This window comes from Benincasa hispida, chromosome 1 (assembly GCF_027475165.1).
Source record: "Benincasa hispida cultivar pf3 chromosome 1, pf3_genome.v1.1, whole genome shotgun sequence".
In the NCBI taxonomy this organism is placed as follows: Eukaryota; Viridiplantae; Streptophyta; class Magnoliopsida; order Cucurbitales; family Cucurbitaceae; genus Benincasa; species Benincasa hispida.
In genome coordinates, this window is record NC_143478.1 from 22,334,008 (window position 1) to 22,406,096 (window position 72,089).

A 72,089-nucleotide genomic window follows, 5' to 3' on the forward strand; every position below is an offset into this window, starting at 1 on the left:
CCAATAAAGACTGATAACTGCACTCTTCGTACTATAGATATATTTTTGTGTCAATGGATACGACTAATCAATAGAGTAGTGACCCTTCACAAATGCTCATAACTAGCTAGGTCAAAATACCGTTTTACCTCTACAGTTATATCTAACTTCTTACATACCACTGATTCCTCTAATGAACAAACAGTTTATAGTCCAACTATAAACTATTACCTCTTGGGCCAGTAAGAGGTTGATGTCTCATTGTTCAAGACCCGGAACCAGCTATTAAGGGAGCAATTTATCTACTTTCCCAAGGAATGGGAAGAAGTGAATTACATCTTGTGTAGCTGTATTTCCAGCTCCCTAATCAGATAAATCCTCAAAATGGTAGACTTATTGAGTTGGCTATCATGGCCACTCTCACCCATACAAATTAAAGGACTACCGTCATAAACAGGAGTTTATCAGTCACTCAGGATTAAGGTCAAGTCTCCTATGGTCATCCTAATTAAATGTAAATGTCTTGTAGTAACAGTATTATATAGAGAGTCTATTCGTTTCGTGGTCTGGTCTTATACAAACTCTTTGTATTGAATATCCCCATTCACATGTCTCCACATGAACGATCAGGATCAGATCGTTTGTAGCACTTTACAACAATTGTAACATCTACAAAGTTAGTCGTATTCGTAATGTCACCAAGATAAGGTATCCAAACTTATCCATATACTACAGACCATTTAGGTTATCACTTAAACATGATCCACCTGTATGTCTCCACATACATGTTTAAGTTTCATCACATAACCTTGGATCTTAGTTTATTGGATTAAATTAATGCAGTTTAAACATCAATAAAATACCTCTTATTTTATTAGATATGTAATTTGTCTTTACAAACCACAAGATACACGAGATTTAAGACATAAACTCCAAAATTTAATCCCATATTTTTGGACTATCACACAATTACTTTAAAGTTTCAAATAAACGCCTACCCAAAGTATGACTTGAACCAACACCACTTCAAAATTCAATTGAGAACTCCATCTTAAACATAGACCACATGTAAGGATCTTAAACCCAAAATTACAGCAGCCATAATGAATATCTACGAATTTTGGGCCGCCAATACTCACCGAAAACTTATTGAAACACCCTTGAAATTGTTGGACAGCAGCTCTAAACGCTCTAAATTGCCAACCTAACCTCCAAAATATTATGGGCACCGATGAATTAAACCAACATTAAATGAGTATTCAAGATAAACCTCACATACTTACGGAATCTTATCGAAACTAATCCTGAACCTGCTGGACAACAACTTCGATGCCCTCCAAACTTCGAACCCAACCAAAACCTTACCCAAAAACCAACTCTGATGAAGACAATCGACGACGACGCGATTGCAGGCGGCGGCCAAATGTGCGCGCGGTGGCTGGTAGCATCGATGGTGGTAGCGAGCAGCTGGCGGAACAGCACGGTGCGGTGTGATTTAGAGAGAGAGAGAGAGAGAGAGAGAGAGCGGTGGTGCACCGTACTAACGATTAGTGGGCAGCGGATGGGTTTACTGAAGGGTGGCGGCGACAGCTAGGGCGAATGGCTGAAGTTGGCAGACGGTGATCGGATGCAATGGACGACGTCTATGAGAGATTGGCTACGAAAGAGTTGAAACACAGATGAGAGATAGAGAGCCGATTGCATGCGCGAAGGAAAAAAGAATGGTTTAATTCTTTTGCATGCTTCTCGAGGTTGATATATATTTATTTCCTTTTTTTAACCGCACGCACGAACACAAAACCTATGGGTCTAAAACCTAGGGGTTTAAAAGGTATTATACCCTAAAATTTATTTTGCACTCATGCTAATAAAGAATTAATATGTATTTTTTTGAAAAAAAAGTAAAAATAATTTGCCACAGATAGGTGCAACTTATAATCCGAGTTTACACTAATGCTCGTCCTAATCTTTGACATTAACATTCTAATTTATTAATTTAAAAATAATTATGAAGTAAGTTTTTTAGATTAATTTATTTTAATAGTGATGCAAAATTAGTGAAAACTGATTAATTATAATTCTTTTTAACTCTTTTATATTAAGTAATAAATATTAACAAGGTTAAACGTTTTAATCTTGAAACTTATGGATAGGACTAAATTTATTAGCTTATAAAAGCTTAGATGTTTAATTGATAAAATTATATGTGTTTATTCAATGTGAATATATTGAAGAATATAGATTTATTTATTTACGAAAAATGAGAATTTCTACTGATATAATTAATAGTTCAAAGTTTCAATTAATACACCTCAAAATTTAAATATATTTCTTACTTTTATTCTTTAATTTTAATTCATATTTTTTTCCTCTTTTTAAGACTCCAAATTATTGTATATAGTTCTATTTTCACCCAAAAAAAAAAAAAAGAATTATTATAAAGTTCTCATAAAAAATTTAAAATTACTAAACATTTTTAAATAAATAAAAAAAACAGAAAAGATAACACTTATATAATTATTGAAGAAATTGAATTCTTCAACGAAAGTGTATGAACTAAAAATTTACGAAAGCGATTATAGTTTAGGAAAGAAATGACTCTCATATGATGAGCGAGCTCTCCCACATCTACCACAAAATCACTTAAAATATAAAAATTTGAAACAAGAAAGGAAGCTCAAAACATCTAATTCCTACCAACTTTGTGCTTTGTTCTTTTGAAAAGACAAGTCAATGTCAAGATAACTTAGACATAAAACAGAATATATCCCAAATTTTGGCCATGGCTCAAGTGGCATGTAATTTAACAAGTATTAGTGTGTTTTAGTGTTTTTTTTTCTATCTTTTTTCTTATTATCTAAAAAGTTTCATTTTAATTTTTCATAGTGTTATTTCATTAGTGATTAATAAAATTGGTTTGATAAATGCTACTAGATATAATACTTTTAGTGAATTGAACAGAAAATCAAAGGAAGTTAGTCCAAGAAAATATTATTCATATCAAATTATCAATACACATACTATATAGTTCAAACATAGTAAATCATCCAAATCATTAAACTATATATCTATATAATTGATTTTTTTAACAAAAAAATAGAGGCAAATAATCTAACCATAGTTTTTCTAACACAACTTACCCAAAAAATAAAAAAATAAAAAAAAAATAAAAACCCTTATTGGTAACTCCACTTCACAACCTAGCAATAGTTCTAGAGTAATACTTACTTGCCCATAAGTCTATACCCTTATTTTTCATTGGATGCAATAGATGCTGCACATGTGCCCAAGTTTCTCCCTAGTTTTATATCAATCAATGCATGAATATAGTGGTTAAAAAGATTTCCTACAAAAAGTAATTTCAACAACTCTCTAAAATTCCCCCCTTATCCCTATAAGCATCTCTAACTACTTTATTCTCAACCAAAAAGGACTACTTATCCAAACTATACTGCATATGCAGATATTTTTCAATTATTTGTAAGCAAAACCATATTATAAAATAACTCAATAAAAGGACACTTCTCTTTTTTCTTTTTCTTTTTTTTTTTTTAAAAAAAAAAAACCTTCTGAAGATCTATAATAGTTACAACCTTTTCAATGTATCTAGATCAAACCAACAATATCCCACTCACAAATTCCAATAACAAATGTATTTTTAATAATTTAACCATATTAAGGTAACTTTTTCATGTATAAAAAGCTATTGAAACATATGTGGCAGAATTCTAATGGGGGCACCGAAAGTGCAAATATTCCACAAATAATTTGAAAGAATAATAATCTCTCAAAACGATTCTAAGTAGAACAAATTCCAATTTCCTAGCTTTTGCTACCAAAACAATTTGTCCTCTCTGTTTTGGAGATGAGTAATTTCCGAGTCATATTCCCAAAATTTTCCATATAAATTGAGAGCTACCTTCTTCAACTTCTACCCCCAAACCAAAACACTAACCTTAAGAACCACACAAGTTGTAAACACTGTGTCATGGCAACTCGTAAGGATCTAGCTCGTAATGATCTCACTAGGATCGGATTGGAGGGCTTTGCTCTTATAGAAGAACACTACGACCGACCGAGGAGGAGGCCGAGGCCAGTTGCTCCAAGTCAGCCCCAACCAGTGGCAATAGTTCAACCTCCACAAAGGATGGCCGAGCCGTCACCGGCTATTCGTTGTGATCAGTTGGCCAAAGCTTACGGTGGTGTTGTGATTAAAGAATGGGGTGGAAAGCGAGCCAACAAGGCTCTTTGACCTTGTTGAGTCTAAGACAGAAGAGAGATGAATTAACCATGAGGTTAAAAGTGATCAAGTGGGTAACTCTTTTGTTTGGCCAAAGTGTATATTATATAGTGTTTTTTTTCCTTTTGGCATGTGCTAGTTTCTATGTTTACGTGAAGCTAGCTAGTAAAGAGTCTTGTAAAACTTATAATGGCTCTGCTTGTAATGCAAAGTTATCAACTAAGAAACTTATAGTGGCTCTGCTCAGTTTCTTAATAGCCTCATTTTTCTATATTTAAAACCACCAATATATTTTTTAGAGAAAAAAAAAAAAGTACTTTTTTAGTCCTAAATTTTTGGTATAGGTTTTATTTGATCATTAGATTTCAAAATGTTATATTTTTAGGTTTTAGATTTTGAGTTTGATTCAATTTAGTCCATAAATTTCAAAATATTACACTTTCGATCCTTCAATTTTGAGTCTTGTTTCAATTTGGTTCATAAATTTCAAGATTTATACTTTGAGTTTTTTTTTTTTTTTTTTACTAAATATTCATTTTCAATTTCAGTGTTAATATCTATTAATTAATTTCAAATTATTATAAAGTGAAATTGTAAATTTAAGTTTAGTTGTGATGAAAAAAAATAGTGTCACTTAATTAATTATAATTTCTTTAATTCTTTTAAATTACTTAATAGACATTAACACTAAAAATTGAAATTGAGTATTTAATAAAATAAAATAAAAGTTAAAAGGTATAAATCTTGAAACCAATGACCAAATTCAAATAAAATTCAAGTTTCAAGAATAAAATTATAACATTGTGAAATTTAAAGACTAAATTGAAATCAAACTCAAAACTTAAGGAATAAAAGTGTAATATCTCGAAATCTTTAGACCAAATGGAAACTAAAAATCCACAACCTATAGATAGAAAGATATTTTCCCCTATATTTTGTTTTCTTTTCGAGTTCATAAGTGTTTTCTTGATTGAGAATATATATTTAACTAGGTTGGTTGATAGTTTCTAATATAACATGTTGATTTTGCAACATGACCATAGATTAAAAAAAAAAAGTGTTAGAAAATGAATTATTATGGAGACCAATTATATAAATTATCCAATGTGTACGTCTTTGTAGAATTTGAATTGTGTCTACTAGAATTCGAATATTTCAAAGTTAATTTTACTTGGTAGCCAATTACTTTTAAGATTCTTAGTTAGTTAGGAATGATATCTTACCTTCCATATTAAATGGATCCTTATAGGAGTGTTATAACTTACAAGACACTCATTTAAATGCTTAAATTTAAGAATCTCATTAAAAAAGGAATACTTTTTTTTTTTTTTTTTTTACATTTCTGACTAGTTAGTAGGAAAAGAAAGCAAAACTAGAGGGGCAAAAAAGACATTTTTCTCTTTTTTTTTTAATATTATATAAAAAATAGTTTTCAACTTCTTAATTGGTGAAGGTAGATTTCTACTTACTTGTCAATAATATGGATTTTTTAAATAATGTTATTTTAATAAATATTAACAAAAATAGGGTTAGGCTAAAACTATGGTAAAAAATAGAGTTGTGTAATCGTGGACCCGGTACACGATTACCCCTAAATCGTGTACCTGGTACATGACTTCTTACAGAGCACGTGAATCTGCTACACCTGACAATGACCTGGCATGCGTAGACTTCCACATGTCATGCAGCGTTGACCAGGTCCACGATTACCCTGCACATAGATCTACCATTTTATTTTCTTTTGGGCTGATTTAAGTGTATGATCCATATGGATCAACTATTTTATTTTCATTTGGCCTAATTTAAGTGTATACTTCATAGATCTCATATTTGGCTGATTACTTTTTTTTTTTTTTTTTGTAGTTGAATATCATAATTTGGACGGTTAGAACTTGGACTCTTAATTTTTTTAGATTTTCTTGGTTGATTTCTTGGTTGTATCATAAATTGAATTTTTTTAAAGTGACAATTGGAAAACATTTGGACTGATTTAGAAAAATATTTGGATTAATTCTTTTAGTTTTTTTGGGTTAACTTAGGAAAATATTTGGATTGTTTGGACTGGTCATGAAAAAATATTTAGACTGTTTGGAATATTAATTTATTTGGATTGCTTAAAAGAAGAAATAAACTTTTTGTCGTATTAATATATTTTTTGTCAACTATAACAGTAGTAAAAATTTGAGTAAATATGTCGATGCGTCCTGAAGATTTAGTCATTCTTGAACCTAGAAATGATGGAGACAGTGATATTGATGTAGAACTTGATGAATTATTTGGAAAGGATAGAAGTGGAGAACATGATCTTGAGTTGGTATCGTCAGAAATGTTCACACAAATAGATTGGGAAATTACTAATTCAACCACAGAACGAGGGTCAACATTAGAGAAAAGGAGTAGATGTGTAGATAATTCTAGTTTAATACAAAAATGAATGTTATTTGACAGTAAAGAAGATTTACAGCTGGCTGTAAAAATATACTACGCGAAAAAACACTATGAGATCGTCGTTGTATAATCAAATCAAGATATTTGATATGTGAGATGCAAACATTGGAAGGATGGTTGTGATTGGAGGTTACGGCCATATTGGCATAAAACTTATGGGATGTTTGAAATCACCAAACTTGAAGGGGAGCACTCATGATCATTCACAGCTTGATTCAAATTTTATGAGTATCGAAATCCAAAATATGGTTAGAGATGATCCTGGGGTATCTGTGGTCGTACTCCAAGAAGAAATTAAAAAATAATATGGGTATAATGTGTAAACCCCATACTCCATTTTTCCTACATAAGTGAGTAACGAGCGTGTTAAGTAAAATTATGAAAGGAGGTAAAGAAAGTAGGCAGATGGAGGAAGAAAATTCTAAGTGTTAGAAATACTTAGTCAAGGGTGAGTTTTAGATAATATAACAAGTGAAAATTGGCTAAGTATGGAAGCAAAGTGTAAGTTGGAGAAGTGTGGACGCATAGGGTTGCGTGTGTAGCAACCAAGGCTTGTAGAGGTTAAGTGTTGAAGGGTAAACTATTCATTGGTACTATGAACACATGGGTTGAAAGGCATGATGCGTTGATAAGGCTTGCGATAGCCTCAAGTGTGTGCGAGCAAAGGCACTGGACGATCATGTAACATATGAGCGGCACTATACGATTGGGTATTATAACATGTTTTGGATATATGATATTAAGTGCTCATAATGATGTGATACTACTTCTATTTATGAGTTAATTAGAGATGTTCATGTAGTCCACCGCAAGTTTCTCGATGTGATCCGAGGTTGAACACGGGGAAATGGTTCCGGTTATTGCGGTATGCTCATGGTATATGCGTCCAGGTTTTCAATATTTTAAAAGAAGTTTGTACATGTAAGTAAATAGCAGTAAAATAAAGGAAAGCAGTAAAGATACGATAAAGTATAAAAATACAATAAACCTAAGTTAGATGTTACAAGATACGGACTTCATGCACAAGATGCTGGGATTAAGGCTAGTTGTGAATGTTGTGTAAAGACGTGGAATGCGGCGACAAGTCTTATGAACAAAATAGAAAGAGAAAGACAAATAATACAAACAACGCAAGTTCTTAATTGGATCGAAGGTACAAACACTGTTCCGCTCTTCTCTTGCCGTACACTTTTCAGTGATCGGCCGTGTTCCCCACATGTCTGTGGTGAAACAGAGTCTAACGTCATGAACGCAAGGTTGCTTCCATGTCTGGAAGTACTACTCGCTTTAGCTAACACACTCTTTTGACCTTCTCGCGATAAATCTGAATGACATCTTCACTTCTGCTCTCACAGGTGAAGATGTCGTCTAGCATGCTTTAGCTAAACGTATTTGATAACTTTAATACAGATTAAGTTCTTGGTGATTCATATTGCTCATCAGGAGATTAAGAAAAAATCATGAAGAAAGTGACTAATGAGTGAACGGAAATATATAGAAAATGGTAAATGAAATCTATCGAAACTTTGATACATGATTTGTGAATGAAGAGATAAAGAAAATATGGAATACAATTCGATGGAAATCTGCTTGCTGGATAGGATGGTTTCGATGTCAGGAAAAACTTCCCTCTCAGGCTTGCTCCACCGGTAGTAGGGATCTTTACACAGGGCTTCGATCGAGTATATGACAGGTCGGATCTGAGATTCGCCTCTCGGCCTTATCTCGTTCTCTTCCCGGATTTCTTCTCTTCAGCACTCAGCTCAGCCTTTTCTCTCTAAAATTTTACAGCACTTAGCCCCGTATCTAATAACATATTTTTCTCTGAAATCAATGGGGTATTTATAGGAGCAAATCTTTGACTCTGGCTTTGTGGTCCCCCACTTGATTGTTATGGTACTTCTGAAGATGGAGGGATATTATTCCTTCTGTTATGCAATCAGACCATCAATTCTGCACAACCGTTAGTTGTACACGTGTCAATTCTCTGCTCTTGCATTGCTCAATTGCATCTTTCGATCATAGGTTCGCATCCGGTGTTTATTTTTATTACCGCATGCGGTTGAAGCATAGCACTGGACTGACTGTTGCATTGCGCCGTCACTGCGGTAATAGTCTCTTCATGGTTGATTGACGGGCGCAATGTGACAGAGATACGTTGATTAGCCTCTCATGAGCCTTGAGTGCAAGTGGTGACTTGATCTCCTACAAAACAGAGTAAAGTTCGACTTGTCTTCCATCTTTTTGGCGTTAGTGGGTGCAATTGCAAACATTTATAATTATTGTCATACTAGGCTAATTTTCGTACAATTGGCGCATAATTACTAACTTTTAGCCGCAATCTCTAGATAAGGTGGCATAAATAACTTGTATTTCTATAAGTTATCACACCCCCAAATTTAGATATATGCTTGTCCTCAAGCATATCTTCTACCAAGGCAATCATACTCCAATCCTATCGTATATTTCTATGATGATTGGTTGCTCCGAATGTTACACTTAGGCACATTACCTGACATCGCACTTTCCTTCTATCTTTGCTAATTCTTAGTAAGCCCTACTTTATTCTTCTATGTAACAAAATTCTGCTCAAAGACACTTTTCTAGTTTTCAAAATAGAATGTTTATCTCTTCTTTATCAAAACAACTTGATGTATCTAAATGCGGTGAACAAAACTTTGCGTCATTTATTCACTTAGAGACAGTTGGTCATGGTTACACTCTTCGTTTTTGTTTGTCCCCACAGATGTCAGCGAACATCCAACTACGGTTGTGTGCCAGTTTCAACTTTAACTCATGATAACAAGAGGAGTTGTCTCTGGCATCTTTTATTTTTCTCTTTTTGGTTTATACTATGTTGTTCTTGGAAACCCACCTTCATTTTGGTTTGCTTCTATGGGTGTCATACAAACATCCAACTACGAGCAGACTCCTTTCACAACTAAACTCTTATCAGGTTGAGAACAGTTTTGAAATTTTCCCTTGCGCTGACATTGGAGTTTTGCATAAATTATATATTTTTATTTTTATTTTTTATTTATTTTTATTTTTTTAAAATGGAAATGGACGCATTTTTTAAATACTGCATGCTTTTGATTTCATCTGCTCAAACCTTCCCCACCCCCAAATTTAAAGATGAGAAAGTTCTCATTGCATTGTTTGGGTAGACTAGACAAACACTTTATGCCAAGGACGGGAAATGTTAAACTAAGAGTTAACTAAGTGTTAGTCAGAAGTTACTAAGTATGGGAAATGTTTCTAAGTGTAACACAAAATACATCATAGCAACGCAATGAAGATCGTAAAAATACAAAAGTAAAAATATAGCAAAGATTAACAAAGGAAGATAAGGAAAGAGGCACAGGCAAAAAGTAGAGTGAATTATGTACTCTGATTGTATTGACTATTAACAAAGTATGCGAATATATTAAAAATGATCACATTACAAAAAATAATAATAATAATAATAATCATTGCCTGTACAGAAGTCAAAGAATTTTGATTAACTTACAAAATAATAAAAGAAGAGTGCATGATTTAAAATTCACACTATGCTTCCAATAAACACATATACATTTTTGCCAAGGACGAGCAACACGCATACATCCCGCAGTACACCCCTTACCTAAACACATTTCTGGAGGGTACCTCAACATGGTGCATTTAACTAAGGCCGGGCAAAGGACGTATACGTGTGTAACACACCCCTCACCGCAATGCATTTGGGTGTACTAGATGCATATCTTTTCTTATTTCCACTTACTACACCCATCCTCTCGTTTTAGTTTATTTTCCTCTCTTCATAATTTATCAAAAATGTAGGTCGCAAAGACCTTGCAGTAATTTATCTCAACCTTCAAAAAATTATACGCCCGTCGCTACTATATTTAAAGTATGGGAACCTATGCAAAATTAAATTGCCAAAACATTAAAGACGAATCCTACTACACAATAATTACGGAATTAAGAAAACTGTAAAAGGAAGCGGTAAAGAAAGCAAGTATAGATAGGAAGGTCGATTGAAAGAAGTTCTTAGAGTTACTGCAATCGCTTTCCCTGTAAGCGGTCTATTCTTGCTTGCCCAAGTCAATGGCATCCATGCGGCGATCGAAGTCGCCTCCATAGTAGGGCTTGATCCGCTGACCATTGACTTTGAATGCGCTGCTCCTGTCGAAAGTTGTTAATTCCACTGCTCTGTGAGGAAAGATTATCTTGATTCGAAATGGCACCGACCAGCGAGACTTCAACTTTCCTGGGAACAATCGCAAACGTGCATTAAATAACAACACTTGTTGGCCTTCGGTGAATGTTCGGTCATTGATGCGGTCGTCATGCTATATCTTCATTTTCTCCTTATATATCTTGGCATTTTTATAGGCATCCCTTTGCCATTTGATAAGTTGATTCAATTGCAGCTTTCGAACTTTCCCCGCACTGGCTAAATCAAACTTCAGCTTCTTGCAGGCCCACATCGCCTTGTGTTCCAACTCAAGCGCCAGATGACAAGCTTTCCCGAAGACCAGGCTGTACAGAGACATGCCGATTGGTGTTTTGTAGGCAGTCCTGTAAGCCCATAGTGCTTCATCAAGCTTGGGTGACCAATCCCTCCTGGCAGTATTAACTACCTTCTCCAAGATAGTTTTGATCTCTCTATTAGAAATCTCTGCCTGCTCATTAGTCTGTGGGTGATAAGCAGTTGCAACTCGATGGCTGACGTTGAATTTAGTCAATAGGTTAGCAATTATGCGGTTGATAAAGTGAGAGCTCTCATCGCTGATTAAAGCCCGTGTCGTCCCATATCGAGCGAAAATGTTTTTCTTCAGAAACATCACCACAGTGACTGCATCATTCTTGGCACATGTGATGGCCTCAACCCATTTTGATACATAATCAACCGCAACCAGAATATATTGATGACCTTTGAATGGTGGAAATGGGCCCATGAAGTCAATTCCCCAAACATCAAATAATTCAACTTCAAAGATTGACGTCAATGGCATTTAATTTCTTTTAGACATATTCCCTGTCCTTTGACATCTGTCACATTGCACAACATGGGCATGGGCATCTTTGAACAAAGTTAGCCACAAGTAGCCACACTGTAAGACTTTTCCTACAGTCCTCTGCCCCCCAAAATGTCCTCCATATGGAGACTCATGACAGAGCTCTAAAATGTGCTTGGCTTCATGCTCAGGAACGCATCGACGTATTATCTGATCAAGTCCTTATCGATATAGGAATGGATCATCCCAGAAATAAAATTTTGCGTCATGTCTTAGCTTCTTCTTCTTCTGGTATGTATAATCATCCGGTAGTTGGTCGCAAACTATGAAGTTTACTATGTCCGCATATCAGGGAACATTAACGTCTACTACCATTAGTAGCTCATCGGGGAATCTTTCTTCAATATCTTTTTCTGTCCCTTGAACCTCGCAATTTTCCAATCTTGACAAATAATCTGCGACTTGGTTCTCAAATCCCTTCCGGTCTTTGATTTCTAGATCAAACTCTTGCAGGAGCAACACCCACCGTATCAACCTCGGTTTTGCATCCTTCTTTGTCATTAAATATTTAATCGCAGAATGATCCGTGTACACCACCACTTTTGTTCTGATTAAGTATTGTCGGAACTTTTCTAGTGCAAATACTACTGCGAGCATTTCCTTTTCTATGGTTGTATAGTTCTCCTGAGTGTCGTTCAGTGTTTTGCTCGCATAATAAATAGGATGCAACATCTTTTCCCTACGCTGACTCAAAACTACGCCCACAGCATATCCACTAGCATCACACATTAATGCAAATGGTTGCGTCCAATTGGGCGTAATCAAAATTGGTGCGAAGATTAGTGCTTCTTTCAAGGTGTTAAATGCCTTGGTGTAGTCATCATCAAAATTATACTCACGGTCAGCTTCTAACAGCGCACTTAAGGGTCTTGCAATCTAGGAAAAGTTGCGAATAAATCTTCTATAAAATCCTGCTTGGCCCAGAAAGCTCCTAAGTGTCTTTACATTCACAGGTGGAGGTAATTGGAAGTTGCGTCAATTTTTTCCTGATCGACTTTCAATCCTGCCTTAGAGATTTTGTGACTTAGAACTATTTCTTCTTCCACCATAAAGTAGCATTTCTCCCAGAAATCCTCCAAATTGTCCCACATTCTGGATCATTTGCAGCATGATAGGTTTTATTTCAAAGCTTGCATTCCCCTCAACTACTGGCCTTGAAATCCCTGGTGAAAAATTGTAAAAATCTGGCGCTGCATACTCCCTCATAGGGATGTTCTAGTCAGCGACAAGAAAAACAGGATCTTGCATTGGCAAATCTCCTCTCAGGTTTCTAGCAGGTGCCATATTCTCTTCAGCCATACTTCTTCACCAATTAATTCAACCCTGATGAACTCTACGCAAAGAATATACTTGATCTCTGGGTCCACTTAGAGTTACCAGATCACCCTAGCACTCTAAAATCGTCAGACTGCTCTCCGCGTTAAATAGTCAGTACAAATAGATCTATCCTGCACATAAAATGAAAATATTCAACATTAACCGTTAACCAGAGTCCCTGACAACGGCGCCATAAACTTGTAATGCGTTTTGGGTATATGATATTAAGTGCTCATAATGATGTGATACTACTTCTATTTATGCGTTAATTAGGGATGTTCATGTAGTATGCTATGCATTTTCACAAGTTTCCTTACGATGGAACCAAGTGTAATTCCACTGCAAGTTTCTTAATGTGATCCGAGGTCGAACACGGGGAAATGGTTTCGGTTATCACGGTATGCTCATGGTATATGCGACCAAGTTTTCAATCTTTTAAAAGGAGTTTGTACAAGTAAGTAAATAGCAGTAAAATAAAGGAAAGCGGTAAAGATACGATAAAGCATAAAAATACAATAAACCTAAGCTAGATGTTACAAGATATGGATTTCATGCACAAGATGCTAGGATTAAGGCTGGCTGTGAATGTTGTGCAAAGACGTGGAATGCGGCGACAAGTCTTATGAACAAAATAGAAAGAGAAAGATAAATAATACAAACAACGCAAGTTTTAATTGGATTGAAGGTACAAACACTGTTCCGCTCTTCTCTTGGCGTACACCTCTCAGTGATCGGCTGTGTTCCCCACATGTCTGTGGTGAAACAGAGTCTAATGTCATGATCGTAAGGTTGCTTCCATGTCTAGAAGTACTACTCGCTTTAGTTAACGCACTCTTCTGACCTTCTCGCGATAGATCCGAATGACATCTTCACTTCTGCTCTCACAGGTGAAGATGCTGTCTAGCATGCTTTAGCTAAACATATTTGATAACTTTAATACAGATTAATTTCTTGGTGATTCATATTTCTCATCAGGAGATTAAGAAAACATCATGAAGAAAGTTACTAATGGGTGAACGGAAATATACAGAAATTGTAAATGGAATATATTGAAACATTTAATATTTCTACTAAGCGTTTGATACATGATTTGTGAATGAATAGATAAAGAAAATATGGAATACAATGAAAGAGAGATAGAATAGATACAAACAAGTGTCAATGTCTTGGCATAGATTTGATGGAGATCTGCTTACCGAATAGGATGGTTTCGATATTAGGAAGAGCTTCTCTCTCAGGCTTGCTCCACCGGTAGCAGGGATCTTTGCACAGAGCTTCGATCGGGTATATGGTAGGTCGGATCTGAGATTTGCCTCTTGGCTTTATCTCGTTCTCTTCCCGAATTTCTTCTCTTAATCACTCAACCCAACCTTTTCTCTCTAAGATCTTACAGCAATTAGCCCCGTATCCCATAGCATATTTTTCTCTGAAATCAATGGGGTATTTATAGAAGTAGGTCTTTGACTCTGGCCTTGTGGTCCCCTACTTGATTGTTATGGTAATTTCGAAGATGGAGGGATATTATTCCTTCTATTATGCAATCAGACCGTTAATTCTGCACAACCGTTAGTTGTACACATGTCTCAATCATCCGTTCTCGCGTTGCTCAGTTTCATCTTTCGATCATAGGTTCGCATGCGGTGTATGTTTTTATTACCGCATGCGGTTGAAGCATAGCTCTGGACCAACTGTCGCATTATGCCGTCATTGCGGTAATAGTCTCTTCATGGTTGATTGACGGGCGCAATGTGACCGAGATCCATTGATTAGCCTCTCATGAGCTTTGAGCGCAAGCGGTGACTTGATCTCCTGCAAAATAGAGTAAACTTCGGCTTTGTCTTCCATCTTTTTGGCGTTAATGGGTGTAATCGCAAACATTTATAATTATTGTCATACTAGGCTAATTTTCGTACAATTAGCACATAATTACTAACTTTTGGCCACAATATCTAGATAAGGTGGCATAAATAACTTGTATTTCTACATGTTATCAGGTATGCGATCGTCTAGTAAGTGAACGAAACTACACAATGAAGTAGGCGATCATGTAGGCAGGCGCTGGGCGATCGTGTAGTAATTGCGCGGAGGTAAACAATGCTCGCTGTAGTTAAGCGATTGGCTATGTGCGAGATCGTTGAGAGCGAGATCAGCAAGATCGCTGAGAACGAGATCAATGAGATCGCTGAGAACGAGATCAACGAGATCGTTTGCTAAACGATTGAGCTAGACGATAGGTGCTGGGCACTAGACGATACGAAGGATCTCACTAAACAATAGCGCTATACGTTGGTCGATAGCATTAAACGATAGGGTATTGGCACTGTACGATTGACATCAGCACTAAACAATGAGCTGCACGGCAAGTGCTAGACGTTAGACGTTGAATGCTAGACGATAGACGTTGAATGCTAGACAATAAATGTTGAGCACTAGACGATAGACGTTGAATGCTAGACAATAAATGTTGAGCACTAGACGACAGACGTTGGGCGTTAGACGATGGAGTATGCGATGCACGGTAAATTTATATTATGAGGCGAAGGCCTAACGTAGGTTATGAAGGAAGGAAAAATAAATAAATTAAAGAAGCTCACTAATGGGAATTGGCAGGAAGCACTACGTTCTGGATGAGGTTGCAGTTTAACCTTTAAACAGGGGAGGTGGAAGGAAGTATAAAAGGGAGAGGAATTTTAGAAGCTTAGTTTTGGAAAATGACTTGAGCAAATTAAGTGAAATCGGTGCCGTTCGAAGGTTGGGAAAATCTAGTTTTCGAGGTTGATTTTCCAGAGAAAGATCTCACACGGAGAATAGCAAAAAGTGAAGAATTTGTAGAAGGGGAAGATTCTCGGATTAATCAGGGCCTGAAGTGAAGATTGGAAACTCCAAGCCAAATTATAGGAAATTTAGGGCAGATATTTTAAGATACGAAATTCAACTCAATTCTAAACAAGTTTGTAGAAGAAAGTTTTTTAAAAAGAGTTATGGATTTGAGTTATGAATTTTTGAAGTTGGAACAGGGAGTCGGTGCGTAAGCAGGTAATTGCTTGCGAAGATTAAGCAGGCAAATCACCATAGTGAGCGAGAGCAAGTAAGAGATAAGAGAATGAGCGAGAGCAAATGAGAGATAAGAAAATAAGCGAAAGATAGAGGGAGTTAAGGAAGAGAAGGATCTCGCTAAGGATGAAGATCTCACTGGAAAGTTGCAAATCTCCCTATAAGTCACAAATCTCGCTGGAAAGTCACAAATCTCGTGGAAGTGGTAAGTCTCACTGATGAGGATGATCTCACTCATGATGATCATCTTACTAGTAATGCTCTTTTGTTGGTGAAAGTTTCATTAATAAGCGAGCAACCTGAAGCATTTTGCTGAGAATTTTAGGGAATCTAACTGGGAATTTTGTTCTTTCAGACCAAGAAGAGCTAGAAGAGGCATATAAACATTTAAGAGCCTCGACGAGCTGTGAGTGAGTAATGTTTCTAAATGATAAAGTATATGCTTTGAAAAGTTATTCTCATGGTAAGTTTTATGTGATTGCAAGAAACTTATTTCTATGATTGAAAGCATGACCAACGCATGATATTTACTAACGTATGAGTTTTTCAAGTATGTTTTCCATGTCTAACGCATGGTAATGGTTTTTACGAGCTAGCTCAACATGATTTAAGCCAACTTATTTTACAAAGTATGAAGCATGCGTTAGGATTATAGCTAAGGTTGAATGAAGCTTGAGGTATTATGTTTTGGATACCTAAGGTTGTCAAAGTATATGCGTTGGTATTCCTAAACACAATGAAAAAGGATACTGAAGGTAGGGAAGGTATCCTAAAGAGATTTCTATGCTATAGTTGAAAACTATTCTTTTTAATGCTCTTCGAGATCTTGATAGCTTAAATGAGCCGGATACTGAAGGTAAGGAAGGTATGTGAGTAAATGTACCTAAGGTGTTGACGGTACTTAGAAAACTCCACATGCAGTAGGTAGTTCTGAATGAGAGGCCGAAGTATGGGTCTCCTTGGCCATATACCAGCAAAGGGAGGCTGAAGTATAGGTCTCTTGGCCGATAACAAACGTTGGGAGCTAGAATGATGTATGCTCATTCTCAACTAGAGAATAATGGTGTTTAAGAGTAGTTATCAATGTTTATGTTTAGAGGAAGTTGCTTGAGATGCCCATCAGTATATTTAAAGAGATCAACGTAAAGGTCTCTCCTGGCCATAGTTTAGTATGAAGAGGTCGAAGTAGGGGTCTCTTCTGGCCATGGCTTGATGTTGGGAATTAGAGCGATGGATGTTCATTTTCAACTAAGATTCAGGTTTTAGATACAATGGTTTTAAAGGTTTTATGTACACGTTGCTTGGCATGTTTTAGTTCCAGTATTTTGTTTTTTAGCTTTCAGTTTAAGCATGAGATTTATGTTTTATTAAGTCACTCACTAGGATTCTAGCTCATGTTTTCAAATGTTTTCCTTTCAGGTAGTGGTCAATTTCCCAAAGAATTTTCTGCTGCTGCTTTGTCGCTCAAAGAAACAAGTTAAAGGAAGCATAATTGAAGACCTGTACTAGTTAGTACACACGTGTCTGTCTAGTGATTAGTATTCTAGATGGGGCTCACTAGGTTGTAATATTCATGTATGAACAATGCTGCGAAACCCTATAATGTAAATGTGTTAAGTTTTGAGTTAATATGTTTGTATATTGATGATATGCACATATTCAAGGTTTGAGCAAAGTTTAACAGGTTCGATAGGTAGTAAGTGCCAGCAAAAGGGTTGGTAACTGCTATAGTCACCATTCCATCCAGGTTAAGAGGGTAATCTGGAGCGGGGTGTGACAAGTTGGTATCAGAGCAAAAGATTTTGGGAAGAAAGGGGAAAAGTTTATATATATAAGTCTGAGTCCTGAGTCCTTAGCAGGTGTACTACCTAAGTAAAAGGAAGATGTCAAGTAAAAGTGGCAAGCAAAGCAGGCAGACAGACAACGGGAACCCTGACCCTACCTTTAGAAGTTCCGATATTCGAGGGAATCCAGATTTTAGTGAACGGAAAGGTAAAGACCCGGTAAATCAGGAAACGACTTCAGATGGGGAGTCGAGGATTCCGCAGACAAGAAGAGATCCTCAGTTAAAGGACAAAATATTTAACAGAAACGCCAAGAGGTTGGCGGAAAGTGTCGAGTCCATTCTGGTGGAGTCGGAAAGGAAGTACGGTATTGAGAAAGACCTAATAGGTATTGATAAATGATAGAGAGCTACAAGTCAGCATAGTGTAGAAAGGAAGAAGCCAAGACTTGTGGCCAATATGGGTGATAGATCAAGGTTTTGGCATTCTACCGAGCTAGTAGCTAGTATGGGTAAGAAACCCTTATGTACGAATTGTGGTAAACATCATCAAGGGACATGTTACAGAGGGAAAAACGAATGTTTCCAGTGCGGACAGGCAGACCATTTCAAGAAGGAATGCCCCAGCTAGGTCGAGGAGTTCAGACAAAACATAGAATGACTTTACAGATGATAGATCAACCTAGTGGCTCAGGAGCCCAAGGAAAGGATTCAAGAGAAGAAAAACGAGAAAGGGAGCAAGATGACCACAGAGGCAGGTTTTACGAAGTGACCTACCAGGAGGCAGAGGAGTCTCCTGATGTTGCAAATGGTAAAGTAACTTTATGTACCAGTATATTTATGAAATAAGTTGCCTATGGTGCTATACCTTTATTTTTATCTAGCATGTTCCATTGCTTGTAAGAAATATTGTAGAGAGCATGTCCCTAAGTAGTTATTATTATGCTGTGAAGAGGTTGTAATAGTATAAGAGTTTTACAGGCTCTGGGGTAGTTATTGATAATTATAGTTTATGAAGTGATTCCGTTAGATTTCCTGGAATTGATGTCACTCTAGAGCATGGATTTTCCGAATAAATATTACGACCGTTTGGATTGTTTGAAGAATAGATAATGTTCAAGAGGTTTGGTCAGGAGATAGTATTTGTAGGAAACAAAAGAGTACTTTCAGGAAGCTTAATACCAACAATGGAGGCTAGGAAGCTGCTAAGTAAAAGATGTGAAGCCTATTTAGCCCATGTGGTAAGTTGTGGTACCTGAAAAACTTAAGGAGTTGAAAGTTCAGTTGCAGGAACGAGTACCCATCGCCTTGTATAGATGATCTCTTTGATCAGTTGGAGGGAGCCATGATTTTCTCTAAGATAAATTTGAGACCGGGTGTATTTCTTGGTCATATGGTTCCAGCAGCAGAAGTGAGTATGGATCCATAGAAGACTGAAGCTATAGTGAATTGGGAAAGACCCACCAATGTATCTGAAGTACATCTTTGATCGGAAGGAACTAAACTTGTAGAAAAGGAGATGGGTTGAACTGATCAAAGACTGTAACTGCTCAATTGAGTACTACCTTGGTAAGGCAAATGTTGTAGCTGATGCATTGAGCAGGAAATCCTTGGGATCCAAAGTAGTTCTTGGATCGGTATCAGGAATGTTACTCCAGGAGTTTAGGAGTTTTAGGGCCACTCTATCAGTAGGCCAGTCAGGAGGATTGATTGCTACATTTCAGGTAAGACCTACTTTGATGGAAGATCTTAAGCATGAATAGTTGAACGATCCTGATCTCCAAAAACTTACAGAAGAAGTGAGCAAAGGAGTAATAATTGATTTTTAGTTAGGAGTAGATGGAATGTTAGTAAAGGAAGGAGGAATGTGTGTGCCTAACGTGTTGCAGCTTAAGCAAGCTATTCTAGAATAGGCGCATAGTTCTGCTTACTCCATGCATCCAAGAAACTCCAAGATGTATAGAACCTTGAAGAAATCGTAGTGGTGGCCTACAATGAAGAAAGGCATAGCTGAGTAGGTAGACCAATATTTGATTTGTCAACAAGTGAAACCTGAAGGGTAGAGGCCGACAGGATTACTCAATCCACTGCCGGTACCTAAGTGGAAGTCGGGAGTCACGTAGGTAAACATAGACTTTTCACTAGGAATAGAATGTGTAGCAGGTTTGCTCAGTGGTTGGTGGCAAACGTGAAGTCTATTCTAGTGAATTCAAGGAAAAAGGTGTAATCTAGAGGAAGTCCTAGTCAAATTAATCATAAGAGGAGGGAAGAGATGAGCAATAGTGAGCTCGAAATGTACCAGGGATACGTTGAGTATAAAAATAAGGAACAAAATGGTCAGTAGAAGACAAAAAAGGAAAAGGTCCAAATTTGCTTATGTTCCAGGTAATAGCTCGAAGTTTGAATTGTGACTGAGCTAGGGACTAATACAGTTAAGAAAACCTTATGTATACAGTATGGTAAGCCATAGTTGGGAAATGTTATAGTAGAAAGAATGTCTTCTCCCAAGTATGGATAGATAGGACATCCTAAGTAGAGTGCCCTCGGTTAGGTCGAGAAGTCTAGTTGACACAAATATTGATTTCACAGCTAGCAAGTAATTCAAAGGTATGACAACTGGAAGAGAAAGTTCCAGTGGTATTGCTAGGGAATAGAAAATGACCACCTTAGTAATAAATGAATACTATGACTCAATGGAGAATGGAAGAGTAATAAGAGGATGTAACAAATACAGTGAACTATTATGACTAAGTTGTTCATACGTACTGGTATTATTTAATATGGACAAAGTTAATATCAAAGTAGCGCAATGGAAGCGTAGTAAAAGAGAAAGAAAGAAAGAGGAAAGAAAAGGAAAAGGTTGTAAAGTTTAAAACCAAAAGATATGGTGAAAATCTAGTTATAAGTAACTCCGAGCAAATTTCAAGGACAAAATTTCTTTAAGGTGGAGGTAATTATAAACCCCGTACTCCATTTTTTCGACATAAGTGAATAACAAGCGTGTTAAGTAAAATTATGAAAGGAGTTAAAGAAAGTAGGTAGATGGAGGAAGAAAATTCTAAGTGTTAGCAATACTTAGTCTAGGGTGAGTTTTAGATAATATAACAAGTGAAAATTGGCTAAGTATGAAAGCAAAGTGTAGGCATGCGTTGATGGAAAAGTGTGGACGCGTGGGGTTGCGTGTGTAGCAACCAAGACTTGTAGAGGTTATGTGTTGAAGGCAAGGGTAAACTATACGTTGGTACTAATGATGAACGCATGGGTTGAAATGCATGATGTGTTGATAAGGCTTACGGCAGCCTCAAGTGTGTGCGAGTAAAGGCGCTGGACGATCCTGTAGCAGATGAGCGGCATTATACGATTGGGTATGCGATCGCCTAGTAAGTGAATGGCACTACACGATGAGGTAGGCGATCGTGTAGGTAGGCGTTGGGCGATCGTGTAGTAATTGTGCGGAGGTAAATGATAACGGGCAGAAATGCACGTTATTATGGTGCTAAGTTATTAAACAATGAAGGTTTTCATTGATAAAATATGTTAGATTGCATCCAAAAAGCATTAAGTTCATAACATTGCGGTCGCATGCGTTCATCGCATAGAAACAGTTAATTTTTGTAATTTTATGCTGAATATGCGTTGACGCAAGGCAGAAAGCGCGATCACAAGAAATCAATGGTCGAGCGCAGCATTACCGCAAGGCTTTGCGGTGATTTGTGCTCACAAACATCTGCTCAAGAAGAATTGCTGCATAAAGCTGGCGCAACTTAGTGGGCGCATCTGGGTGAATGGCATAATTAATCACAGTGGGACAGAAAGTTGATGACGATCGAATCCGAATTTAGTTCACAAGCTGCTAACGATAATAAGTAAACTCAGCTTTTCGGTGACAAATATTCGGCACATCAGTCAGAGAATTAAAGTCATCCCATCTGTGAAATCATAAGAGAGAAGTCACCTTTCACCCCAAAGCTCTATAAATACCGAAGGCAACCTTCAGAAGAGGAGTTCAGAGAGTTAAAGAATTTTCCCTTAGAGAGTTTAGCCTTGTTCTTAGTTTTTCTTTTATTTTAAGGCGAAAGCGAGAGAAGCGAGATTGTGTCGATAGATCGTTCCGATGAACTTAGGAGAGTGCTGGAATCTTCAAGATCAGAGAGAGGGCCAGCTTCTACGGAAGCAGGAATATCTTTTGAACAAAATAGAGTTGACAGTGTAAAGGCCTTGGGAAGCAAAGGATTGCTACCAAGCTCTCTATCCTTTATTTCCATTGTCATTTTGTACTCAAACTTATCTATAGAAATGGAATTCACTTCTTTATATCTATTCACTCTTTGTTTGTTACGCATGAGTAGCTAAATTTGTTGAATGGGTTGAGAAATACTTAACTAACTTAACTGGGGATATTCACTCTATGCGATTATCTTGTATTATGTATGCTTCATTCATCCATTAGAGATACTCGAGAGGGTAGTCTAAGGAAAAGATCTAGGCTTGGAAAATTTAGGTTAGAATCTAGGCTCGGGAGAGTTAGACTAGAACGCATAATCAAGAGATAGGAGCTTAGGAATAAGCACTGTTTGCTATTAACGCATCAAATGCATCCTAGAGATAGGATATGCTTATGTGCAGTCACCTTGTCTTTGTATGCATCTTGCATCATCGCATAGTAAAAGAGTAGAGACTTAGGAATAAGCTCTATGGACATTGTTGCATTCAACACATGCATCCTAGACTTAGGAGCAACGCATTTACATTGGAAAATGAATTGTTGTTGCATGAGTGTAGCATAATCGCATAGTCAGACGTATTCCCAGGAAACTCTAGCTAAAGACCTTCTCAACCTATTCCTCCGCATACTCAATGTATCTACTGCAGAATCGAACTTTTCTCAACTCTACCACATTTATTTATTTTATTACCGCAACCAACAACACCACTATTTGAGATACCAGTTACCACAAAATCTTCTTGAAAATTACCACTGCATACCATTTTCCCAAGTTCTGGAGTTCGACCTTGGACTTACCAGGAAACTCAATGGGGTTTATACTTGGATTCCACTGAGAAAACTTGTTACAAAACTCAATTTCATCACCGCATCTCATTCCATATTTTCACATCATAAAATAATGCATCAGTAAACGATGTTCATAGTAGCTAAGCGATAGGCTATGTGCGAGATCGTTGAGAGCAAGATCAACGAGATTACTAAGAGTGAGATCAACGATAACATTGAGAGTGATATCATTTAATAAACGATTGAACTAGATGATAGGTGTTGGGCGTTAGACGATATGAAGGATCTCGCTAAATGATAGCGCTATACGTTGGATGATATCATTTGATCAACGAGATCGTTAGCACTACACGATCAGCAGCAGCACTAGACAATGAACTACATGACAAGTGCTAGACGATAGACGTTGAATGCTAGATGATAGACGTTGAGCACTAGACGATAGACACTGAGCGTTAGGCGATGAAGTATGTGATGCACGGTAAATTTATATTATGAGGTGAAGGCCTAACGTGGGTTATGAAGGAAGGAAAAATAAATTAATTAAAGAAATTCACTAATGGGAATTGGCCGGAAGCACTAAGTGCTGTATGAGGTGGCAGTTTAACCCTTGAACAAGGGAGGCGGAAGGAAGTATAAAAGGGAGAGAAATTTCAGAAGCTCGGTTTTGGAAAATGACTTGAGCAAATTAAGTGAGATCAGTGCCGTTCGAAAATTGGGAGAATCTAGTTTTTGAGGTTGATTTTTCGAAGAACGATCTCACACGAAAAATAGCAAAAAGTGAAGAATTTAAAGAAGGGGCAGATTCTTGGATTAATAAGAGCTCGAAGTGAAGATTGAAAGCTCCAAGCCAAATTACAAGGAATTTGGGGCCGATATTTTAAGGTAAGAAAGTTAACTTAATTCTAAACAAGTTTGTAGAAGAAAGTTTCTTAAAAAGAGTTTTGGATTTTGAGTTATGAATTTTTGAATTTTTAAAAGGAAGTCGGTGTGTAAGCAAGCAGCTGCTTGGGAAGATTAAACAAGCAGCTCACCATAGTGAGTGAGAGCAAGCGAGAGATAAGAGAGTGAGCGAAAGCTAGCGAGAGATAAGAAAATGAGTGAGAGAGAGCGAGTGATAAGAAAATGAGCAAGAGCGAGAGGGAGTTAAGGAAGAAGAGGATCTCGCTAAGGATGAAGATCTCACTGGAAAGTCATAAATCTCGCTGGAATGGTAAGTCTCGCTGATGAGGATAATCTCACTCATGATGATCATCTTACTAGTAACTGTTTTGTTGGTGAAAGTTTCAATAGTAAGCAAGCTACCTAAAGCATTTTGCTGAGAATTTTAGGGAATCTAACTGGGGATTATGTTCTTTCAAGCCAAGAAGAGCTAGGAGAGGCGTATAAACCGTTTAAGAGCCCCGACGAGCTGTGAGTGACTAATGTTTCTAAATGATAAAGTATATGCTTTGCAAAGTTATTCTCATGCTAAGTTTTATGTGATTGCAAGCAACTTATTTCTATGATTGAAAGCATGACCAACGCATGATATTTACTTTCCAAGTATGTTTGCCATGTCTAACGCATGCTAATGGTTTTTACAAGCTAGCTCAACATGATTTAAGCCAACTTATTTTACAAAGTATGAAGCATGTGTTAGGGTTATAGCTAAGATTGAATAAAGCTTGAGGTATTATGTTTTAGATACTTAAGGTTGTCAAAGTATATGCGTTGGTATTCCTAAACACAATGAAAAAGGATACTGAAGGTAGGGAAGGTATCCTAAAGAGATTTCTATACAAACTTGTTGATATTATTTTTTTAAAATGGAAATGCGTTGGTAATCCTAAACACAAACTTGTTGATCTTCTTGAACGATCGGCCTTTGTGCTTGTTGATCTTCTTGGATGATCGACTTTTGGGCTTGATGATCTTCTGAGATGATCGACCTTTAGGCTTGTTGATCTTCTTGGATGATTGGCCTTTGGGCTTGTTGATCTTCTTGGACGATCGGCCTTTCGGCTTGTTGATCTTCTTGGATGCACTAGAAGAAATTTGGGCTTTAATGTCGGTTGGCAACCGACATTAAAGATAGTGCTATTAAAACCCTTTAATGTCGGTTGACTTTAATATCGGTTTTAAACCGACATTAAAGGGCTTCAATAACACCAATAACACAGCCTTCAATGTCGGTTGGAATCGACATTAAAGGTATTTAGTGATTAAAGCCTGTTGGTTGCAACCGACATGAAAGGTTTTTAATGTCGGTTACAACCGACATTAAAGCCTGTTTTTTTTTTAAAAAAAAATTCTTAGCATCTAACTCAGCAGAAGTATGCCATGGATCTTCTAAGCCGCCATGGAATGCTTCACAGGTTGCCCTGTGTGACTCCAGCTTAATAACCGACATTTAAGCTCGAATCTGTTCATTTTATCAATTATTGTCCGATTTTCTAAGTTCCCTTGCCAAATCCTTTTTTAAAAAAGTATAACATGAGACATCATCATTGAACGCTATGACTATGACATATTATTCATGTATGGATTGTAAATCCATTACATTTAACTCCGTAAATTCTGCTATAGAATTATAATTTAAAAGGCGTATAATAATTCAAGCCTTGAAAACACAAATTACAAGTAGTACAAAGATTATGATTTTACAAACATTATGAGTTTACTGTTCCTCTCCACTTGGTAAGTATGGATCCCTTCATAATTCTTTTTGAACAGACCCCTAGCTTCAGCAGTGTCTGGTTATAGGCATCTTTGTCTGACCACTGTTGTTCAAAGGATAAAAAACAATAAAGGTTTAGGCGTAAGCAAAACACATGCAATGGAAGATTGTATCCATTCAAATATATATATATAGATATAAATGGATAAAATATTTGAGACCTTACTCTTAGAAACTCTGCAACTTTTGCCAGCTAACTGTTGCTGCTCGAATGTACTTTGGTTTCCATGACAGGAGAAAACAGAAGAGCCAGATTGCAGGACAAAACACTCAGTAGAGTTCAGTGAGGTTGCAACCTAGATAATCATAAGTTGAGACGTTACCATAAGACTTGCAATGGCTCAAATTAATACAGGCTTTCAGCATAAACATGAAACATGATCCAATGACAATGTTATAACATTATTTCCAGTCAGCTTGAATAAGTATGCACACATATATTTCAAACCTCAAGAGGCAAGATTGAAAGACATTTTAAAAAGCATCAATCACACTTAACATAGAAAGAAAATTATCAAAATCACTACTACGTACAACTCCAACTTGCACTGCTTTATTGTTGTGAATGGATGTTTGTGATATCCTAATAAGGGCAACATAATCTTCCGTGTAAGTTTCATTAGCCAAAGCTTTATCTACTATGAGTTTCTTGTAACTAGAGCTCAAGCCACCCTACACCAGAGTTCATTAAGAAAATGATAGTTATCTGTGTCTCTCTAGGACCCTCTCAGTTCCACATCAGAACCTTGTAAAAGAAACTACAACATGATTCTAATCAAAAGAGATGAGTTAAGAAAGAATCTTTATAAGACTACCACCTTGAGCACCACAAAAGGTTGAAAAAGGGCAATAAATTGGGGTGGCTCTTTGCCTTGAAATATACGACCCTGCCAAAAGAAAAAAGCATATGATAAGGAAATTCCCAAAGATAGAAACTATTTATCACGTATACTTTATGTTTATGGTACCTAAACAGGCCTCCCTTTTAGCGAGTTGGACATTGTATTCGTCAACGTGTAGCCATATTTTGATCTTCCTGAGGTTTGAAATAATAGAAAATGGTTTAACAGCAATAAACACATATGTTTATGTACAAATGCACTTAAATATTTTTTTATTGCACAGAAAAAAGTATTTTTTTCCTTTTTTTTCCTTGGGGGGGGGGGGGGGGGGTAGTGGGAGATAGAAACGGTATTAATTAAGCAAAATTCTTACATACGGAAAAAAAAAAAAAAAGAACTGTTTGTTTAACCATAAAATGACAAACAACTCTTCTACTGAAACAAGGAACTTAACTATGCATTTTAAAATTGGAGCACATTATTTTAAATGAAATTATGAAGCTAAAGAAAATCATAATGGCATGTGCAAGCACACCATTTAGTTCGTCAGATGATTCAGCAGTATCTCTGCCTGGTTGATCAAGTAGAAATAACCACTACTGAAAATAACATATTAGTTTATCCCACAGAAATCCCGAGAGTCTTCTGATTAAAAAGGCAAGACAATCAGATGCTTGATCCCAAATATAGCTAAAGCAGTTTTGGAAAATGCCAATAATCCCATTTAAAGCAACCAATAAGTATGCCTCAGGTATCCTTTTAGCCGACAAGGCCATCTGCACTCTAGAGATTAATAATATAATACTTCTACTTGTAGATATTGAAGTAGGGGTTGATTCAATGGTGAGAAAATGATGAAGGACCTGACACAATTAGAGAGTGAATTTAGAGCTCCAAAGCACAAAGTCAAACGAGAAAATAAAGGAACATGGACAAACTTACCTCACTGCCTACTAAATCATCAGAATATTGTTTCAAATTTTCAGTTTCCATCTCGTTATCAATTGAAGGGTCTTTTGTAAGGGTGGCAGACTGCAAAGGCTCATAGTGACACAATATTCTGAGAGTAGATATACAAACTCCCTTATCTGGGTGACGCAAATTATCTGCAAACACCTGTACAGCATCTTCAACCTTATCTGCTTGAAACTCTTCAGAATAGAATCTTTTGCTGACCGCTGGCCTACAATTAACACGGTTAAGGGAATACTACATGCTTCCAACAACCAAGGTTGGAGATGAAATAATGATTAGAAGGTAGAAAAAATTGTCTAGAATGTAAAATTTCCAACTTACCCATAAATAAAATCCAAATAATCAGCTACAGCTACCAAGACTTGTGAACACGAGCTATATCTTTTGGCAACATACACAAGTCTATTTAATTCTTCAAGCCTAGCCTTTTCACTAGAGAGCAATTTAAGGTAAGAACCTATGGTGGCACCAATTATGCTTTCCAAATTTTCTTTAGGGACACCAAATATATTGCCTAAAAGAGCATGAATAAATTCAACTGTAATTCTTAAAAGAGAAAAATAAAACCGAGCACCTAAAAGTGGTAGTAGCCTCAACTAGTGCAATAAAGATAACCATGCCATATCTTACATATCTAGTCTGGGTATGCATGTGGAAAAACAAACAAAATATCAAAACCACATTCAACTAGAAGAAGCACCTTTCCACTTGTTGTATAAGAGCAATATGTACTTATTATGATAATCTTATACACCTATCTAATCAATATCACTATCATAAAGAAAATAAGATAAAATAAACCACTCTCATATTAGATGATTAAACTTTACCTTCAACAGTACAAAATAGATCAAGTGCATCAATCAAGTCCACTAGTAAGGACGAATTGGCTTGAAATTTTACAATATATGGGCAATAACAAATAACACCCCATAAAATAGCCAATTTAGATTCATTAATATCAATCATGGATGAACCGTGTTGCACAAAATCAGTGATCTCTTTAATCCAATGGCCAAGGATTTCAAGGATAAAATTATTATTCCTTGGAACTTCCTCTTTGGATGTACATAACACTTCTGTTGGTAATCTCTCACAGAAGGAAAGCAGAAGATAAATAACTTCTGCAGTACACAGTAAAAACACATCCAAATGAGATACATCAAATCACAGTAAAAATTACCTTCTCAAGTGTCTTCTTAATTGCTTCATCACTCAGCTTCTCACTCCTACCTTTCTTAAGGATGTTATCACAAAAGGTAGCAAGTAATTATGCACTAAAACTTCAAGTAATTCAACAAATGTATCATATACAACAAAACCATTAATCAAATTGAATTTCAAAGGCCATAGACACATAAAAAGGCCAAAATCTAGGAGCAAAGAGACATATTGAGTGAAACCATAGCTGGCTTTCATTGAGACATTTACACAAACAGTTGAGAGACGTAAACATAAGAACAAAAATTTCATGCCAAAACATATAAAGTAACAACATGCCTCCAACATTGAGACATTTTCTTTACAAGTTCACAAGGTTCTCAACCCCCTTCTCACAAAATCTCACCAATGCATGATTTCTATCATATAATCCTAAACCATATCTCATGTCAAAACACATAAAGTAACAACATGCCTCCAACATAATCATATGCACAACCAAACATTCTCAACAAGTCAACAAAGTCATATGCACCATATCACTTAATAACTCATTCACACGTAAGCTATTACATTACTACATGACATCACAACATGCTATTATTTAGCCAAAACACATGATTCAAGATGATCAATATGAAAAAAATAGAGCCATATTCCTTCGTATTCTCTCTGGAATTTCTTGAATCTTCTTCCCTGTAAATGGGTCATTCGTCATCGAGATCGTGGGTTTTGAGCATCCAACTCTGAAGAAAACAGAACAGAGGATAAATAGAAGCTTTGTTGCATCAATGGTGGCTGCCATTTCTGGAGCAGCAACTTCAATCCCCAAAACTTCAACAACCCAACAAAGCAATGACCAGCAACAGCAAGATCACCTTAGAAACAACCAAGCCAGACCTCCATTGTTACCCTCTGAGAGAGATAATGGGGTTCTTCAAAGAAAACCTAGAGGTAGACAGGTTCCTTCTAGGTACATGTCTCCTTCGCCTTCCACTTCTACTTCTACTTCTTCAACTACTTTGTTCACGGCTTCTTTTCGACGATTTCCCTCTCCATTGCTCTCTAGGTCCACTAATTTAACCCCTGCTTCAACCTCATTGCCTTCCTCTGGCCCTAAATGGTCTCAATCAGTGGACCGAAGAAGACCAACGACCCCCCAATCGATTACTCCGATTCTTGATTCGAAACACGACAATGCGACTGAGAGTTCCATGGCTTTCACAGCTTTCAATAATTGTAAACCTGAAGAACAAACAAAAAAAAGAGCCATTTTAATGGTGTCAGATTTTTGAATTGCCGATAACAGGTAAATCACTCTAATAACTGAAGAACAATCGACGAACGGCGAGCGAAGAAAGTTGAAGAACAAGGGAGGTGCAGTGGCTGCTAATAGGAAGGAGGAGGTGGCTGATGGGGAAAATAAGGTTTAAAAAAGAAAACTCGGGGGGGGGGGGAATGGGTTTTTTTTTTTTTAAAAAAAAAAAAAGAAAGCGGATCTTTAATGTCGGTTTAAAATTGACATTAAAGATCCGCTTTTTAAAAAAAAAAAAACAAACAAAACTGACATTATACATCCGGTTTCACTTTTTCCAACCGACATTAAAGCTCAAAATTCTTGTAGTGATGATCGCCCTTCGGGCTTGTTAATCTTCCTAGATGATCAATCTTCGAGCTTGTTGATCTTCTTGGAGGATTAGTGTTCACACGAGGCTTCTGGAGAAACGTTTAGTGTAGTTGAACTTGAGTTGGTGTTGATATTGATTTTGATTTGATGCAATGTGGTTCAATCTCTAATACTTGATCCTCTGATTCTCTCTCAATTGTATGCGTACACTTGATTTGAGGAAGCGAAGCGCATGATATTCTTGAAGTTGAAGTCTTGGAAGAATGCTTGTATCTTCGAAGGGCTTTTGTCTTCAGGTATGGTCCGCTTTAAGAGTCTTTAGGTGTGGTCAACTGTAGAAGTTAGGGAGTCTTCTGGTTTATTGGGAGAATTCTCTCTAGGTGTAGAATTTCTGACCCCTCCAAATGAGGAGAGCTTTTCTATTTATAGAGTTCACAGATGGGCTTAGGTTTGGCCCTTAGGTTTAAGAAGATTGAATCTTTAGCTTGTAGGTTGTGAAGATACGGTCAGTTTGTTGAAATCTTCTAATCTTTAAAGCTTCAAATAGTTTAGATTTTCAATTCTTAAGAATCATCGAGGCTTGAAAAGCTTCAGTCTTCAGCACTTGAGAGCTTGAATCATGGATCTTGGGAGCTTAAATCTTCAGAGCTTTAATATGTCTTCTGATCTTCAGAGCTTTAATGTATTCTGATCTTCAGAGCTTTAATATGTCTTCTGATCTTTAGAGCTTTAGTGTCTTCTGATCTTTAGGGCTTTAGTGTCTTCTGATCTTCAGAGCTTTTATATGTCTTCTGATCTTCAAAGCTTTAGAGGAGTCATGTTCTTCAGATCCTTGGAGCTTTAGACTTCAAATCTTCAGAGAGCTTTTGCCTTCCATTCCTCCTCCCTAAATGAAGAGGTAGAGTCTCTATTTATAAAGGCTTCTTATGGGCCTTACATGGACTTGAGCCAAATTGGGCTTGGTTGGTCCATGGGCCTAGCCTTTGGGCCCAATTAATCGAATTTGGGTCTGATTTGACACTTGGGTCAAATTCAACCTATTTTTGGACTTGGTTAAATTTTAACCCAAATAATAATATCAGATTGAGCCAAAATTAATCTTATTTGATTCAACAGTCATGATGAAACCACGTGGCATCATTGGACTTTGTCTTCAGCTACAATTCGAGACATGTGTCCACTTCTAATTGGTCCCAAATTTGATTATTTGGAATTTGGTCATTAATTTAGTAAATGACATGGAAATTTGTGATTGGTCCGAAATTTCTCCTTCAATAGTGGGGTCTAACTGTTTTGGTTAGAATAAAGTTTGTGAGTTCGGAGGATGAAGATGATTGAAGAAGAACACACTATCGTAAAGCAAACTCTTCAATCGTGTAGTGTAAAGACTCCTATCGCATAGGCTCTCTGTTCTCGTGTAGATTGGATATGGAAAAAATAAAATCATATTTTATTTATTCCATTTTTCCATAAAAACCAACTAACCACTAAGGTGGTTAGAGAGAATGCATCCTAGAAATAAAATATGATAGTATGCGGTCACCTTGTTTTATGTGTGCATCATGCATCATCGCATAGACAATAATAGAGGCTTAGACATAAGTCCTATCGACACTTTCGTATAGATCGCATGCGTTCTAGAAATAGGAATTTTGGCATTTGCATTGAGAGATGATATGTTGTTGTTTGTGTGTAGCATGATTGCATAACTTGAACGCAGCCTTAAGAAGCGTTAGCTAAACCCCTTCTCAACCCATTCATCGCATACTCATTGTAACTCTCGATTTCATCAACTCTTCATTTGAACTCCGTCACATAGGAATATTCTTGATTAAAACACCATCCAACTTATTTGTTTTCACCACCGTAAGAGAATCAAAGTAACTATCGCATATTTACTTAGTAGTCCCTGTGTTCGACCCTGGACTTACCAAGAAACCTAGTGAGGCTTATACTTGGGTCTTATTAGGAAAACTTGCATGTTCACCGCATAAAATATCACCGTAAACTCACACCATAATCGCATCAAAATTCACAACGCATCAAGTTTTTTGACGCCGTTGTCAGGGACTACGGCAGTACATATTGTGCTAACAATAAACCTTTTGATTTTCTTTGCAGCTTTTGACCTCTGTGCACTGTCGTTCCTTTGGTGAGGAAGAAGTAGGCGTCGCATGAGCGAAGGACATGCTCCTGAGCCCAACTACGACCCAGAGATTGAAAGAACAGTCCGAAGAAGACAGAGAAACAACCGCCAACAACAACAAGAAAGAAATCCCTGAATGGTGGAATAACCGGAAGAAAGAGTCACAAATGCAAACAACATCATGGCAAACCCCATTTTCCTGGCGAACAACCGCAATAGACTCATCAGGGACTATGCATCACCTAACCTATATGATTTCTCCCTAGGAATCATGAGGCCGGCTTTGGACGGATCAAGGTTTAAGATGAAGTCGGTTATGTTACAGATGATTCAGACAGCCAGATAGTTTGGTGGAAGGCATGGCGAGGATCCGCACGTCCATCTCCAGAGTTTTATTGAAATTTGTAACACTTTTGTGTTCCCAACCATCTCTACTGAAGAAGTTCGACTCACGCTTTTCCCATTTTCGTTATGCGATCAAACAAGGAAATGGGCATATTCCCTCGAACTAGGGGAGATAACTTTGTGGGAATAAGTTGTCGAGAAGTTCATGAAGAAATATTTCCTTTCTATTGAGAATGCAAGAAGGAGGAAGTTAATTACGAATTTTGAACAGGAAATAGACGAATCGCTCAACGACGCGTGGGCAAGGTTTAAGAGATTAGTGCGAGATTGTCTGTACAACGGATTACCAGACTGCCTCCAGATGGAGATATTTTATCACGGATTGAATCCTGCATCGTAGACGGCTACCAATGCGGCAGCAACTGAAAGTCTGTTTGATAAAACTTATGATGAGGCGAAGAATATCTTTGATCGCATATCAAAAAATCATGAAGATTGGCAGGGAAGTGATCAACGAATAAAACTTTGAGAAGGTAACGTAAACAATGGGGCCATCGCATCTTTACAGAATCAAATGAATGCCATGATTAATCTATTATAGGGCATCGCAATCAACAACTCTAGAATGCAAAGAGGGTAGGTCAACGCAATTGAACAGACGAGCACCAGTTGTGCAACTTGTGAAGAATCACATCTGATTGAAGAATGTCCAAGGAATCCGCAGTCAGTCTACTTTGTAAAGAACAACCCTTTCTCTAACACATACAACCCCGGGTGGAGAAACCACCCTATTTTTGCTTGGAAAACTAACCAACAACAAAGTTATCAACCTATGGCACAAAAAGAAGGACCGCCAGGATTTTTCCAACAAACGAACGGTTAACAGCAACAACAAGCCAGCAGCTCGCAACCACCGCCATCATTCTCTCTGAAAAACCTACTAAAATAGTATATTGAAAAGAATGAGACGATCTTCTAGAACCAAGCGACTTCCATCTGTAATCTAGAAATCCAAATAGGACAGATTATGGGAGAGCTAAAAATAGACCACAAGGGACGCTATTGAGCTCGACTGAGCTCCCTTGTAACCCGGGGAATACAAGGAAAGAAAAATGCCTAGCAGTCTCCTTACTAAGTGAAAAGATGACAGCGGAAGAAAGGAAAGAGCCTAGCAGGACCAATCCGAATGCGATGGAATCCAAGAACTCGTTGACACCAGATGAATCAGAAGAGCCCGAGACGATGAAATCGGAAGTTACGTCCACCTTTAAGCCTCTAAAACACGAAATAGAGAAGGTATAGCTACCACAATTCCTGCAAAGATTGAAAAAGAAGTAGAATGATGAAGGAAAGATCGCTACAGTGGCATTAACGCAAGGATCAAACATTATAATCCCATCGAAGATGTGCAACCCAGGAAGCTTCACGATACCCTGCTCAATTGGAGGGGTCTTTATCGGTCAAGTACTATGCGATCTTGGGGCGAGTATAAATTTAATGCCACCGTCAATCTTCAAACAATTGAATGTGGGACAACTGACATGTATGATAGAGACTTTCCAGCTTGCGGACAGGTCCCTAGTACACCCTAAGGAAGAGTTGAAGGATGTCTTGGTCAAAATTGATAAATTCATTCTACCGGCAGACTTCATCATTCTAGATCATGAGGCTGACGAAGATGTGCCCATCATATTGGTACGACCATTTCTATCTATTGGTCGTGCTCAAATTGATGTGCACAAATGAGAGATCCCGATGAGCATTAATGGGAAGAAGCTCAAGCTTTAGGCAATCAAGATCCCAGAGGATCAAAAAAAGGAGAGAAAACCTCCGTGGAGCTGAGGAATCCAGACTGAAGAAGAAACGAGTAGTCCATGAGTTGATATGCGATAGAAACTCATCAATGACGCATTTTTTTTAGTATCCTTTTGATATCTTTCTTTCATGAACTTACCTTACTTTTTGTATAACCACTACTCTTTAGAATTTCCAACTCAGTCTTTCATAATTTTTACCCTTTTGATATTAAGCAATGATCATAGTGAACGATTGCAGAGGAGCTATGCGATAACCTAAAAACACGCGACCAGTTCGATCAACCCATCGCAATCGAGGAATCGACCCACCACAAGCAAGGATGTGATCACAAATGATGCGGGCAACAGAGCAAATTTGGGGGTTGTTCTTTCTTTGACTCTTTTATTCCAAATTTTTCACTTCTCGCATCTCATTTTAATATTGCTAATTTTATTACCACATCCTCTTTAGTTTGACGCAATCATTGAATTTTGATTACTTTATTTAGTCACCACATTCTTCCCCATACCAGTTATGATTTCAATGATGAAATTTATGCCTTTATTTCTTACCGCATGTACTAGAGTCAACTTAATTTCATGATAGTCAATTCATGAAACATTTCAAAAGTTAGCGGTCCACCAGCTTTCTTTCAAACGATTTTTACGAAATTTCCTAAGAGCATCGTATGAGTTATTTCATCTATTAGCAATAAAGACATTACTGTGTATAAATTTGGGGGTGCTAGTATTTATTTTCAACCTCGCTACTTTTAGAATTTCAATTCAAAAAAAAAAGAAAATCATAACGTTGAGATCAGAACTTACTCATAGTTGGATGTCACATGACACCCATGGGGACAAGCCAAAACGAAGGTAGGAATCGTGATCAACGCATAAATCAAGTGATCGCAACTCCGCTGTCAAATAAAGAATTGGGCATGAGTTTAGATTGAGAAAGAGCACCTTGCTCGTAGTTGGATGCTCGCATGACACCCGTGGGGCCAAGCCAAAACGAAGGCTAGGAACTTGGATTAGTGCAAGATCAAATATACATACATACATACACACACACACACACACACATATATATATAAATCGCGCAAGGATAAAAAATCACTTGGAAACACCCTAGTTGGTGAAAGTTTTGAAATAAATCATGCGATGTCTTGAAAACGAGTAAAGTTTTCTTTGAAGGTTAAAATTGCGGTCCCTAAAAATTAGAAGTATTTTAATGAGAGACTAGGATAGAAATTAAGAAGGCGTTGGTTCATGAAATTTGAATAAGGCACCTTAAGAAATTTAGGTAGAGTAAAAGCGGTTGACTTTTTAAAGAAAATCTTTAGTTTATGCTTGAGGACAAGCATTGTTTTAAATTTGGAGGTGTGATAATGGATAGAAATACATGTTATTGCAGCTCAAATAAGTAAAACAATGAGAGAATGCGACAGTAAAAATAAGAAATATCATGTCCAAAAGCGTTAAACTAAGGAAATTTCGATCGCATGTGCCCATCACATAAAAAAATTTAATTTACTTATTTTTTGCAAGAAAAATGCATTGGCGCAAGTAAAATTACGTCCAAGGAATTAGGCGTCTGCGCGCTTGAAAGATTGCGATCGCAAAGTCATGCAATCATATGCGGTCGTGAGAAGTTGCTCAAAAAGGTGGCCACATAAATACTGTGCATCAAGGTGACAGCATAATAAATCATGATGGGACGGAAAGCTGATGATGGTCGAATCCAAATTTAGTTGACAAGCCGTTAAAGCCACCTGTAGCAAGTACACTCAACTTTTAGTGACCATTAATCAACGCATCAGAGCAGGAGATTTAATGACTGCCCATCATTGTGATCATTAGAGAGAAAGGCTACTTCACCTTGAGCTCTATAAATACCGAAGGGAGACGAAGAAGTCGAGAGATCATTCCCGAACAGATCGACAGGCTGCTGGAAAGCGCTACAGAAGGAGAGAAGGCCAACACTTGCGAGAGCAAGAATATTCATCTGGACAGAGTTGGAATGAAAAAGACAGTGTAAAAGGCCACGGGAAGCAAGACATTGATACCGAGCTTCTTATCTCTACATTCCATTGCTATTTTGTATTAAACATTTTATTTATAGTAAATGGAAATCTCATTTCAATCTATGTTCAATCTCTCCATACTTCGCATGAGTAGCTAAATTTCTAAATGGGTTGAGAAGTACTTAGCTAGCATGACCTAAAATTTACATTTTATGCGATCATCTTGTCTTATGTATGCGTCATTCACCCTTTAGAGATACTTAAGAGAGTAGTCTAAAGATAGAATCTAGACTCGAGAAAGTCAGATTAGAACCGTATAAGCAAGAAATAGTAACTTAGACATAAGTTCTATTGCTATTAACACATCGCATGCACCCTAGAAATAGGATAGGATAGTATGCGGTCACCTTGTTTTATGTGTGCATCATGCATCATCGCATAGACAAGAATAGAGGCTTAGACATAAGTCCTATCAAATTTTTTGTATACATCGCATGCGTCCTAGAAATAGGAATTATGGAATTTGCATTGAGAGGTGACGTGTTGTTGTTTGTGTGTAGCATGATCGCATAACTTGTACGTAATCTTGTAAAAGTGTTAGCTAAACCTCTCTCAACTCGTTCATTGCATACTCATTGTAACTCTCGATTTCATCAATTCTCGTTCGAACTCCGTCATATAGGAATATTCTTAATCAAAACACCATCCAACTTATTTGTTTTCACCATCGCAAGAGAATCAAAGTAACTATCACATATTTACTCATAGTTCCTATGTTCGACCCTGGACTTACCAAGAAACCTAGTGAGGCTTATACTTGGGTCTTATTAGGAAAACTTGCATGTTCACCATATAAAATATCACCACAAACTCACACAATAATCGCATCACAATTCACAACGCATCAATTGACAAGAGCGAGATTTAAAGCGAATAAGAGTTCTTCAACTGGTATGTCTCTCGCTCCGTTTGTTGTTTATGTTGAAAAGCATGCCATAATTTGTTGTATATGCATAACTTGTATGTTTGGTTATGAATGCGGTATTTCTATCACAATGAGTTTGGAACAATCTTGCTTCCACTCAGAGGTACTCTTTGATAAGATTTCCTTCAAAATCATCATTCTCCACTAAACAAGTCTCCAAAACAAGCAAATCATATTTACCTTGTTTGGTATTCTTCTTTTCTACCAAATATCTGAGGCAGTTTCTCTTCCAGTGCCCGTCTTGCTTGCAAGGAAACATTTTCCCTTGTCAACCCTCACTGGTGGTCTATCCCTTGGAGCAACAAGTTGTGGGTTAGCAAGTGCCTTCCCCTTACCACCCTTCTTCTTCTTCCACTTTTTGGTGCCAGAAGAAGAAAGTGCTAACTTAATTCCAGAGGTCGAACCTTTGTGGAACTTTTTGGATGATGAAGCAACATTTATTTCACCCTTCTTCTCTTTACTTTTCAACAAGGATTGGAAAGTCTGCAACTCGTTGAGTAGAGTTGTAAGGTTGTAGTCAATTCAGTTCAGAACAGCATTGCTACAAAAGTGAAGGAAGCTATCTGGTAAGGATTAAAAAATAATGCTAATTTGGCTGACCTCATCGATGCTCGACCCATTCATCTCAGCCATGTTAAAATGGGTAATCATGTTGAGAACGTGTTCTCGAACAGATGACCCCTCTTGCATCCTTGAGTTGAAGATGTACTTGAGAGAGTTGTGCCTAAACTGTGCGGACGATTGTCTGAACATTCCTTGTAGGGACTCCATGATCTCATGTGCAGTGACCATGGGCTCATACGTTTTGGCCAAAACTTTGTTAAGTCTGGCCAAGATGTACGCTCGGGCCTTTTTGTTCACCCGTGTCCATCACTCGTATTCTTCTCGAACATTTCGAGCAACAGTAGCAGATGGAATAGGAGGACACTCCTACGTAAGGACGAATCTAAGATCATCGATGATTAAAATCGTGTAAATGGTGTTTTTCCAACTAGCGTAATTCTCGCCAGTTAGTTTATTGATGGCAAGTAAACTTAAGGTCGCGGTAGCCTAATAATATTGCTAAAAAATGAACAAACTTAATTAAGTCTACTTGCATTAAACCACTTTTAGAAAACGATTCACATTGTAGCAAAATAGTTTAGTGTATCCTAAGTTACATCTATTTTGCAATGATGCTTCAGTAAGGTAGGACAAATGTCACTGTAGGGTGATCAAGTGCCCCTTCACTGAAATGAGACATTCTCAACCATTAGACAGAAACAACTCCTTGTAACTGAATCTAATAGTCATCATTGTTCGGTCCAGAATTTGTTAACATCCTTAACGATTCTGTGTAAGTGTAACCCCTCATTTTAGGTCCTAGAGTCCCGCCTTAATAAGCCAACCTTAAGGAAAAGCCAATTAGGACAAGAGACTAAAGCAACCCTATCCATTACTAGAGATCAAATAAAGAGTTATGCAAAACTGTCATCCTTTAGGGAGGACACCCATGATGCCACGAGGCGATGCATATAAGTTTATCCAACCTAATGTGAGAGACCGAGGGATATGTTGTCACACGTCCAGCACCCACTTACTATGAACACACTCTCCACAACTTGCTATTGACTTACCCAAATGCCACCCGTAGAGGGACACCTATGGTGCCTCAAGGCTAAGGATAGATCTCATGGTGTGAAATGTTAGAGAGAAACGTGTATGGGATAAAGTGAAGTATCATATACTCCATTTTCCTCCCACTGAATGTTTTACCTAGGGTTTATTAACTTGGAAAGTCCGACTACTGATTTTATCTAAGTGATTTGTTTAATTCGCTAAAAAAAAACACTTGCTTTTGATGATTAAACAACTTTGATTAGAAGGGAGTTTGTGAGTTTGGAGGAGGAAGACGATTGAAGAAGAACACACTATCGTAGAGCAAACTCTTCAATCGTGTAGTGTAAAGACTCCTATCGCATGGGCTCTTTGTTCTCGTGTAGATTGGATATGGAAAAAATAAAATCATATTTTATTTATTCCATTTTGCCTTAAAAACCAACTAACCACTAAGGTGATTAGAGAGAAATAAGGATTAATTATCCAAAATAATCAATAATATAAATAAATATGATAACTAACTTATCATATTATATTTATAACCTATAGTTTTAATATTACATCATATACAATATAAATTATAGTTCTTTTTCTCTATTTTATGGAATTTAATATAAATCATATTTATATTAAATTTAACAACTATGAATCTCATTCATAGAAAATATATTTGAATCACATTCAAATATTTATTCTTCCAATTAAACTATAATATAAATACATTATATCAATTATATCATATATAATTGAATGAATTTAGTTATATCATATATAATTAAATTCCCTCTTATTAATTTGAACATTTCAAATTAACCAAAAAACTGATTCTCAACTAAATCCTTTTGAGCTACCAAGGGAACTTTTGGACCTGTAGCTTGAAGCTCCAATGGTATAATAATTAATTAAACTATTTAATTACATTATCCACCATCCATTAACTGTTAGGCACTCCACTAAAGACCAACAGCTGCACTCTTCGCACTACAGATATATTTTTATGTCCATTAGATATAACCAATCAATAATACGATGACCCTTCACAAATTACTCGTAAGTATAGTTGGGCCAAATTACCGTTTTGCCCCTGTAGTTACCTCTAATTCCTTAAGTACCATTGATCCCTCTAATGAACAATAGATCATAGTCTCACTATGACTAAACCCCTCTTGGGCCAAGAGAGGGTGTGGCACCACATTGTTCAAGACTTGGAATCAGCCCTTAAGGGAGTAATTTATCTACTTACACCTGCTTCGGGGAATGAGTGAATTACATCTTGTGTAGCTGAGTTCCCAGCTCCCTAATCAGAGGAATCCCAAAATGGTAGGCTTGTTGAATCGGCGATCTGGCTACTCTCACCAATACAAATCAAAGGACCGCTCTCATAGGTAGGAGTTCACAACTCAATCAGGATTAAGGTCATGTTACCTATGGTCATCCTAGTGAAATGAAAATCTCTATTATAAACGGCGTTACATAATGAGTTTAAACATTTCGTGGTCCAGTCTTATATAAACTCCTTTATATAGAATATCCCTACTCGCATGTCTAATACATGAATGATCAAGATCAGATCATTTATAGCACTTTACAACATTTGTAACATCTACAAAGTGGACCATACTCGTAGTGTCACCAGGATAAGGTTTACCTTATCTATATACTACAAACCATTTAGGTTATCACTTAAACATGATCCACCTGTATGTCTCCACATATATGTTTAAGTTACAACGATAACCTTGGATGTTAGTTTATTGGTTTGTGATTAATGCAACTAAGATATCATATATTTCATAGACAAAGTGAATAAAATATCATATATTATAAATCACATATAAGTTTGCTCATGCAAGGTTTACAAACTATAGGACCCTACGAGATTTAGGGCATCAACCCAAACACTTTGGTCCTGCAAGAGAAGGGTTCAAATATTGTAGACCATTAATTCAAATTAATGGAACTCATCTCTAAGGGAAAATTATTGACCACATTATCTATTTATGCGAATGGGCATATATTTCCCCTTGCTTTTGCTATTGTTGAAGGTGAAAACCTGTTCGGTTGGTCATGGTTTTTGTGGGCATTGTGTGAATATGTTACCCAACGAGATGGTATTTTCTTGATTTCTATAGATATAAGGGCATTCTCGCTGCAATTAACAATGAGTAAATTGGTTTGAGTGAACCTAGAGCATACCTTTGATATTGTCTTTCCCATGTTGATAGTAATTTCAATATGAAATATAAATCAAACCAATTAAAAGAATTAGTGTTTAAGATAGGAAATCAACAACAAAGTTGCAAATTCATTCGGTGCATGAAAGAGTTGAAACAATTGAACCCTAAGTACCTTGAATGTTTTTCTGATATTGACTTGAAAAAATGGACATAATCACATGATGATGGGTACCGCTATGGGTGGATGATAAGCAATGCAACTGAATGTATGAATGGTGTTTTCAAAAGTGTTAGAATGTTACCAATTACTTCTTTGGTTAGGCTAACATTCTATCATACAATACTGTATTTTGAACGTCGAAGACAAGAGATAAGTGAAGCACTCGACCGTAGGGACATGTATATAAAATATGCCATGAGAAAACTGAAGAGGTGGGAAAAACGAGCATCTGCACATACAGTGACATCTATTGATAGAGAAACTCAAACTTTTGAATTACAAACTAGCCTATGTATGATTTCTCCCTATAAAGGCTAACACACACAAATTGCAAGCTTGAAAGAAGAGACTTGTTCTTGTAATAAGTGGTAGTCATTCAAGATTCCATGCTCTCATGTAATTGCAGTTTGTAATTACATGTGTTTACATATATATCTCTTATTAATGAATGCTACAAATTGTCCCATTTCAAGCGATGTTATGAAGGTCGCTTCCATCTAATACAACACCAAGATTATTGGCCAGAATTATCATTTACAGTAGTTCGTCAAAATGCAGACTTACTAAGAGAACAAGGTTGCCCAAAAAGTACGTGCATTCATAATGAAATGGATTGGAGAGAAGCTAGCCAAAAAGTTTGATGTAAATTTGCATGGGAGAAGGACATAACAAGCATACTTGTCCACAATGTACGTTTGGTGCTTCCTCTTCAGGCCGTTGATGACTTTATTATGTAATCCATTTTTTATGTTTTTGATTTTTTATGTAATTGTATTTTTTATATGATAGATTTTGTTATGGAATTGACTATATGTGATGTAATTTGAATTTCTTAGGTAATGGAGCCTGGTCCTTCTAATCCCATACTACCCATCGTTCATAATCGATATGGGATAGTTCTTCTATTGTAGTTTTGAGTTGTTCGAGAAGGGAGGCATTTGCACAACATACTATCCCGTTTGATCCAAGTATTACTTCTTACGTACAAGAAGCTAGTTTTCTTAAGGTTTCACAGATTGGATTTATCCAACTTGATTGACACCTCATTACTACATTAGTAGAGCGTTGGAGACCAAAAATCCACACATTTCACCTACTTTGTGGGGAACGTACAATTACGTTGCAGGATGTTGCTATTCAGTTTAGGTTACGAGTGGACGAGCTCTTGGGCATTCTACCAGATGATCTGAAAGGCTTAAGATTGAGTATCTCGTGGTTAGTATCCCAATTTCCAAAATTGCCTCCCGATGACGACGATATCTCGTAGGGTCCTATAGTTTGTAATTATATTGTACAAACATTTTATTTATGTAATAAAATATGTGATATTGTATTTCAAAATCAGTTGCAATTAACCAAAAACCAATAAACTAACATCCAAATATTGTAGCTTAAACATATGTAGACACATATAGGTGGATAATGTTTAAGTGATAACCTAAATGGTTTGTAGTAGATGGATAAGGCTAGATACCTTATCCTAGTGACACTACAATATGGCCAGCTTTGTAGATGTTACAATTGTTGTAAAATGCTACAAATGATTTGATCCTGATCATTCATGTGGAGACATGTGAGTGAGGATATTCTATACAAAAGAGTATGTATAAGACCAGATCATGAAATGTTTAGTCTCATTATATAAAATCGTTCATAATAGAGACTTCATTTCACTAGGATGACCAAAGGTAACATGATCTGAATATTGAGTGAGTTATGAACTCCTACCTATGAAGGCGATCCTTTGGTTTGTATGGGTGAGAGTGGCTAGATTTTCAACTCAACAAGCCTACCATTTTGGGGATTCGTCTAATTGGGGAGTTGGGAACACAACTACACAATAAGGAATTCACCCCTTCCGCAATGTCGGGGCAAGTACATAAATTGCTCCCTCGCTGATTATGGGGCTTGAACAATGTGGTGTCATACCCTCTCCTGGCTCGAGAGGGGTTTGATCATAGTTGGACTATGATTTATTATTCATTAGAGGGATCAATTTTACTTCAGAAGTTAGATATAACTACAGGGGCAAAACGGTAATTTTGGCCCAATCGTATTGTTGATTGGTTATATCAACTGGACACATAAATATATCTGTAGTGTGAAGAGTGCAGTTGTCGGTCTTTAGTGAAGTGTCCAACAGTTAACGGATAGTGAATGATTTAATTAAAAGAGTTTAATTAATTATTCACGTACTGTTGAAGCTTCAAGCTACATGTTCATAAGGTCTCCTAGCTCACGGGAATGAATGAGAATCAATTTTTTGATTAATTTGAATTGTTCAAATTAATTGAAGAAATTAATTATATGTGGTATAATTAATTTAATCTAATTATATATATGATTTAATTACTATAATGTATTTGATACATTATAATATAAAGTTCATTTGAGAGGAAATAAATATTTGAATATGATTCAAATAGTAATTATATGAATTTGATTCAGAAAATTAAATTTAATATAAATGGGATTTATATTAAATGTCATTGGTGAGATAAAAGAAACTATAGGTTATATTGTATTTGATACAATATAGAAACTATAGATTATGTGTTAAATTTGATATAATATATAGTTTAATATATATATATGTATATATATTATATGATAAGGTAGATACCATATAAATATATATTAAATTGATTTATGAAAATAAATTATTTTATTTATTTTAAAAATCATTTTGGGAGGGAGTTGTAACTCCATCCTCCTCTTTTTTCTCTAAAACATGCTAGTGGGGAAGAGGAAAGTTCTTCTTCTTCCTGGTGTGGTTTCACAAAGAGGATAATGATACACAAAAACGTTCTAGAGATAATATGTATCATTTCTCTTCTTCTGATCTCTCTCAAAATCTCTCTCTTCCAGAAATAGTCATAGCCCACTAAACTCCTTGATTCTCGCCCAGAGAATATAGAGGTAACATTCGTTGTGGTGTCCTCATTGACGATAGAGGGTTCGAGATTGTTCGTGACAAGACTCGAAGAAGGAATCTCGTGAAGAATAGTTCTTCATGGGTAAGGTTTCTTAAACCCTTTTTCTTTTCTTTAAAATGTTTTTAAAGCATGCTGCAATTTTATTTTAAATGCATAATCTGTTTGTTTTTTGCTGTAAAATTTATGTTCTATAAATTTTGGGTATTTGGTTTGATCTCATGCTTCCATTGAAGGACCTTCAGTGGTTCCTTCAATTGGTATTAAAGCCAAGTTTATGGCCCAAATTTTTCAAAAATTTTGGATTAATTTTACAGTGTTCTAGTGGAATTTTGCATTTTGTAATTCATGTGATGAATGTTTTGTGGAATGTACTATTTTGTGATTACTGGATTTTTTCAAGATATGATTGTTTAGATTTATCGCTTTCAATTTACAAATTGTTTTATAAGGGCCCAGGTTTTTGGGGCGTTTAAATGTGATCGAGTTTGTATTTAAAGTTTTGAGTCGCTTGTGCTATTTCCGGTGTGTTTTCAAGAGAAAAAGAAGTCCAATTGGAAGAAGAAGAAAGATCCTACATTCATTGCTAGGCGATGCCTGCCATGCGACGACATTTAGCGTGAGTTACTATGCGATAGCACTATGTGATCATGGCTACGTGTTAGCATTGTGTGATCGTGGCTATGTGATAACACTGTGTGATCATTACTATCCGATAGCACTGTGTGATCTTTATTAGGCGTGGCGTTGGATGACCGTAGCTATACGATAGCACTATGCGATAAAGCTGGGTGGTTCGGTCGAGGGATTCAAGACCCAGTTCACTTGTTTCAAACTGGCTGACTCTTAATTTGTATTAGTTTGTTTTTTAATTTGTTTTAGATATCCAATCCTGTTCCATTAATTTTCTTTAAATTATGCATGTGATGTATGATTATTTTATTATTATATGTCATATTGTATGTCATATAGTATAAAATCCCACCATAGGATATGCATTTAATTTCATGCATCATTTATATTATAATTGTTATAATATATGTTTAGATGCATGTTTTAATATTATAGCATGCTCATGCATTATATAGCATAAATGTTATAATATACGCATGCATGCATTAATATATATACATGCATCATTTATATTATAAGAGATATAATATATAATATGAATGTATGTTTCAAGTATGTTATTAATAATTCCATTACTTTAGTATATAATTGTTATGTATATTGGTAATGAAATGAAATTGCATGAAGCATGTCACCACTTTAAGGTAATTTATAATTGTTATAAAATTACCTAAGTATGCTTTACTTACAATGTATGGTTTTAATTTATTTCATTTTTTTATAATTTTTATAACAAAAATGAAATTAGAAAGTAAAATCAATAATTCAGAGTTGGATGCAAACTTTAGGTTAAAATCATCTTTTAAAATTGTTTTAAAATGTGATTCAGATAGATCTAAGATCACATTTCTAATGAGATTAGAAATATAAGTTTAATCTTTTAATCGGTTGAATAGGATTAAATTCATTCTTAATAAAATATTAACTTTTTAACAAATATATCTATAAGAGACCTTTTGTCTAAGGCTAGTTCTGTCTAGGCTGGGATATTTAAGTTGACGGAAACTTAACACTCTTATCTGGGAACTTACCTAGAAAGGTGAATTAGATAGATTTGTTACAGGTATGAAAGGTTGATTAAAGTTTTTTAAAGAGTTTAATAGACTTTAATCAAAATTGTTTAACTATCCAAAGACAAGTTTTGTTTTTGGGCAAATTAAACAATCACTTAGTTAAAATCAGTAGCAGGATTTTTCTAAGTTAATTAACCCTAGGTAAAATACTCAGTGGGAGGAAATAGGGTATATGATATTTCATTTTATCCTCTTCACATTTCTCCCTTAAAGTTCACACCATGAGAACTATACTTGGCCTCGAGGCACCTTAAGTGTCCCTCTACGGATGGCATTTGTATAGATCAATATCAAGGTGAATGGAGAGAGTGTTTACAGTAAGTGAGAGTAGGACGTATGACAACACATCCCTCGGTCTCTCTTATTAGTTTGAAGTAAAGTTCCATGTATGGCCTCGTGGCACCATGAGTGTCCCCCTATAGGATGACATTTTTGCATGACTCTTTATTCAAACTCAAACAATGGATAGGGTTACTTTAGTTTCATGTCCCAGTCGGTTTTTTCCTACGGTTGGCTCATTGGGGCAATACTTAAGGACTTTGCATGATGGGTTACACTTACAAGAATTTTTAAGCGAGTTTAACAAATTCTGGACCGAACAATGGTGACTAATAGTGACAGTAACAAGGAGTTGTTATGTCTATTAGTTGAGGTTGTCTCATTTTAGTGAGGGGGCACCTGATCACCCTATGGTGACTTTTGTCCTGCCTCACTGAAACATCATTGCAAAATAGATATTACTTAGAATACATTAGACTATTTTGCTAAAAAAAATTGGTTGTTATGATGGTTTAATGCAATTTAGACTAATTATAAATAATTTGTATGGTTTCAACAAACATATTTGAATATGACTTCCGCAACCTTAAATTTACTCGTCACTGATAAACTAACAGGCGAAAATTACACTTCATGAAAAAAACACGATTAACACATTCCTCATCATTGATGACCTACGTTTTATCCTTTTGAAGGGTTGTCCTCCTATTCTAGCTCTCAATGTTGCTCTAAATGTTCGAGAAGCATACGAGTGATGGACACATGCAAACGAAAAGGCCCAAGTGTATATCTTGGCAAGACTTTCCAAAGTCTTGGCCAAGAAGCATGAGCCTATACTCACAGTACGTGAGATTATGGAGTCTCTAAAAGGAATGTTCGAACAACCGTCCGCACAACTCAGGCATGACCTTCTCAAACATATCTTTAATGCTCGTATTCAAGAAGGGGCATCTGTTCGAGAACATGGTCTCAACATTATGGTCCACTTCAACGTAGCGGAGATGAGTGGGTCCATCATCGATGAAGCCAGTCAGGTTAACTTCATTCTGGAATCTGTACCTGAAAGTTTCCTACAGTTTCATAACAATGTTGTTATGAATAGAATTGACTCCAACCTGACCACCTTATTCAACGAGCTACAAACCTTCCAGTCTTTGATGAAAACCAAGGGACAGAAGGGTGAAGCAAATGTTGCTTCATCTTCTAAAAAGTTGCCAGAGGTTCAATCTCTGGAACAAAATCTGTTTCTTCTTCTTCTGGCACCAAAAAGTGGAAGAAGAAGAAAGGTGGAAAGGGGAAAGCTAACCCACCAGCTGCTGCCCAAAAGAAAGCCAAGGTTGCAAAGGGAATCTGTTTCCATTACAACCAGGAGGGACAGTGGAAGAGGAATTATCCCAAATACTTGGCGGAAAAGAAGAAGGCCAAGCAAGGTAAACATGATTTACTTGTTTTAGAAACCTATTTAGTGAAGAATGATGATTCGGCATGGATAATTGATTCAAGTGCCACTAACCACGTTTGTTCTTCATTTTAGGAAATTAGTTCCTGGCAGCAACTGAAAGCTGGGGAGATGACGATGCAGGTTGGAACTAGGCACGTGGTCTCAACTGTGGTAGTAGGAGGTCTTCAATTAACTTTACAGAATAGATATATTTTGCTAGAAAATGTATATGTAGTTCCTAGTTTGAAGAGGAACTTAATTTCTGTGAAGTGTTTATTAGAACAAAATTATTGCATAAATTTCTTTGTAAATAAAGTATTTATTTCAAAGAATGGTGTTAATATTTATTCTGTTGAACTGGAAAATAATCTTTATGTTTTAAGACCATTAGCATCTAAAGCCCTCCATAACACTGAAATGTCTAAAACTGTGGTAACTCAAAATAAAAGACTTGAATTTCTCCTAAAGACAATGCCCAACTTTGGCACTTGAGATTAGGACACATCAATCTCAATAGGATTGAGAGGTTAGTGAAGAATGGACTTTTAAGCGAGTTAGAAGAAAATTCTTTACCTGTATGTGAGTCATGCCTTGAAGGCAAAATGACTAAAAGACCTTTTATTGGAAAAGCTCACAGGGCAAAATAACCCTTAAAGCTAGTACATTCAGACCACTGTGGTTCGATGAATGTAAAAGCAAGATGACGGTTTGAATATTTCATCACCTTTATTGGTGATTATTCAAGATATGGGTATGCTTGTTTGATGCAACATAAGTCTGAATCTTTTGAAAAGTTCAAAGAATTTAAGGCTAAAGTTGACAATGCATTAAATAGAAAAATTAAAACATTTCGATCTGATCGAGGGGGAGAGTTTTTGGATCTAACATTCCAAAACTATTTGATAGAACATGGAATTGTATCCCAACTCTCAGTGCCTGGTACACCTCAACAGAATGGTATATCAGAAAGAAGAAATCAAACACTATTGGATATGGTTTAGTCTATGATGAGTTATGCTTCTTTATCTTATTCGTTTGGGGGTTTTTCAGTAAAGGCTGCAATGTATATTTTGAATTGTATTCCATCCAAAAGTGCTACAAGAACATCATTGGAATTATGGAATGGTCGAAAAGCTAATTTACGACATTTCAGAATATAAGGTCACCCACACATGTGCTTAAAGGAAAACTCTAAGAAACTGGAACCTCGTTCAAAGCTGTGCCTATTTGTAGGCTACCCCAAAGGAATGAGAGGTGGTTACTTCAAGGGAAAGATTATCATACCTTTGAAGACTTGTCTTCAAACACCCTCGATCAGAACACTCAAACAACACATGAACACTCGAACAAAGCGACTGCAACACAGCACGATCACAACAACCACCACATGAACACCGCGAACGCAACGAACGGCCTCCAAAACCTCGACATTAGTCGAGTTGAGTAAGATACCACCACAATGGTTACCTTGGTATTTTTGGTGTGAAAATCCATGAGTATGGGCTCTGTGTGGACTTCGTTAGAGGAAGAAACTAAAGGAATAACAATCATGTAAACGATTGAGCAAGTGGGAGATAACAAAAGTCTATCGTATAGACGATGCCCAATCGTTTTGCAAAAGCTCTACAATCGTTTAGCTATCGTCCAGCTGGGTGAACTATCGTATAGTGTCACTCCACAATCGTTTAGTCTCTTTTTAGCTATCGTTTAGTGAATTTAATCCACTTGACAACTTTTCCGTGAGAACTTATCGAGAATAGAAACTCTCACAACAACTTACTAAAATTAGGAAAACATTTTTCCTTTTATCTCACAGTTACCATGAAACCACCAATAACCTCCCACTCAATTTCGTTATTAGAGAAAAAGATGTAATTATTCAATAATTATATTATTATAAATATATATGATAACCAACTCTCCATATTATATTTATAACCTATAGTTTTAATATTTCATCTCATGAAACATATAAACCATAGTTCTTTTTCTATTTCATGGTATTTAATGTAAATCTCATTTCCATTAACCCTCCACTTGATGTATCTCATACATCACACCGATCATATCTTATATAATCTAATTTCATCTTATCAATTTGAAAATTTCAAATCAACCCCAAGAACTTATTCTCAACTTGAATCTATTGAGCTACTAAGGGGATCTTATGAACTGTAGCTCGAAGCTCCAACGGTACGTGAATAACTGACTAAACTCTTTAGTCATGGGATCCACTATCCGTTAACTGTCAAGCACTCCACTAAAGACCGACAACTGAACTCTACGTACTATAGATATATTATGTGTCCATATCAACCAATCAATAGTTCGATAACCCTTCACAGATCACTGGTAAGTACAGCTGGGCCAATAACTATTATGCCCCTGTAGTTACATCTAACTTTTTAAGTACCACTAATCCCTCTAATGAACATAAGTCATAGTCCTACTATGACTGAGTTCTCTCTTCCAAAGAAAAGTTGTGGCCACTATGTTCAAGACCTGAACTAGCCCTTAAGGGAGCAATCTATCTACTTACCTCTACTTCGGGGAAGAAGTGATTGAAGGATCTCATACCGAGAGTTCCATGAGCGGGTTTAGATCGCTCCAATTTCACAATGACCGAAACATAAACGACATACATTCAACACATACAGTTATGCATATAAAACTCATTATCGGCATGCTCAGAATACAATAATTAGCAAGGAAAAAGGTTCATACCAGGTGAAGACTCTCTTCATATGTCTTAACCGTAAGCAGCGGAAAACCTCCCATCGATCTACCAACACCCGGCAAGTATGTCGATTGCAACAACATGATCTGAACGTACACGAACAATGCAGTGGGGACGACACCACCATAAGAGAAACCCGGGTATCCTCGACGTTAAAAACCCAAAGAGTGGGCTCTGGTGAGTTTAGTATAAGACGGAGGAGAACACGTCGTGTAGGTGATAAGCAAGTGGGAAATGAAACTCTGCTATCGTATAGCAGAAATGCTTATCGTATAGTAGAAATGCTTATCGTATAGTAAAGCTACACGATCGTGTAGGAAAAACTGCACAATCGTTTAGGAAAAATGTATGCAATCGTTTAGAGAAAGCGTGAGGCAGACGATCGTTTAGACGAACAAGCTTCTATAGTATACGCTCTCGCGATCGCTTTCACGGTTTCTTTTGGGTGCGCGATAATACAAATGCATGATTAATTGTCAAAATGAAAACGATTTTCATTGTTTTAATCCGCCGGTTACCATAACCATCGCAGCCCCACTTCCCACGTCCGAACGTGAGTAAATTCGTTAATTATCAAATAATTAATCAATTAATTTAATTAATAAATACAATCATATTATATTTATATCCTATAGTTTGATATCATATATCTACTATAGTATTTTCTCATCTACTTGATATAAATCATATTTATATCTAATTTCCTCCAAAATAATGTATCTCATACATTTAGCCAATTATATCATATATAATTAACCAGTCCAATTATATCATATATAATTAAACTTCCTCTTGTCAATTTAAAACATTTCAAATTAACCCAAACACTTGTTCTCGACTTTATCTAAGCTACCCAGGTGACCTAATGGACCTGTGGCTGAAACTTCAACGGTACGTGAATAGCTGACTAAACTCTTTAGCCACGAGATCCACCATTCATTAACTGTCAGTGATTCCATTAAAGACCAACAACTGAACTCTTCTTACCACAGATATATTTTTGTGTCCATCGGATATAACCAATCATGAGTACGATGACCCTTCACAGATGCTCGTAAGTACAGCTGGGCCAATTTACCGTTTTGTCCCTATAGTTACATCTCACTCCTTAAGTACCACTAATTCCTTTAATGAATAATACAACATAGTCCAACTATATGTGAATACCTCTCGGGCCAAAAGAAGGTGCGTGGTGCCATATCGTTCAAGTCCCGAAATCAGCCCTTAAGGGAGCCATATATCTACTTACCCCTACCTCGGGGAAGAAGTGAATTCCATCTTGTGTAGTTGAGTTCCCAGCTCCCAAATTAGACAAATCCTCGAAATGGTAGGTTTGAATTGGCGACCTGGCCACTCTTGAGTAACATCTTGTCAATATACGATGTCTGACATAGTGTTAGCACTTTGTTCTTATGATCCTGAAAGATCTGTATACCTAGAATAAACTGAGCCTCTCCCAAATCTTTCATTTGGAAGTGGGTCACTAGCCAGTTCTTAACTGCAGTCAGTAGACCTACATCATTCCCAATGAGTAGGATATCGTCTACATACAACACTAAGGAGGCTATTGAAGCATTGATGATCTTCTTGTAGACACAAGGTTCATCAACGTTTTGGTCAAAGCCATACGACTTGATCGCAGCATCAAATCGTATGTTCTAAGATTGAGACGTCTGTCTCAGTCCATAAATGGCCAATTCAGTTTGCAAACTTTTTGCTCTTGACGTTGGGCTATGAATCCCTCGGGCTGCACCATATAAATGGTCTCCTCATGATTGCCATTCAGAAAGGTCGTCTTGACGTCCATTTGCTAGATCTCATAATTATAATAAGCTGCAATGGACATGAGGATGCAGATCGAATTTAACATGGCAACAGGCAAGAAAGTCTCCTCATAATTGACTCCCTCTATCTGGGTATAACCTTTTGCCACAAGTCGAGCCTTGAAGGTCTATACCTTCCCATCAGCATCCCGTTTGCACTTGTAGATCCATTTACAACCTATAAGGCAAACCCCATTAGGCGGATCTACAAGATCCCATATTGAGTTGAAGTACATCGACTCCATCTCGAGATCCATGGCCTTGACCCATTCATCCCAATCAACATCCTCCATTACCTTATTATAAGACAACGAATCCTCAACGTCACCATCTACTACCATAGCAAGGATTTCCATGAAACCTAGATAGCGAACGTGTGGGTTTGCAACCTTCCCACTATGTCGAGGTTCCCTACTCTTGAGGTGGAACCGACCTACTGGATGAACTCCCATCAACAACTCTTATTGATGTAGCAGGCTCTTTAACAACTCTTGTTGAAGTTTCAGTAGTTTCATTGGAAAGCTCACGCAACACGAGTTTGCTCCGTGGACTATGCTCCCTTATATGATCATCCTTCAGGAAAGTAGCATTTGTTGAAACGAACACCCTATTTTTCGTTGGATCATAAAAATAACCCCCTCGTGTACCTTTGGGTAGCCTAAAAAGAGTCATAACCTTGACCGTGGTTCCAACTTCTTGGGATTAGCCTCAAGCACATGTGCAGGGCAACCCCAAATGTGGAAATGACGTAAACTAGCTTTACGGCCATTCCACAACTTCAAAGGTGTTCTTGCAACACTCTTGGAAGGAACACAGTTGAGTATGTACATCGCAGTCTCCACTACGAAACCTTAAAACGAGTCCGATAAGGAAGCCTAACTCATCATCGAGTGAACCATGTCTAACAAGGTCCTATTTCTCCTCTCCGCCACACCATTCTGCTGAGGTGTACTCGACGTTGAGAGTTGGGAAACGATTCCATGTTCTATCAAATAGTCCTGGAATGCAGAATTCAAAAACTCTTCACCTCGATCTGATCGAAGTGTTTTAATCCGTTTATCTAATGCATTTTCAACTTCAGCCTTGAGCTCTTTGAACTTTTCAAAGGATTCATACTTTCGTTGAAAAAGATAAACATACCTGTACCTGGAGTAATCATCAGTAAAATTGATAAAATACTCATAGCCACCTCGGGCTCGCACATTCATAGGACCACAAAGGTCAAAATGTACTAACTCAAGAGGCTCCTTAGCTCTAGAACCTTTTCCAATAAAAGGTCGTTTAGTCATCTTACCCTCAAGGCAAGATTCGCACACAGGTAAAGAATTTTCTTCTAACTCACTTAGAAGTCCATTCTTCACCAATCTCTCAATTCTATTGAGATTTATGTGCCCTAAACATAGGTGCCAAAGTTGGGCATTTTCTTTTGGAGAAATTCATTGACGTTTTGATTGAGTTATGGCAGTTCTGAACATTTCAGTATTATGGAGGGAATTAATGGCTAACAGCCTTAGCACATATAAATTCAATTCCAGATTTGCTGTGCAAATAAAGACACCATCTTTATGGATAAATGTTTTACTCAAATTGAAAGAAACAGTGTATTTACATTGCAATAGACACTTTACAGAAATTAGGTTCCTTTTTAGTTCAGGAACAATATATACATCCTTTAAAATTAGAAACCTATTATGTAAAGTTAACTGGAGTCCTCCCACTGCCACAGTTGAGACGACGTGCCTGGTGCCTACTCGCAACGACATCTCACCAGCTTCCAACTGTCGCCAAGATATAATCTCCTGGAAAAAAGAAAAAACATGGTTAGTGGCGCCTGAATCAATTATCCAGGCAGAATCATCATTCTCCACTAAACAAGTTTCAAGCACAAGTAAATCACATTTATCTTTATCTGCCTTGGCCTTAACCTTAGCTGTTTTCTTCTCCTTCAGATACCGAGGACAGTTCCTCTTCCAATGTCCATCTTGGTTGCAATGGAAACACTTTCCTTTAGCAACTGGTGGACGCCTCCTCGGGGCGACAAACGGTGGCTTAGTAGGTGCCTTCCCTTTTCCCTTACCACCCTTCTTCTTCTTCCCCTTTGCAGAGTTAAAAGTAGATGGTGCAGACTTCGTTCCTGAGGTCAAATCTCTATGGAACATCTTTAAGGATGAAGCAACATTTGCCTCACCCTTCTGGCTCTCCTTACTTTTCAGTAAAGATTGGTATGTCTACAACGCATTGAGGAGAGTTGTAAGGTTATATTTCACTTTGTTAAGAATCACATTGCTAACAAAGTGTAGGAAGCTCTCCGGCAAAGAATGCAGGATTATGCTAACCTGGCTGCCTTCATCAATGGTAGATTCTTCAACGCCACCACATTGAAATGGACCATCATGTTTAGCACATGTTCACGAATAGAGGTGTCTTCTTGCATTTTGGAGTTGAATATGTATTTAAGTTCCTCATGCATAAGTTGTTCAAACGGTTGTTCAAACATCCCCCGCAGGTACTCCATGATCTCACGGGCTGAGACCATAGGCTCATGCTTCTTGGCCAACACGTCAGAAAGATTTGCCAAGATATAGGCTCGGGCCTTCTCATTCGCCTTTATCCATTGCTCATATGCCTCCTGAACATTTTGAGCGGCATTTGGAGCTGGAATAGGAGAACAAGCCTCCGTGAGAGTGAACATGAGATCCTCGATGATTAGGATCGTAGTGATCATGTGTTTCCAAGTTGAAAAATTGTTGCTAGTTAATTTTTTAGCGCTTAAAAACGATAAGGTGGCTGTAGCCATTTGAAAAAGTTGAAGAAAATACGAAAAAAAATCTTGATTAGATTTTGCTAAACCACTTTTAAACCAATTTGTTTTTGCAAAATAGTTTTAAGTACCCTAAGTTATAGACTTCTATTTTGCAACGATAACCCATTGAGTCAGGACAAACGCCACCGGTAGGGTGATCAGTTGCCCCTTCACTGGGATGAGACATTCTCAACCATTTAGCAGAACCAACTCTTGGAACTGAACCTAACAGCCACAATTTTTCGGTCCAAAATCGTTAACCTTTAACTATTCCGTGTAAGTGTAACCCCTCGTTTTCGGTGCCAGAGCCCCGCTCTAATGCGCTTATCGTAGGGAAAAGACAGATTAGAACAAGAGACTAAGTTACCTTATCCTCGTACAGGAGATCAAATAAAGAAACATGCAAAACTGCCATCCTTTAGAGGGTCATTCACAGGGTGCCTCGAGGCGATGGGTAGTAACTTTATTCAACCTAACGAGGGAGATCGAGGGATATGTTGTCGCACTTCCCACTCCCACTTACTATGAACATTCTCTCCATCCACCTTGATATTTACCTATCCAAACACCATCTGTTGGGGGGACATGCCAAATGTGCCACGAGACCGAGGATAGATCTCACGGTGTGGACTATTAGGAGAAAAGTGAAAGGTTTAAGTGAAACATCTTATGCCCCAAGTACCTCCCACTGAATGTTCCACCTAGGGATTCATTAACCTAGACAATCCGACTACTAATTTTAGTCTAAGTGATCTTTTTAAAGCCTACTCATAAACAACATTTGTTATAAAAAATAAACAAGTTCAAGTAGTCACATTTAAACACTTTAACGGACTATCCTTAACTTGCATGCATGCATCAAATCTATCTAATTCACCTTTCCAGGTAAGTTCCCAGGTAGGGGTGTTACGTTTCCGTCAACTTAAATACCCCAGCCTAGATAGAACCCGCCTTAGACAAAAGGTCCCTTATAGATAGATTTGCTACACTTTAACCTTTTATTAGCCAATTTAATCCTATTAAACTGATTAAAAGATTAAAGCCTTAAAGTTGTTAATCATATTAGAACCGTGATCTTAGGTCTATGTGATCCAAGTTTTTAACATTTTAAAACCATGAATTAAACCTAAGTGAGCATGCATGTCTTTCTTATTTCTTTTAGTTCTAATTTCTCTTTAACTCTTAAAAAGAAACAACTAAAAAACATTGCGCATAACGAGGCATTTATAACATTTATAAAGTAACCTATGTGTCATGCTTCATGCAATGTCCGGTCATTCCTATATAACTTTTATATAACACGTAATAACCAAGCAAACATGCTATCATTCACCCTTATACTATAATAATTATAATATAAAGATGATGCATGTTAATGCTTTTTATGCATGCATAAATATAACTCTTATATTATATGATGCATAAGCATGCACTTACATAATAAAAATCATGGTTCTCTAAATTATAACAATTACAATATAAAGAGATGATGCATGATCATTGCATAACCTAAGGTGGGATTTACTATATGTGCATACCATATGACATATAAAACATACATCGCATGTATTAAACAAATAGATTAATGGACTGAGATGAGCCTTTAAACCAAAAAACCGGAATGAAAACCCTATCTATTACATTTTTCATCAAGCAAACTGGTTCACAGGTGAACCGAGTCTTGAACCACCAGGAGGTCTTCATCGTGTAGCAAACTCTAGCAGGTAGATGATCGTTCAGCACGCACTAAACGATAGGAGCATTAGCAAACGATTGTGTAAATGACGACGAGACTGCAAAGCCTGATCGTCCAAACGATCGTGCAGCGCAACGACAGGTAAACGATTTACCTTGAGTTACTAAGCGATCGTTTAGTCAGTTACTAAGCGATGAAGCTTGCTGACATATCGTCTAGCGCGCTTTAAATGATGTGCGAGCGTCTCATCGTCTACACGATGCGTGCAACTTGGTAAACGATTTACCTTGCAATGCGAAGCGATCGTTTAGTCAGTTACTAAGCGATGAAGCTTGCTGACCTCAACGATCGTCTAACTCGTGCGCGCATTAAACGATACTCAGCGATCGTGTGCCCGATCATTAACCCGATACGACCAACTCTTGATCGCATACCCCATTGTTCAACCGATGTATTCAACTGCGATCGCATAGTCCTTCATCCTCACGATGCGATGGACAACGATCGCATAGAGCATCGTCTGCACAATGCGATCAACCCTAGATCATCTCCATCCTCGAAGAGCCGGAACCTTTGCTCAGAACTTCGACGAACAACTCAAGACTTCAAACATTTTGAATATAGACTCGATTACGATTATTTATGCCCAAAAATACATGGGCCTTTACAAACAACCGCAAATGTAAAACGAATTAAATAAATCGTATATTTACTATAGTATGTTCTCCTCTACTTGATATAAATCATATTTGTATCTAATTTCCTCCAAAATAATGTATCTCATACATTTAGCCAATTATAACATATATAATTAACTAGTCCAATTATATCATATATAATTGAACATATATAATTAACCAGCTCCCAAATCAGACGAATCCCCAAAATGGTAGGTTTGAATCGACAACCTGGCCACTCGCACCCATACAAATCAAAGGACCGCCCTCAATGGAAGAGTTCCCAACTCACTCAAGATTAAGGTCATGTTACCTATGGTCATCCTAGTGAAGTGAAATCTCTGTCATGAACGGTGTTATATAACGAGACATTAACACTTCGTGGTTAGGTCTTATACAACTCTTTATATAGGACGCCCTTTGTCGCATGTCCCCAACACGAATGATCTTGATCAGAACATCTGTGACAAGTCACAACACTTGTGACCATTCCACAAAGCGGGCCGTATCCGTAGCGTTACCAAGATAAGGTTTCCCTCCTTTATCCATTTACTACAGACCATTTTCGTTATCACTCAAGACATGATCCACTTGTATGTCACCACATATATGCTTGAGTCACATACAGATAACCAGGGATTTTATGTTTATTGGTTTGTGGTAAAGCAAATAAAACAAATAACCAAGCAAAACAACAAGCTGTGAAGTAAATATCATATATTAATAATCACAGGTGTTCGTATATACTATTTACAAACTACAGGGCACGAGACTTTAGGGCATCAACCCCAACATGAATTCCATCTTATGTAACTGAGTTCCCAGCTCCCAAATAAGAAAAATCCCCAAAAAGGTAGACATGTTGAGTTGGCAATCTGGCCACTCTCACTCATACTAATCAAAGGACTGCCCTCAAAGGCAGAAGTTTATATAACACTCAGGATTGAGGTCATGTCACCTATGGTCGTTTAGGTGAGATATAAGTCTCAAGTATCAACGATGTTATATACAGAGACTAGTCATCTCATGGTTCGATCTTACACAAACTCTTTGTATAGGACAACCCCACTCACATGTCTCCATTGAATGGTTAGGATCTACCATCTGTAGTAGTTCACAACACTTGTAAACCTCTACAAAGTGGGTCGTATCCGTAGTGTCCCCAGGATCAAGTATCTCTCTTTAATCCTTATACTACAGACCTTTTTAGGTTATCACTTAAGGCATGATCCACTTGTATATCACATATACATGCTTAAGTTTACATACAATAACCATGGAGCTTTGTTTATTGGATATGAGTAAATGCCAAATAAAATAACTCTTATTTTATTCATAACAATGTGTACATATTACAAACTACGAGACACCGAGAGAATTAGGACACCAATCCCAACAATCTCCTACTTGTTCTAATACCTCGGGAGACTAATTTACAATACAAGATAAAGATAAGTACAATATACAATGAACTAGGGCATACTCTATACCCTAATATCATCTCCACTTGCCCTAGACAAGATGTTGTAAGTCTCACATACCCAGACTCTCAGGGTGACCTTCGAACACTTTAGCCGTGAGAGCCTTTGTAAATGGATCAGCAACATTGTGCTCCGACGCGATCTTCGTGACTATCACATCATTGCGATGCACAATCTTCCTGATCAAGTGGTATTTCCACTCTATATGCTTGCCTCGATGATGACTCCAAGGTTCCTTCGAATTTTCCACAACCTCGTTGTTATCACAATAAAGAGTGATCGGCAAATCCATATTTGGAACAACTTCCAAATCTATAAGTAATTTTGTCAGCAAAACAGCCTTCTTAGCAGCTTCACAAGCAGTTACGTATTCAGCTTCCATAGTGGAGTCCGTGATGCATCCTTGCTTGATGCTTCACCACATTACAGCCCCTTCATTTAGAGTGAACACTGACCTCGATGTCGATTTACAAGAATCTCTATTGGTATGAAAGTCAGAGTCTGTGTATTCTATAAGGATCAGATTCTTATCTCCATACATAGCATGTAGTCTCTCGTTCTTCGAAGATACTTGAGGATCGTCTTGACCGTCGTCCAGTGATCAAATCCTAGATTGAATTGATAATGACTAACAATCCCTACTACATAGCAAATGTGGGGTCTGGTACACAACATTGCATACATTAAGCTTCCACCAGTTGAAGCATAGGGAATTCGTCTCATCTTCTCAACCTCTTGAGGTGTTTTAGGACATTGATCCTTAAACAAAAAGATTCCATGCTTGAAGGGTAACAAACCCCTCTTGGAATCCTACATCCTATACCTGATCAACATTTGATCGATGTACGATGCTTGAGACAAGGCTAACCTTTTGTTGTTACGATCCCGAATGATCTGGATTCCTAGAACATATTGTGCCTCACCTAAATCTTTCATTTGGAACTGGGCAGCTAGCCACTTCTTAATGTCAGTAAAAAAACCTACATCATTCCCAATGAGTAGGATATCATCCATATACAGTACAAGGAATGCTACTGAGCTTTTGATGATCTTCTTGTAAACACAAGGCTCATCAACATTCTGATCAAAGCCAAACGATTTGACCGTAGTGTCAAATCTAATATTCCATGATCTAGATGCTTGTTTCAGCCCATAAATGGACCTAGTAAGCTTGCAAACTCTTTGATCTTGATCTAGAACTACGAACCCCTCTGGTTGAGCCATGTAGATGGTCTCCTCACGATTACCATTAAGAAAGGCAGTCTTGACGTCCATTTGCCATGTCTCATAATCATAAAACGTTTCTATGGACAGGAGTATCCTGATAGACTTCAGCATGACAACAGGTGAGAAAGTTTCATAATTGTTCACAACCTGGGTATAACCCTTTGCCATGAGTCTAGCCTTAAAGGTTTGCACCTATCCATCTACACCTCGCTTTCGCTTATAGATCCACTTGTACCCTATAGGTTTTATCCCATCAAGTTAATCCACAAGCTCCTAGACTTGATTGAAGTACATAGACTCTATCTCCTAGTTCATGGCCTTAATCCACCCATCTTTGTCAATATCCTCCATTGTTCGCTTAAAAGACAATGGATCCTCGACCCCATCATTAGAAACGACGTTCTGGGATTTAGCCAAACCCATGTAGTGATCTAGTGGGTTCATAACCCTCCCACTACGTTGAGGTAGTCTCAACTCTTAAGATGGTTGAATAGATGCACCGACCTCAACAACTCTTGTTGATCTGTTAGTCTGTTCAACAACTCTTGTTAAACACTCGGTAGTCTCAGTACCACTAGAAATCTCACGTAAAACAAGCTTACTTCTTCATTTATGATCCCAAATGTGGTCTTCTTCCAAGAAGATAGCATTTGTAGAAACAAACACTTTATTCTCACTTAGATTATAGAAGTATCCACCCCTCATTTCCTTAGGGTAGCCTACAAAGAGGCAAACTTTCGAAATGGTGTAAACTACCTTTACAGCCTCTCCAATACTTAAAAGGTGTTTCAGAAACACTTTTCGAGGGAACGTTATCAGAATGTAACATGTAGTCTCCACTGTCAAACCCCAAAATGAGTCTGGAAGATGACCATAACTCATCATAGACCGAACCATATCCAACAAGGTTTTGTTTCTCCTTTCTGATACACCATTCTGGTGAGGTGTACCTAGGATCGAGAGTTGGGACACAATCCCATGTTCTATCATATAGTTTTGGAATTAGAGATCCATATACTCTCCACCATGATCAGATCGTAGTGTTTTTATCTTCTTACCTAACAAGTTTTCAACTTCAGCCTTATATTCCTTGAACTTGTCAAGGGCTTCAGACTTACGTTGCATTAGGTAGAGATACTTGTACCTTGAATAATCATTTATGAAAGTGATAAAATATTCATACCCACCTCGAGCCCTAACACTCATCGAACCACTGAGGTCTGAATGTACAAGCTCTAAGGCTTCCTTGGCTCTGTAACCTTTTCTAGTAAAAGGTCGTTTGATCATCTTGTCTTCGAGGCATGATTCACACACCGGCAATGAGTTTTCTTCTAAACTCATTAGAAGTCCACTTTTCACCAATTGCTTGATCTTATTGAGGTTGATGTGACCTAACCTTAGATGCCAAATATGGGCGCTTTTCTTAGGAGAAACCTTTGGTCTTTTAGCTGTTGTCGCTGTACTGAACATTTCAGTATTAAACAAGGCTTTTATAACTAACGGCCTTAGTACATATAAGTTACTTTCCAGTGAACCAAAATCAATCTCCATCCCATTCTTGAAAATAAACACTTTACTCTCAGAAAAGGAGACGGTATAACCTTGTTCAATAAAACAAGAAACTGAGATTAAGTTCCTCTTAATATGAGGAACTACAAAAACATTATCCAGTAACAGATAACGTTGTCCAAAAATAACTTCAGCCTGCCTACAGCAACAGTTGAAACAACCTCACCAGTACCGACTCGAAGAGTTATCTCTTTCTGTGGCAACATTTTCCAGGAACTAAATCCTTGGAAAGAGAAACTGACGTGATTAATAGCACCCGAATTAAGGATCCAGGAAGAATCATCATTCTCTACCAAACATGTCTCCAAGACCAATAAATCACATTTACTGTCTTTAGATGTCCTCCTCTTTTGGAGAGTAATGGGATCAGTATCAGAACCTAAATAAGCTCCAAATTCCATGTTAGAGAACACTTCTCGTCCATGAACTTCAACAGAGTCAACAACACTTTCTTTCTCTTCCTGGAGTTTAACTTGGGAACTAACACTACTAGTTTTGTCATCCATCCCTCTATGCTCAAAGAGTAAGAACTAACGTTCAAACAAATCTTGCAACGAGTCCATGATCTCATGTGAAATGACTATATTCTCAACCCTTTGGGCCAAAACATCATGTATGCTAGCCAATATCTAAAGTCGAGACAATGATTTAGCCTTCATCCACACCTCATATGCATTACGAACACTTCGCGGTGCATCAAGGGTTGGGACTTGAGGACATTCCTCAACCATGACAAATTTGAGGTCGTTTACCACGAAATACGTTTTACAATACTCTGTCCACTATATGTAACCGGTCAAATTAGAGGCATTAAACGAAAAATCAAACATGTTGCTGAAAACAAAAACACATTGGCCTACGTTAGGTTTTAAGCAAATCCCATTGAAAAAACACAAAAAAAAAAAAAAAAAAAATCCAATACAGTTTAGCAAAACTAACACGAACCCCGTGTGACATCTAATTTCGCAATGACACTTCAAAGGTTTAGGACAAAATTCGCCAAAGGGTGGTCAATTCATCCTTCCTCTAAATTGAGACATTCTCAACCATCCATTAATACAGAACAACTATTGCTCCTATAACGACTAGCCATCATTGATTTGATCAAGAAATCATTAACGTACTTAACCATTTCCCCTAAGTATGACCCGTCATTTTAGGCCCTAGAGTTCCACCCCAAGCAGCTAATCCGAAGGGAAAAATCTGATTGGGACAAAAACTAAAGTGACCTTATCCATTTCTGGAGTTCACCTTGATATTGACCAACTACACAAAACCCATCCGAAGGGGGATGCTCCTAGGGTGCCACGAAGGAGTACAGAATGATCTCATGGTGTGAACTAATGACAGAGACCGTAGGGCGTGTTGACACACAACCTTCACCCACTGACTATAAACACTCTCTCCGTTCACTTTGATATTGACTCATGCAAACACCATCCGAAAGGGGATGCTCCCAGGGCACCACGAAGCCCAGCATGAATCTCATGGCGTGAACATTCAGGGAGAAACGTGAGTGCAATCGTTGACATATCAGGTACATCTCTTCCTTCCATTGAGTATTTTATAACCTAGGGTTTAATTTAATTAGAAAAAATACGGCAAAGAATTTTAACTAAGTGACTTTGTATGTTTGTCCAAGAGTAACTTTTACCTTGGATAGTTGAACAACTTTTGATCATTATCCATTAAACTCTTTAATGGAGTCTTTAACCAACTGTCGCATGCTTGCAGAAAATTTATCTAATTCACCTTTTCAGGTAGGTTCCCAGGTAGGGGTGTTCCGTTTCTGTCAACTTAAGTACCCCAACCTAGACAGAACCCGCCTTAGACAAAAGGTCCCTAATAGATAGATTTAATACAGTTTTAATCTTTTATGTCAATCAATTTAATCCTATTAAACTGATTTAAAAAGATTAAACTAGGTTGCAAACCCATTTGAATCTTTGAACTTAAGTCTATCTCAATCCAATTTTAAAACCCTTTAAAAACATGAGTTCACCCTAAGTCCACATGTAACTCTTTCTTATCGATTTTAGTTCTAATTTCTATTATAACGCTTATAACAGAAACAACAAAAACTATTTACAACGCAAAGTAAACACATACAAGGCATTCATAACGCTTACAAATAGCCTAAGTGTCATGCTCCATGCATTGTTCATTCATTGCTACTTTTATATAACTTTTATACAAACAAGCAACGAACCATGCAAAACATGTTTCCATTCACCCTTATACTATAACGCTTATAATATAAAGATGATGCATGAAAATGCTTACCGCATGCATAAATATAACTCTTATATTTCATGATGCATGCACATGCTCTCTTGTAATTTCATCATGCCATATTATTACACTTATAATACATGATGCATGAATAATTGTACAACCTAAGGTGGGTTTCAAATCTATATGTCATACAATATGCCATATAAATCATATACATCTCATGTATATTAAACAAAAGTTGATGAACCAGGATAATTTACCTCAAATCCCTAAAAACAAAAGCTAACTATTACAAATGCAAAGAGTCACCGGTTCAAACAGGCGAACCGGGTTTTGAACCGTCCGGTCGAAGTTCGTGTCTCCACTAATCGTGTACCAAACTTCCTCGGATCGTCTATATGAAAGAATAAACACTTTACTAAATTGTTTACCCATGCTTCTAGAGCTAAATGATCGTTTAGCAATGATCGTGTACCTTTTACCATGCGATGAAGCATGAGGTACGCGATCATGCAGCACGTGATGCATAACGCAATCTTTAAATGATCGTCTAAACGACAACAATGCGATGAAGCATGATCGTTAAGTGAGCGTCTAAGTATCATACATCGCGTGATCGTGTAGTCAGTAAATATGCAATGAGGCATGCTAACTACACGATCATATAGTACCCACATCTTTTATTAAATGATGAGCATCATATACTCACATTCGATCGTCTACCTCTAGTGTCTATGCGATTGGGCAACCAACACTACGCGATAGAACAAATACTTTACCCCATAGTTTAGTATTAGCTAAACGATTATTTAGAAAATACTACACGATCACATAGAAAAATCTATACGATCGTTTAGCTAAATCCCAATGATCGTTTACCTGAGGCAACACGATACAACCAACTCTTGTTCTTCTTCTTCGCTGAGAACCGCATCTTCATGCTTCAAAACTTCATCACGAACGACTCGACAAACTCAAACTCTTTGAATTACAGACTTGATTATATGTTAATTATGCCCAAAAACACAGGGGCCTTTACAAATTAACACTTTGTAATTTAAAGAAAGCTTTAAACATAGGCAATTAACTCGTAAACATTCATCAACGCCATCCACAAATGCATTTAACAATTAAACGCAATGCAGAAAACCCACCACGACTGTAAAAGAAGTTCAAAACAGAAATGAAATTTAGAATATCAGAACAACTTGGCTCTGATACCAATTGAAGGAAATCGGACATGAGAATTTCCATGAGCAGCGGTATGATCATTCCAAATTCCATTCGTATTTGAACATACACAATTACAATCAAGAAACGGAAACATACAGGCTATGCACAAAACGAAATTACAACATGCTTTACAATAAGATCAAGGGAAAGACTATCATAACTTTGAAGACTCATCTTCAAACACCTTCGATCATGAACGCTCGAACAATCTCCAAGACTACAACACACGAACACTCAAACACAGTGATCGCACACTACTACAAAATCTACATTACTTGACACTTGTAGTTTTAAATTACTTGACGTTTTTTTGAAAAAAAAAAACATCAAGTAATGTGATTTTGGACAAGAAAAGGTTAAGTAAAAGGGTTAAAAAAGTGGAGATTAATGGAATGTTTCAGATATTTTCACGTGAACCTTTACTTGACACATTTTTCGTGTCAAGTAATATAAGGTCTTATTTGACACGTTTCACGTGTCAAGTATAAGAAGCTCTTACCTGATATTTTTTTCGTGTCAAGTAAAATATATAAAAAAAATTTGCCTAATAATATTTTTTTTGAATAAATGACGCTTGATGCTTGCAACTTTTAGTTACTTGATGTTTTTATGGAAAAAATGTCAAGTAATATGTGGTATTTAAGAAAAACGTCAAGAATAATGAAAAAAGGCAGAGATTGACGAAATTTTTTTGGATTTCTTTCGTGCTGATATAAAACTTGACGTTTTAAAAACGTCAAGACTTTTCGTAATTTACTTGTCACATTTTGAATGTCAAGAATAATTTTATGTTTAATTAAAACATTAAAAATATCAAATAGGGCACTTAATTGTTTTCATAACCTTTTATTTCCTCTCTTTCCCTGAAAATTTTCATTTTCCCTCTTTTTCAAAGCCCCTCATCTTCATCTTCTTTGATTCTCTCTTCTCTTCGCCCCTGCATAACCTCGACGCATACAACAGCAACAATCTCATCTGCGTGATCGTTTCTGAGGACATTGGTTCCGGCGTCTCTCTTGCTATCTCAACTCTCTCCCACATCTCCTTCCAGTGTGTCTATCTCTTGATTTCTTCTTCTTCCAACATTTGCGTTTCTTCCATGGTAACTCTCTCTTTCGCTCTCGAGTTCTCCTGCTCTCACAGTTTTTCTCTCACTTTTTATTTTGCACAGATTGCCCCAACTTTCCATAAGTACCATCACCCATATCGATGGACGCTTATACGACTTATTGTTAGGGCTTTTGTTAAGTTTTTAGCATCCACGACCATTAGACTTCGAATATTTTTGCCTTCAGATTCAAGAGTTGGAAGGTTATTAGCACGTTCTCCAGCAAGCGTTTGAACATTTTAGCATACTTAGTATGTCCCACAACCTACATGGAATTAAGCCTTTAATTAGGTATAATATTTTATCTTTCCTTTTGTTTTCGTTGTTGTTACCCTTCCTTTTCTGATGGTTGATTTTAAAGTTTTATATCTCTTTTTTTTTTTTTTAAAGATTCTTGATTTTGTCCCATAACCTACAGAGAAAAGGATTTTTCTTTGGGCATTGATGAGAATGGCCTTTCGATCGTATGTTATATTCAGTGAATGAAGTGATAATTAGCTACGAGGAAGGCAAGTAGAAAAGGGAAATAATAATGGGCAACTACCATTGCTGAAGCTTGTTGAAGGATTTATTGTTGTTAAAACCAAAATGGGAATGATAAAGTGGAAGAAACAAATGTCGAGAGGGATAGATGAAAGTAGAGTGTGTGGCTAGTGGGCTACAGAAAGTTGAAACGGAAACTGCATTGTCTGACTGCTTAATTCCAAAACAGACGCTACAGGCACCCACGCTAAAAACAACACTATCCCCTCGATTTGGTGCAACAAATCTGTTCCCTTGAATAGTCTGGCATCTATGAAGCTTTTATTTTTATTTGTTACATCATAAGTTTGCACTTTAAAGTTCAATTTTAAAAAAAGTAACTCAAGTTTAGTTCAAGGATGGAAATAGATGTCTCAAAACCAACCATCTTATTTGCTTTTATCTCAAGTGCAGTGGTGTTGCTGTGATCATCGAAAAGGTGCCCGGATATGAAGAGTATGGTAATTGTCCACAATAACATCACTTTCTGCATTGCTTTTAGTTATTTAATGTTTAAACTTTAAAGTAATAATTTTTGTTTTGGGTTTTATGTCCTAAAACTCGCAGTTTGTAAAATGATAAACATTTTCTATCATCAATAAACTTATTATTGATTTCATAAATTATTTGAAAGTCTAGATCCAATAAACTAAGACCCATGACTATTGCATGAGTACTTGAACTTTATGTGGAGACATAAGAGTGAATCAGATTCGAGTAAATAGTCAAAATGATCTATGGTACATGAATAAGATTGGATACCTTATTCTGGTAACATCATTGGATGTGACCTACCCTGTTGTTACAAAGAGTTGTAAAATGTTACATACGATGTGATCCTAATTCGTACATATTATGACATGAAGAATGGGGGCGTCTTATGCAATGAGTTTGCATAAGATCGGATCAAGAAATAAGTCACTCTTACTTTATAACGCTGTTTACTGTATAAGATTGACTATTTCACCTAGATGACCTAGGTAACTCGATCTTAATCCTGAGCTAACTATGAACTCCTGTTTATTCGAGATTGCCCTTAGATTTGCATAAGTGAGGGTTGGCTCAACAGCGTCGGCTCAATAAGACTCATTTCAGGGGTAAGACCGAATAGATAGCTGAGAGAGTTTGGTTTAGTGATTGGATCACAAACCAGTTTTTCATTAGAGGATCAGTAGGAACTTGAGGAATAAGATATATTCTCGGGGGTAAAGCAGATATTTGACTCAGGCATTATTACGAACAACCTGTGAATGGTCAACTTACTTATTATGATTAAATCATGTGGACATAATATATCTATAGTGAGGGGAGTGCAACTATGGACTTTAGTGGAGTGACTCATTAGTTAACGAATGAGGATTAATATGGTCTAATGAGTTTAGCCAATTAAACTCAGATCCTTGGAGCCCATGATCTGTAGGTCGCGAGGTCTCCCTACTAGCTCATAACGGACTAGCTTTAGAATAGTGTGATAAGTAGATTTGAAACATTCAAATTAGAATTAAGGGAATTAGTAATTATATGAGATATAATTATGTATTTAATTTGAGAATTAAACGAAATAGGAGAATTTATATTTAAATATGATTTAAATATATAAAGATAGATGTGTGTTAAAATTAATTTGATATTTGATATTAAATTAATTAAGTTTTATTTAAAAAATAATTTATGAAATTAATTTTATAAAAATTTTCAGTTCTAAAATCAAAATGGTTTTTAAGTATAAAATTTTGATTTTGAGATAAAATTGAAAAATTGAAAAATATAAAATCAAAACACAAATGGAAAAACTTGGGTTTCCATTATCCATCTTCTACTTGTCACACAAAAGTCATCACTATTGCCTTGTGTAACTCCAAGCATGAGCTGCAACTCACGCAACTCTCTTCCTTGCATGATGGTCGGCAATATATTGAAGAGTTTGGAGTAAATTTCGGGCATGCAATCAAGAGAGAATTTTAAAGAAAATTCGTGTTGAAGAAAGAGTTCTTCAACCAGATTATTGCTGTAAGCAATTCTCCTTCATCCCTTGATTCAAGTTTGTTTTGAGTCTCACAGCTCAATCTAGAGTACCAAGAGAATAGTGGGGAAGATCGTGAGAAGGTCTGTAATAAGATTCGGAGAAGATTGCAACTAAAGAACAAGCTTTGAAGAAGTTCTGCAAGAGGTATGTCATGAAACTCACTTGTTTTCTGCAAGAGCATGCTTTGTATTTTTCCAAAATTAATGAATTAGAGTGCTTAAATGATTCTTGTTGCTTCCGCTGTTGCTGATACATTCCTACATTTCTTATGTTACTTCATAAGTTTTATCAACCTTATGGTCAGTTTGGTTTCATTTCAATCATGGTTAGTCTCTGGACATGTAAAGTTAGAAAACACATTTGGTTCTAAACTTTTATGAAAGGAATAATAAAGTCTCTATACTTTAATTGGTAATAACTTAGTTCCTTTACTTTCAAATTTGTAACAATTTAGTCTCTAAACTTTTATGAAAGTGACAATTTAGTCCCTATACAATTTGCAGGTCTATGGTTATTCTAGTTGATATTCTTCTTCATGTCCTTTTGATTGGGTGTTTCTCTGTGGTTATTTTAGTTGATAATGCTTTTTTTGTCGATGATTTTAGAAGGGAAAGTGTTTAGGAATTTATGTGTAGTTTAAAAGTTTTAGATGGTAGAGCTAGCTAGATATATGTTGTTTTTTCTATATTTCATTTCTTCAATTTCTCTCGGTGACCATTTATTGTAGTGTTGGCAAATGTTCAATGTCCGTGGGGCTTTTGTTTTAGGAAGAAATTCATCTTTCACCTTTTATTTGGCTTATTGAGTCAATTTTAGTTTTGAACTTACAATTTAATTTGTAATGGAGCTGTTCAAGCACGGGCTTCGCTCTATCTCGTCGGATCTACACTCCATCTTGCTAGAATCTTGTATTTTTAGATAAGGTTTTGGTAAGTTTTGATTACTTCAGTGGGTTTCTTGGATATTTTTGAATACCCATAAATGTTTTTTTACCCAAATTGATTGATGCTTTTTATGATTCGACTTTAGATTCTAGATTTGGAGAGCATTAATGTGCTGTCCAACAGGTTGATATCAATTTCAGTAAGATTTTCAATAAGCATATTAAGTATATTTTGTTTGTTGTTGGATATTATTATGATTTGGTAAAATTTCTATGTAGTTGATTAAGTTTTTGCAAGATTAACATATTTTATAGTATGTTGAACTTAGACTTGTTGTGCTACTACTTAGTTATGAGAATGAGTGTTGCGTGCTACTACAAATATGAAAGCTAACTTTGCTTGAGTTTTTTATTTTTATTTTTATTTTTTTTGTAAAGTTTATTTCATTCTTAATATTATACTATACACTTTGGCGAATGTAGAGCAAGGACCATTTTTCCAGTGTCAAAAGAATTTGCAAAAGACTCGAAAAATCACATTCTGGAAAACAATAAAGGCAAGTATAAGAGCATTAAAAAAAATTAATCGAATGATGTTTATTTAGTACATCTGTATGATATGTTTTAGTTATGTTATGAAGTATATGCAAGAAATCGTGACCAAAGAGAAGAATATTATCACAGATGTGGTATGTCTTCAAACTACTTATATATATTGTAACATTATAAATTGTATAAATAGTAAATAAATATATATTTGATTTTTATGTTTTATAGATTGATACGAGGAGTTCGTACTCGCAACTTGAATTGGATGAAGTACGCGTGGAATGGGCTGAATATTTAGGTCGTTATATCTGATGGACTTCCTATAAATTTTGTATATGTGGCTACATGAGAATGCCGAAAACCCTTTTTATAAAAATGTTTTGTTAAGTTATTATAGGTTATATACTTCAAAGAAATGTGTGATGGATGATAGAATTTTAGTCTTGTGATTTTTGAAATATATAGTACATATAGTTTGGTCTTGTAATTTTGCAATTATCATATATTGGGGAGGGTTGATAGAGTATATATTTGTTGGGATTGGTGTCCTAATTCTTTCGAAATCTTGTTGTTTGTAATGATACACATTGTTTTATGAATAAAATAACTATTATTTCATTCTGACATTTACTCATATTCAATAAACAAAGCTCCATGATTATCTTATATAAACTTAAATATGTATATGCGATATACAAATAGATCATGCCTTAAGTGATAACCTAAATAGGTCTGTAGTATAAGGATTAAGGGGATACCTGATTTTGGTGACACTACGGATACGACCTGCTTTGTAGAGATTTGCAAGTGTTGTAAACTACTACAGATGGTAGATCCTGACTATTCATGTAGAGACATGCGTGGGGGGGTGTCCAAGTTTGTAAAAGATCGGACCACGAGATGACTAGACTCTGTATATAAAGACTTACATCTCACCTAAACGATCATAGGTGACACGACCTCAATCCTAAGTGTTTTGGGAACTTCGGTTTTTTAGATTGGTCAATTGATTAGTATGGGTGAGAGTGGTCAGATTGTCAATTCAACATGCCTACCATTTTGGGAACTTGTCTGATTTGGGAGCTGGACACTCAATACATAAGATGGAAGTCACTCCTTCCTCGAAGCAAAGGTAAGTAAAGAGATTGCTCTCTTAAGGGCTGATTTCGGGGCTTGAACATAGTGGCCACAACTTCTCTTTGAAAGAGAGAACTCAGTCATAATAAAACTATGAATTATGTTCATTAGAAGATTCAATGGTACTTAAAGAGTTAGATGTAACTATAGGGGCATAATGATTATTGGTCGAGCTGTACTTACGAGCGATATGTGAAGGATTATCGTGCTGTTGATTGATTAAGATGGACATGTAATATATCTGTGGTAAGGAGAGTATAGTTGTCGGTCTTTAGTGGAGTGCATGGCAGTTAATGGATGGTGGATCCCATGACTACAGAATTTAGTCAGTTATTCATGTACTGTTGGAGCTTCGAGCTACAAGTCCATAAGGTCCCTTTGGTAGCTCAATGGATTCAAGTTGAGGATCAGTTCTTAGTATTGATTTGAAATGTTCAAATTGACAAGAGGTAATTTGATTATATATGATATAATCAGTATGGTGTATGAGATACATCAAGTAGAGGA

The 72,089-nt window shown here is 36.7% G+C and overlaps 3 long non-coding RNA genes across 7 annotated transcripts; 1 reads left to right on the forward strand and 2 right to left on the reverse strand.

Annotated features, from left to right (window-relative positions):
• Positions 1 to 822: 822 nt before the first annotated feature.
• LOC120069159 (uncharacterized) lies at positions 823 to 3,275 on the reverse strand. The gene is made up of 2 exons (XR_005479457.2): positions 3,208 to 3,275; positions 823 to 1,636 (listed from the first exon to the last, which is right to left on the reverse strand). It is a non-coding gene; the product is annotated as an uncharacterized LOC120069159 (long non-coding RNA).
• Positions 3,276 to 25,447: 22,172 nt separating this feature from the next.
• LOC150038326 (uncharacterized) lies at positions 25,448 to 26,566 on the reverse strand. Its single transcript, XR_016526715.1, has 2 exons — positions 25,784 to 26,566; positions 25,448 to 25,660 (listed from the first exon to the last, which is right to left on the reverse strand). It is a non-coding gene; the product is annotated as an uncharacterized LOC150038326 (long non-coding RNA).
• Positions 26,567 to 66,197: 39,631 nt separating this feature from the next.
• Positions 66,198 to 70,932, forward strand: LOC120073878 (uncharacterized). 5 transcript variants are annotated; one of them, XR_016524055.1, is made up of 8 exons: positions 66,204 to 66,459; positions 66,653 to 66,756; positions 66,884 to 67,223; positions 67,402 to 67,448; positions 68,909 to 69,157; positions 70,380 to 70,453; positions 70,538 to 70,585; positions 70,674 to 70,861. It is a non-coding gene; the product is annotated as an uncharacterized LOC120073878 (long non-coding RNA). The 5 variants fall into 5 exon arrangements; XR_016524082.1 differs by lacking the exon at positions 66,884 to 67,223 and having other exon boundaries at positions 66,198 to 66,459; positions 69,049 to 69,157; positions 70,674 to 70,932; XR_016524061.1 differs by lacking the exon at positions 66,884 to 67,223.
• Positions 70,933 to 72,089: the final 1,157 nt, after the last annotated feature.